Source organism: Coenobita brevimanus, chromosome 30 (assembly GCF_032717465.1).
Source record: "Coenobita brevimanus isolate Jiangsu-jjx chromosome 30, ASM3271746v2, whole genome shotgun sequence".
NCBI lineage: Eukaryota > Metazoa > Arthropoda > Malacostraca > Decapoda > Coenobitidae > Coenobita > Coenobita brevimanus.
The window spans coordinates 10,145,588-10,217,676 of NC_136983.1; positions in this window are offsets into that span (position 1 = coordinate 10,145,588).

Here is a 72,089-nt window from a genome sequence, read left to right on the forward strand (position 1 = left end):
AGAGGGATGTCTGTTGAGCAAGGAAGAGTGCCTTTATGTGACAGAAATAAATGGAAAGAAATTGTGAATGAATAAATGACGATGCAGCCCTGAGGGGATATTCTCCCGCATTTGGTCTGATCAGCTAATCAGGTCAGATGCAGGTAAGGGGATGGGTCTATTATGATGTGGCAGGGGTAAACCAGCTCTGCTGTTGGGCCCTGCTGCAGATGTCACTCATTGCACTGTGTGGTTGACCCTAGTGCAGTGTTGTGCGGTGAGGATATGTCCCTTCTCCCCTTTGGGGCTAAGATGCGAATATATGTGTTTGAGTGGATGAGTAAATTGAGAGTGTGTCGTCCTGTCTCGGCTACCTCCCTTTCCTTGGGGGAAGCAGCCTAGGTATATAGATAGATAGATAGATAGAATGTAAGAAGGCTGTCTCATGTGTCAAACAGAATTGAGTTTGTTGCTTACCTGAACAAGACAGATTTAAAACCATATGTGCTGTCCTATCTTCCTTGATATCTTTCTCCTTCCTTTTTTGGACCTGGTATTGGTCTTCTACTTCTTGTGGTCTTGTCCTGTGTTTGTGTTTGGGGCTATTGTCTGAAAGGCATTAAAGGGGGAAAATCACTAAAACCACAGGTCCGTTCCTTCCGATTACAAGTGGATCTGCCTGAATAGTTAGCTACCCTACACACTGGTTAGGCTACATAGTAATTAGGACTACAACGTCGATGGGGACATCGAAAAGGTGTGGCCGAGCGATGCTCTGGTGCTAGGCGTCACTCCCACGATGAGTTATGTCTCACATTACTATGCATGTTATACATGAGATGTGTTTATTCATGTTTAATGGATATGTATAGTAGTGTTGAGATGAATAACCAAATACTGTTGAGTGTAGAGTGGGAGAGAGAGATAAGCTGCCCCAGACATTGCCGAGGCTAGAGCTTAGGAAGATTAAAGGAGGGGTGAGGGAAGGGTATAAATTTTGTATATATCTCAGTCTTGGGGAAATGTATATGTGTTAGTACTACACATACTGTTAATACTGCCTTATTGAGATATATGAAGTACATCGTAGAGTTGTAATTCACACCTACTTGGCCCTCAGGCAGTACTTCTTTGATTTTCCCTGGAATGATTATTGCTTCCATGGCCAGGATCCATCTGAGTGTGCCTTGTGCATTATGGAGGTTATTCTCTTGGGCATGGAAGCATACATTCCTTTCTCGTATCCTTTGTCTAACCCAAGAAAACCTTGGTTTAATCACGCTTGTTCTAATGATGTCCGCAACAAGGAGAGGGTCTACAAAAGGTACCGGAGCCAACCCATCCTGAATCACATGATCTTTAAATTCCTGCCTGGAATCGTGCTAAGTCTGTTCTTCGCTCTGCTAAAAATTATTTCATACGTACTAAATGCTCTCAACTCTCCAATTCGAATTCTTCCTGCTTCTTCAGGCACCTTGCCAAAAACCTTTCTAACAACTTTACCTCATCATCCTTCCCTCCTCTTTTCTACTCTGATGGTTCTGTAGCTATTTCTTCTACTGATAAAGCAGATCTCTTCGCACAGACTTTCTCCTCCAATTCCACATTTGATGCTTCCAGTGTGTTCCTCCATCAGTTCTCCCCTCTGACTTCCTCATGGCTAACATTAAAATTTCTTCAGCTGATGTATTTTCTGTCATCACTGGCCTCAATACTAACAAGCCATATGGGCCTGATCGAGTCCCTCCTGTTGTTCTCAAGAACTGTGCTTCTGTGCTTACACCCTGCCTAGGCAAACTCTTTCGCCTCTGTCTGTCAACTTGTACCTTTCCTTTTTGCTGGAAGTTTGCTCTCATTCAGCCAGTCCCAAAGAAGGGTGACCACTCCCAACCTTCCAACTATCAATCAATTGCTTTAACATCCTGTTTTTCAAAAGTTTTCGAGTTAATTCTCAATAGAAAAATTTTGTGGCCTCTTTCCTATCACAACCTTCTTTCTGATCGTCAGTACGGGTTCTGTCAGGGACACTCCACTGGCGATCTTCTCACCTACTTTTCAGACTCCTGTTCATCCTCCTTTTGGGACTTTGGTAAAAGCTTTGCCATTGCACTTGACATCTCAAAGGCTTTCGATCGAGTCTGGCATAAATCTTTAATTTCCAAACTGCCCTCTTATGGTTTCTATCCTTCTATCTGTGCCTTCATCTCTAGCTTCCTTCTGGTCGGTCTATAGCCGCTGTTGTAGATGGCCATCGTTCTTCTCCAAGATCTATCAACAGTGGTGTTCCTCAGGGCTCTGTCCTGTCACCAACTCTCTTCTTCCTTTTATTATCAATGACCTTCTAAGCTGTACATCTAACCCTATCCACTCATACGCTGATGACTCCACCCTTCACCTTTCCATTCGGTTCCCGCAACGCCCATCTCAGCAGTTAACTTCAACAAACAAGGGATGAGGCTATGGCACACCTAATGTCTGACTTGGCTCGTATCTCTGACTGGGGTAAAAATAATCTGGTTGTTTATAATGCCTCTAAGATTCAGTTCTTACACCTATCAACCCGACAAAATCTTCCACAGGTACACCCACTAATGTTTAATAATATTCAGCTTAATCCTGCATCATCCTTGAACATGCTTGGGGTTTCATTTACTTGGAGCTTATCTTGGAAAGATCATATTACATCTCTTGTAAAATCTGCTTCCAAGAGATTGGGTGTGCTAAGCCGACTCCATTCTTTCTTTACCCCTGCACAATTGTTGACTCTATACAGGGGTTTTATCTGCCCCTGTGTGGAGTACAACTCTCATGTGTGGGGAGGCTCCCCACATACAGCTCTTCTCAATAGGGTGGAGTCAAAGGCTTTTCGTCTCATCAACTCTCCTCCTTTTACTGACTCCCTTCAACCTCTGTTTGTTCGCCACACTGTTGCATCTTTATCTCTTTTCTATCGCTACTTCAATGGTCACTGCTCCTCTGAACTGTCTGCTTGCATTCCTCCAGCTCTACGACGGGCGCGTAGCACCCGTCTGGCAGCAAACTCTCATCCCTTTTCTGTCCAACTCTCTAATGCAAGAGTTAACTGTTACTCCCAGTCCTTCATTTATGCAACAGGTCAACTCTGGAACTGTCTCCCTCTGTCTGTATTTCCTGCTGCCTATGATCTCCAGTCTTTCAAACGCAGTGTGTCCAGGCATCTTGAAATGATCGGATCTTGAATTTGGCTCTCTATTGTATTTTGTTTTTCTCTTGGAGGGAACTGTTTATTGCGGGCTCATAGCCTTTGGTTCCTTCTTCCTCGCATAAAAAAAAATAACGTAACTTCATATGTCTGAGAGATAATGGCATCTCTTAACTTGCTGACCTGTGCCGCTTCCCAGGCTAGGCAGCGAGGGCAGTCAGACAATTTTTAGCCCCGCCAGAAGTAGGCGCTCATTCCGTTATCTCTGCTATCACAGCTGTATCTTTCTGTGGCATAATAACGTGAGAGAAACACACCTGCTCCTGTTTTTCTGATTCACTTGACACGCTACCTGCTCCTGATCACGGGCACATCATCACCATAGTCTCGGCGGCTAGCTGTGGAATTCAGCAGAGTCTACGCTGGAACATGGTCAGTACCATCTGATTTTTTTTTTTTTTTTTATGTGACCGACTCTGGGCATAGGCTTCACAGCCTGCTTTCAAGGCCCAGTTGTCCTCCTACGTGCCGCACACCTCTACATGATTGGCTTTCATTATCTGCTACGTTTGTCGGCTGGCTTCCAGATCGTTCCACTCCACGTAAGTTTCCTGTCCAGCACCTTCACATCTCTACCCATGATCAAACCATATTTCTCTATTATATCCAAGTCCCCTCACATCTACTCTAGATTCTCTCTATGTCTCACTAATTTATTTTATCTACTTTATCTTCTCTTCTCCTCTTCTCTTCTATATCTCTTTTCTTCACTCTCCTTCCATTTGTCTATGCCATAATCTTCCCATCTCTCCCTTTGAAATCCGATTCTCTCTCAACACTGGCATTCTTTTTCTACTGACTAGTTACCTCCTCCCCTCCTTCCTTCTCTTCTACTTGTTGCCGCTCTCTCTCTCTCTCTCTCTCTCTCTCTCTCTCTCTGCCTGTGCATGTACACGCGTGCGCGCGTGTGTGTGTGTGTGTGTGTGTGTGTGTGTGTGTGTATCTGTCTATCTATCTATCTATCTATCTATCTATATATATATATATATATAGATAGATAGATAGAGAGAGAGAGAGAGAGAGAGAGAGAGAGAGAGAGAGAGATGTATATAGATTGATAGATAGATATAGATATATACACTTACAGATTATTAATATTTCCATTAATATTTATTGTACCAGCTGCTTTCAAACGGCCCTTATCTGTTTTCCTATCATTCTAACTTTCAGTCTTCACATCTGTTCCTTCTTCTTCTCCCATTAATGACTTATCTTCTTATCCCATAGACATCCCCCACCTCCACTTCCTTACTTTCCCATCCCGTCCCTTCCTTCACCCCTCCTCATCTTCCCTTGTCTTTCACCTCCTTTTCTCCCTTTCCCTCATCTCTCCTCCCTTTCTTCTTTTCAGTATCTAACCCTTCACTTCCACCTTCTCCTCTCCTCCACTTTAACTTAACTGTTTCTTCTGCCTCTCGTCGCCCGTTCTCGTTATCTCTTCCTTTTCGTACCATTTTTATTTGTCTCCTTTCACTCTCACTCTGCTGTTGTCTTCTGTACTCTTCTATCTCCGTTTCCTTTCTCCTCTTAGTTTCTCTTCTCATTCCTCAGTTTTCTTCCCTCGTCGCCCCCTTCCCCATTCCCTCCCCTCTCCTCCTCTCTCCTGCGCTTCCTTCCTTCTTACCTCTCCCTCCCATCCTCTCCGCTTCTCCCATCTGTCCATTATATCTCTCCTAGCTTTTATTTAATTGTTCCCTGTGTTTTTCACTGCTTTCCATCTGTTTACCATTATTTTCCTTCCTTCTGCCCTCCCTGTGTTACTGCCTCCCTATCTCTCCTGGCTCCTTCATTCCAACTCACTTTCTCTCACCTCCCCTTTCCTTCCTTCCTCTTTTCTTCTTCCCCCATCCCATTCCTCCCCTTTGCCTTTCCCTCTCTCCCATACATTTATTTTCCGTTAGCTCTCCATCCTTCACATTTCAGTCCACTTTTCTCTCCCGTTTCCTTCTCTTCCCATTCCCTCCATCTCCTCTTTCTTGACTTCCTCTCCCTTTCCTCTCCATCTCCCCCCCCCTTACTTTCCGTCTCACTTCCCACTCTCTTTCCTCACCGTTCCTCACCCTTTCCCTCATCTTCTATCTTCTCCTTCAATCCCTCATACCACTTCCTTTTACCTGCTTTCTTTTCTGTCGCAACTTTCTTCTCTGTATTCGACTTTTCATTCGTTCTCTTGCCCTCAGTTCGTTTTGCCTCCTTCCCGCTCTCCTTCTTGTTTCCTCCTTCCATTTCTTTTCTCTTCTTTTGGCCTTGTCTTCCTTCTGTTTCTCTTCTGCCTTAAATTTCTAATGCATTTGCTCCTTGATTTTTCTTCCTGTGCTCTCTTTCTTCCTCTTTCCATTCCTTGCTCTTTACACTCTTTCCTTCCAACGTCCCTCTGATGTTCTCTGCCCTCCCTTTCCCCCTTTCCTCTTCCTCTAACCTCTTCATATCACCTCCCTCCCCCTCTCTTCTCCCCTCCTATTCCATTCAGTACCCCTTTACCTCTCCTCTTATCCATTCCCTAGTATTCCTTTCCTCACCTACCCCTCATCTTAACCTTCCCTCCCTCTTCCCTTCACCGATCTCTTCCTCCTCCTTCTACCACTGATAAATCTTAACTAATTACCACTACTTTCAATCGTTCATTCCCATCCCCCTATTCAGCGTGTTCCTCTTACTCTGCCTCCTTCCAATCTTTATCAGCTTCTTTCCTCCCCTCCCCCTCTCCACCTTTTCCTTTCCTGTCTCCTTCCCTTCCCTTCCTTCCTTTTCACTTCGTCGTCTATTCTCGTTCTTCCTTTCCCTTTACTCATTTCTATCTAATTTTTCTCTCTCTCTCCTCCGTGTTCTCAATTCATCTTGCCCTTTCTGCATGCCAGGTTTTCATTTCCCTTCTCCTTTCTCTTCCCTCACTCTCCCTCTCTTCTCTCCTTTATTCTCCTTTTCCGTTTCTTAGTCCCTTCTCCCTCTTCCTCTCCCCTCCTATCTTTCTCGCTCCCTCTTAGTGTTTTCCATCCACCTTCACTTAATGATTCCTGATTGACTCCTGTTTTTTGGTCACCTTTATTATTATTATCCCTTCTTTTATCGCCTTATCATTGTTCCCATCTCTTCCATTTTCCCTTCTTTCACATACCTGCCTCGCCTCCCTTCCCCTGTTGTCTCCTCACCTTTCCTCTTCTCTTTTTCTCTACCTCTCCCGACTTAATTGTTTGTTTCCTATTCTTTCCACTGCCCATTATCTTTATGTCAATCATTCAATCCGTTCCTATTTTGTCTTTCCTTCCTCTTCTCTCTCTCCTTTATTCGTTTGCCCCTTTTCCCCAACCCCTCCCCCTTCCCTGCCACTTCCCTTCTTCGTCTACTTCCCTTCCCCTTCCCTCTCCTCATCTTCATCCCCTACTTTCTCTTCCAATTCCCCTTTCCCATCCCTCCTTCTTCTTTCCTTTTCACATTTTCTTTCCTTTCGTCCTCCCCATCCCCGTTTCCTTCCTTTTTCTCACCCGCTTCTCTTCCTTTCCCCTTCCCTCCCGTTCCCTTCCTTTCCATTTCCCTTCCACATCCGTTTCCCCTTCCCCGTCCACGTTCCATTCCGTCTGCCAATCCCTTCCTCTTCCCTTTTCCACTTTTCTTGTCCCCTTTCCCCTTCACTTTCTTCTTCCTTTTTTTCCCTTATGCCCTTCCTTTTATCCATCCCCTTCCTCTCTCCTTCTCCTCTCCATCCTTGTCTATTAGCTTTTTTTCCTTATTATTTAGCTCAGTATCTACGTTATTCCATCTGTATTAATTTCTCCCTCCCCCCTCCCTCGCACCCTCTGTGACATTTCTCTTTTCCTTTTCCATCTTTTCCTCTTCATCCCTTCTAATTTCCCCTTTCATCCCCACTTCCTCTCCCATCTGTTTTCCCCTTTGCCATTTTCCCATATCTCTTTTCCACTTTGCTTTCTCCCACCCTCTAGCTTACTGCCCTCATTCCTTTCCCTTCCTTCCCCTCTTAGTCCTTCTCTTCATCTCTCTCACTTCCTCGTGCTCTCACCCTCCTTCTCATTCCCTTCTCTTCCCATTCCTTTCCCCTATCCTCCACACCCTTTCCCTTCTTCTTCACATTCCTCACTCATCTCCTTCCCATACAATAGCAATACTCTTATTCCATCGTCTCACGTCTGTGATTTATCGCTTACAAAAAACAGAGGTCAAGGAACGACTGCATATACTGTATATCACATAAGTTGATCTGTCGGTGAGCGCTGTGAAGCCATCTTGGTTTTACTGTAACTATTCCCGGACGAATTTCTTTGGTTCAGGAAAAATCAATCGAACTGAAAGGATTAACAGTCATATCTATTAACTACGTCAGTGATAACATCTTTTGTTTCACTGCAGTTCTGTCTACCAGCAGATGATTGTATTCATTTTGTATAGACGTGCTTCGCTAACCCTGTGAATTTGGGGATATCACATTTACTTCAGTATTGTAATATTCAGAGTATTTTATTCATATAAAAAATGTCTCCTGTATTGAAGAGGTTATTGTAAACTATATTTTATCTATCCTACTGGAAACGTCTCCCATAAGCTGAAGAAAACTCTTCTGCTGGCAGCAAGAAAAAATATGAAAGACGTTGCCGTAATGAAGGAGTTAAGGCAATGAGTCTACGTGGCGTCCGATATAGTTACACTTCTACTGCTGCCATACCAGTTTATATAAGTTAGCAATGGCCGCGTGGTCTGAAGGGCTCTATTAAAGCTATACCGGTATCTGACCCCCAACCCCACAGTTTGTGAAGCACATCCTATACCGAACAAAATCGTCGAAAAAACAGGAATAACAACACCAGAAAGACTTCCACGAGAAAATTTGCGGATTAAAAAAAAAGTTTATTCTTCCACTGGTAGCAACAAATTAAAACAAGACAGTAACGACTTCTCTTCCTATGACAAATCACAACATTCCCACATACATACACCCGCACCTTCTCTTTTCGCCTTGTCCAAAACCTCCGTCTCCTTCTCACAGCCACGTAAATTCATAGATATCCTCCTAATAGTGTTTCTCACTCCCCGTTAAATACGATACTACACTACCTTATCTATCCACCTCGTTCCCAGTCTTCCCTTCGTCCTCGCAGTTACCTCACCCTCAGAAACAATCTCTTAGTCAAACTCCCCATTCGTTCCGTAAGACCGAACCACGTCAGAGTGTTTCCTAGAATTTTACCTATCAGTTCCCAACTCAGTATTACCTTGCGGTTAAAATCATGGAGCCGTATGCAGATATACTGTCAAACAAATTCACTCATTCTTTGTTCTTAGATAATTCTTATTTCCCTTCTTTATACTCCCAGGCTCCTATGACACACTTATAGCTGAATAACAAGAAAATAATACAAGAAAATAATAACAAGAAAATAATAGCTGGCATTAACAAGAAAATAATACTAGCGTTTGCTGACAAAAAGAGAGTTGTTGGTGAAGGTTTTAACACCGTCATGCTCTTGTGATTCACTCTCAGCTCGATAACATTATCTGGCGTTAGCTAGAGTAGAATAATAGAGATGTCTTGACAATGAGTGAGCTCACCTATTCACTCTGATGGCGTTATTATTATTTTGTTGTTGTTGTTGCTGTTGTTTTTGTTGTTGTTGTTGTTAGGTCCTGAAGACTTTCCTCTGCTTAGGATAGGCTTTCTGTGCGGTAATAGTTAGACACAACCTTGATTAATCTCTTCACTACAAGAGGTTCAACTAAGCAGGAAACTGTGTGGTAGCAGCAAGACCAAGGTATATAAAGACATCATCGTAGTACTTTAGTTAACTCTTAAGTCGATGGCTTGTTGTTCTGGTATACCCTTACTTCCTCCAGACGGTCATCTTCAACGGAGCGAAAAATGTGCTTATACTGAAAAGGTAATGAAAGATATATCTTACCATCCATTTCGGAAAGCCTCTTTGAAGCTGACTGAAGTAGTGTACAGGTATCAAGTATAAGATATTGCACAAGACTGGACTGAAAGGATTATATATGGTTTCACCAGCCCAGAGTCCATTCTAAATTCCCTAAGATTCACCGTTTTACTTGCATCTGATTGTTTGATATACGTGTAGGAAATTAAATGCTTTATTATCTTCAGCATTTATTTGCTGTCAATTGCCTCAAAACCGGCCAGAGTCAGTTATCGTCTCGGAGAGTCATTGCCCCATAAATTCATTCACTCGTTTGCTCTATTGCATTCACGCCTCTCAACCCTCTTGATGCTTAGATCTCTGTAATTCAGAATAAGTTTCACATTAATTTTCCACCTTCTCCTAGGCCTTCGACTTCCCTCCACTCCCTCCACTTCTACACCGGATATCTAGGTTTGTTTCTCATTAAGTAATCTCCCAGCATACTTAACTCATACCACTTATTTATTTTTTCAACCCTAGCCTCCTCTTGCCATTGTACTACGTTAGCTATCACACTTCCCTCCGGCTGTGACACATCATATCGCAGCATCTCATTCTACAGCATTAACAATTACAGCTCATTTCACTAACGTTTTATGTTACTGTCAAACCTCACATAACCCTCTGAGGCAATGTTCCCATAGTAAGAGAGAGAGAGAGAGAGAGAGAGAGAGAGAGAGAGAGAGAGAGAGAGAGAGAGAGAGAGAGAGTTCAGAATAATAATGGTGAGAAGAACCCGGCGGAAAAATATGAACTAGAAACTTCCAAGCTTTTATCCCCTCAAGATTTACCCAGACACGGCCCATGACTCAGGCTAGGGGTGGGGCCAAATTTCTCCAAGTTAATATAAATGGACCATAACTCTGAGGCCCCATCCACTCTCGGCCGCCCATCCACTCTCGGCCATTTCCCTTTATAAACTAATAATGTGTCCTTCCTTAAACTGTGTTATCCCTTCCCCTCCTTCACTCTCTCACAACACAGTAACCATATCACCTACCTCTGCCAGCCTTATTTACCCCCTCATGGGCGAAACAACTCTTATATTCTGCTACAGCTAATGCCAGACGATATTATTCTACCGGGAGTAAACCATAAGAACCTAGGAGACTTGATACTGTCACTGTTGACCCTCCACTAACAAGAACGGTTCTAATATTCCATGCCAGCTAAAGTCAGGCTTTTTTTTTTTCTTTCAGCTGTGAGGCATCGAGGCCTAAAGCCTAGGTCACACATTCACGAATGAAACGCTGGATGAAGCCAGAGGACTGGTTCGCCATCATCCGTGGAGATCCCTAAGCACTGTATAGAAGCTGGCCTGACATCCGGCTGCATCCTTGGCCATCCTGCATTATCAAGCCAGACAGGTGAAAAAAAAAGCAGTGTTCATATTTTCTTCCAGGATCTCTCGGAAGAAAACGATCAGTGTTGATGCCAGGGGGCTGCCGGGAGTTGGCAGGAGCCTCCATGAACCCACCAAAAATGTCCGTGTGCGCCATGTAGAGACCAGGACCATCCGGGAGTCATAATTTCATCCAGGACAGCTCGCAGAATGCCGGTGGGTGCATGGATCGTTCTCGGAGGCAACACAGACACTCCCGGTCCTATCCCTGCAATGGTGAGACATAGGAGCCGGACGGTTCGGAGATTGCCGTTCTGTTCACGGCATGTTGCCAGACAACTCAGAGTGTTAACGGTTTCTACTCGTTGGCGCCAAGGAGGGTACAGAGTCTTGCTGGTAGGGGGACGGTCGAATAAAAACGCATCCTGAGTCAGAGCGCACCAAAAAACCAACAGAAGACACGGCGTGTGTGCTGGGCGGCCCCTCAGGACCCCCCTTGCCCTGCCTTCTCCCTGACTATTAAAAGCTCACTCCCACTGACCTGGCTAATGTATGGCCCGGCCTCCACTATAGGTGGAGGGAATCTTGAAAAAAACGAACGAACAGAGTGCGGTCAATCCACTGCAATGCTTGCTAGGAGACAATCTACCACTTTATCTACCTTCTGCTGGCCATTGTTTCCCATTGGATCTACGATGCAGCCCAAGTAGTCTGGGAAGAGGGGCAAGGCTGCTGCCAAGAAAAGAGCCCCAGCCCCAGCACCTGCTGCGTCATCATCATGCACATCAACACCAGTCGCATTTCCAGCAAGCTCCATGGCTTCTTCACCTGCGAGAACTTCATTACTTCAGCAGAATAGTCTTCTATGATGGCCTTGCAGACTTCTTTGATGAGGATGGAAATTGTGTTGGAAGCTACTCTAAATCCATATTGAAGAGACATGTAACTGTTCCCAGTAGCTAGGTATCAAAGGGTAATAGCAAGCTTCAGATCTAGTTCCAATGCCTTCCTCCAAAATGTGTCCTGCTTCTCTATTCTTGGTCCCACTCTGGCAAGAATTTCCTCAAATATGGCAGGGTCCATTCTTAAGAAATTCCTGAAGCCAGTCACATCTGCTATAAGTTCATTCATCAACTTCCCATATTGGCCATACAGGGGTCTTCTGAGAAGCCAAGGTTTAACCCACAGGCATTTCCTCTTTTGATTTCTTTTTCTTCTCTGTTCTTCTTCTTGGCTCTGTGTTAAGACAATCATTTTCGCTGCCAGTAGGTCCATTTCAGCTGTAGCCAACTGCAGTTTAGTAACTCAGCATGCTCTGAAGAAATATACATCTTGTCTGTTGATGTTCACTCTCCAAAGCAAGTAGCAGAATGAGGAGCAGCCTCTACGGCATTCTTTTATATGCATCGTGAGGCAGCACCTTTTCATACTAAACAGTCTAGACCAACATACCCATATCCCACACCAAGCCCTCTTCCTCCCATCTTCTCCAGACATTACCTTCTGCTCCCCAAACCTCACCCCCACTACATCCTGGAGAGTGGTCAAAACCCTAGGTTCTGATCACCTCCCAATCATCATCACTACCAAAACCAGAATCACCCCAGCTGGCCACAAACACACATACACTAATTATAAGAGAGCCAACTGGGAGGCCTTAGTAACTGAAACAGAACATCTCGAAACACTAAACAGTACACCCATCACAAACATCAACACTGTTGTGCACACTTTCAATACAATTATATAAAACGCAGACAAAAGACACATCCCTAGAGGCAACAGAAAGAGACAGAACCCCAACTTCACACCAGAAATTCAAGGCCTCATCAGACAACGGGACACACTGCGACACACCTCAACACCCCATAACCAAGACATCGTACAACAAATACAAGAACTCAACACTCAAACAAACAATAAAATATCAGATCAGCAAACACTAAACTGGAAAAATTACCTCCAAACACTTGACCACAAAACAAAGATCAGCAAACTCTACAAAACACTAAACAGCATCACACTTTCCAACAGCAACACCACACAATCACATGCTGCCATCACAACAACAGACACCATACCCTCAAACAAACAACAAGCAAACACTCTCATCAATCACTTTTCACAAGTCAGCCATCTAAACCCCCATCCCGAAGACCGACGTATCATCCGACGTAAGAGACAGTTCCCCACAGACCCAAATTACACACCATTCACTTACAACCAGACGAAGCACATCATTAACAACCTCAAGCACTCATCTGCCTGTGGACCAGACAACATAAGCAACATTCACCTTAAACACCTAAGACCACAAGGCATACAAGCACTCACCAACATATCAAACTACAGCTACTCACACATCATAATACCCAACATCTGGAGGCATGGCAATATCATCACTATCAATAAACCCAACAAAGACCCCACATTACCCTCCTCACATCGCCCCATCACACTCCTCTGCACCCCCTCTAAAGTCACTGAACGACTGGTACTACAACTAGTCACACCTCACATTCCCCTAGCCCAGTCACAACATGGCTTTAGGCCACTACACTCCACAAACACCCTTCTTACAGACCTTACACAGAGAGTTTTCGATGGCATGAATTCAGCTAGGCCACCACACAGAACAATCCTAATCACACTAGACATTAGCAAAGCTTTTGATGCCATCCCCCGCCACAACCTCACAAACAAAATACTCAACACAAACATGCACAATAACACAAAAAGATGGCTGGCAAACTACTTAGCAGGCAGTTGTGCACACGTAACATTTGCCGGTCAGTCTTCTAACATCAGAAACTTCACAAACGGCGTCCCCCAGGGATCTGTTTTGTCCCCTACACTCTTCAACCTATACATGCACGACGTACCCACACCCCACACACCACATATACACATAGCTTCCTATGCAGATGATATAACACTTACATGTACGCACCAAAACGCAAACACAGCTGCACACATCATTCAACCTTACCTCAATACACTACATGAATGGTTCACCACAAACAGGCTCAAAATAGCCCCAACCAAATCTACAGTGACTCTTCTCACAAACTGGACAGCAGAACACAGTCACATCCCACACCTCACCATAAACAGCACTCCCCTACCACACACACACACACCCAATATCCTTGGTGTAACATACAATACATCAATGTCATTTAAACAACACATCACAAACATTAAAAATAAAATAACACCAAGACTCAATGCCTTGAGGTCGCTTGCCCATACAACATTCGGACACAACAAAGAAACCACCACCACAGTATACAAACAATACATAAGTTCAGTGATGAATTATGCAAGCCCTGCCTGGGCTTCTAACCTCACCAAAATGCACTACAACACTCTACAGACCATACAGAACAAGGCCCTAAAAATAATCACAGGCTGCACAGCTACTACACCCACAGATCACCTACATCAAGAAACCAAAGTCCTCAAACTCAAGGATCACCTAGACATGAGAGGCACCCAGTTTCTCGCTGCAGCCTCCACAAACCCACAACATCCACTACAGTACATGGCAGCACATCCACCCACACCAAGGAACATCAAAACAACACCCAGCACACAATACCATACACAAATACTGTCATCTCTCCCCCCTCGCCCACCTCAGACCAGCTTCCAGAAGCATATCCACACTCAGATCACTCGCCGCTCCATTCAGTCACTGAAAGACAATACACAGCGCACGGCCTCCTGACATCCACCCTTCTGAATCCTATCTTCCTTGTGAGGACAGGGTCCACCTGACCAGGCTGAGATGTGGGCACCATCCAGCCCTCTTAAGCTACCAGAAGAGGCTGGATGACTCCCTCGCTGATGCCTGTCCAGGATGCAACACAGCACCCCATACTATTAAGCACATTATGGAAGACTGCAATGCACACAATCACCTACGCCAACAACACAACATACACTCTTTGAGAGCTCTGTGGGAAAGCCCGGTCTCGGCCATGGCCTTCCTAAGGGACTCGGGGCTGTTCGGCCAGACTGCCTTGGGAACAACTACTACTACTACTACTACTACAGTCCAGCGACAATCGGAAAAGACCATCTGGAGATCGTCTAGGTCCTTCTAGGCACCGTGTAAATCCGTCTTCCTCTGTATGTTTTGGCTTTAGTCCTGTGCCATCTGTGCATACACCGGGAACATCTCCTGCAAGGACCCGCTAGCAACTGTGGTCTGCCAGGAAGAGACCCTAATTTTCCGCGTGCCTGTCGTGCTCAGACCTGCTTCATTGATGTCACAGCGTCTTGATACGCCGGATCACCCCGGATGGCCGATTTTTCTTGTCTGGCTTCATCCGCCGTTTCTTCCGTGAATGTGTGACAGAGGCCTAAGGGCTTTAACCTCTTGCATCCAAGGACGATTTTTATTGATTTTTGCTACCTATGTGTCATCCTTCCAGCTCAAGAAGTTTCTGGTAAGCAAATGAAAATCGTTTGAAGTTAGTGTATCTACTGGGTGTTATTGCTGCTTAACCCATGTCTGCCTTAGACCAAGCAAAGCCGTCGAGCAAAGGTAAGAGATCATTTTGTGGGGCCGTTCTGTGTAAGTACTGTACATACACAGTGTAGGAATTCGGCGCCCCCTAATGGTAGACAGCTTATCACCAGTGTTGGACCAGGGCGAGGTGCAGGGAAATAGAAGGTCTGGCCTCCGGATGGAAGCCAAAGCTTCTGCGCCCGGGGTGCACAGTGCCACCACGTGTAGGCTTCCCATCAGCGCCAGTGTATATAGTGAAATGGTTAAGTAACACTACAGACTAAGCGTAACTAACTCATTCACCGGGAAGACGTTATTTATACTGCATTCATGTAAGTAACAGAACTTTTTGCAACTTAGGTGATCATCATATTGGAAAAGGTGTTAATCAAGAATGTATCTGCTCTCTTTAGCTTGAAAAGTCATTCCTCGTGCCGAAAGGGTGAAGAAGTTTTTTGAAGCAATTCATCTTGATACATAATGGTGTACAGGCACTCTTAAATGTTGTTATACCCAACACAATATTCTGTACAATCACGAACAAAAATTCACCTAATGTTCCACTGCGTCTACTTCATACTTAGGACAGGCCCATAACTGTTCTCCCTAACGCATCATATTCAAAGGGAATCGAGTGTAGATCCAGGAACTTCTTACGCTTCTGTCGGCAGGGAAATATTAACCGAGACAGTGAGAAATAGAGGAGGTTTGTTCCTGGCCGTAACACTCAGTGTTAAGACTTGTGAATTCAAAATTTACAAGCATAGTAGTAAGTATCTGCCCACAGGGTGGTGAAGTTATTGTGGAATAATCGCTGTCCTAGGCACTCATCATTCTGGTTAAGGACTTTCTCAGGCTTCGCAAGTTATTTTTTTTTTTTATACACTTCGGTTATAACTGGGAAGCAGTGGAAATTGGAAGAGATGAATGGAAAATATATTCTAAATATCATCTAACACTGTAAGGAATATCAGCATCAACATTACATTGGTTCAAAACCGTGTTGCTTTATGGCTTTATCGAGCGTGACGAAGATGAAAATAGAAGCCGGATGTCTTATTTCTTCTGCTTTACTTTTACTGTTTACAGACTGTTCAGTTTACGGAAGGCTTTTCGAATGGGAGATAGGTACAGCCTTCCCTGGGGTTCTCTCAAAAGCAGAATGAAATGAACTGGAGGGAGCAAGAATTAAGAATGAAGAAATATATGGCACTGGAGAGAGAAGGTCAAAACAAAACAGCTCCAGACACTCCATCTCCTATCACTCTCCCTGACACTGTCACCCACGCAACTCACCATTCACTCTTGTCTTTAATGCACTTTCGATCACTGCGCCATGTTTTGCTAATGTCATTTGTCTCATTTTTAACCTTTCCTTTCATTCCCCTTAACATTCATTTAGCCACGCTCAGCCTCTCTCTCTCTCTCTCTCTCTCTCTCTCTCTCTCTCTCACACACACACACACACACACACACACACACACACACATATATATATATATATATATATATATATATATATATATATATATATATATATATATATATATATATATATGTGAGTATATATTTATCTATCTATATATTTTCTGCTTATCCATCTATCTATTTATCTATCTGCCTATATGTCTATATAAAAAAATATAATAATAATAATTTGGTTTTACGCCTGGTATCCCTGAAGGGCTAAGGCGTTGCCCCTGGGTAGAGGACTTCTGGATTGGAGCGTGCAGCATTTTATGGCCGCATGCCCTTCCTGATGTCTACCAATGACCCTTGGGTGCATTCGATCCTCCGACCCTTCGGTCAGAGCGGAGTGCTCTAACCTACTGGCTATATATTTATATATAGGTCTATACATGAGTCTGCCTGTCTATCTATCTATCTATATGACTATCTTCTTATCTATTTATATCTCTGTCTATCAGTTTATCTATTTATCAGTCTATCAGTCTACCTCTCTATCTCATGCCATACTCAGCCAGCCCCTCTCCCACACATACTCAGCCAGCCCCTCTCCCACAAATAAGGGTTTTTAGGGACCTCTTACGCACATTTTCCTCTCGCTCTCAGGCATCTCACCTCATTTCCACTCCCCTGTATTAGATTTGTTTAGGCCTATTCCCTCCCTCCTCCTCAACTGTTTCGAGGAGTGGTTATTTTCTAGACAGCACTTTCAGCGTTGGAGGAAAACAAGTGTGTATGGTTTCCCCGCGGGTATGCAGTATCTGTATACAAGCATATGAATGGTGTAATGAGAGGTTTCATCCTTAGCTGGAATACCGAGTCTGAAATGGTATTTTATGGTGGAGAGAGGAATTTGTTATATCTGATGTACTGAACCTTTGTGAATACGTACAGATTGTTGTGAATTTTTGATTATTACATGCCATGAGAGTCCTTTACGTAACTGTGGATAAGGGTACGATATTTGTAGTTGAGAGACATGGTAACTCACAGTGTGACATACTAGCAACGTGAGAAAGACATGAACTGTTGAATGAATAAAACACGTGAATGTAGAAAAGTCCTGGAGAGTATTGTGACTCAGTGAAGAAAACAGGATGGTGGCATGAGGTCCTTTATAAGAAATGGAGGCTTGAATATGAAGGCAACATAGTGTGTTAGTACCCACATTAATGTAATGTATATGTGCTGAGACTAGCATGGCACGAGTGTGAAAAGTCAAGAGATAGAACACTGGGAATGGGACTAGCCTCCAGAGGAATGTGTATGGAGTGCGTAATGATGACAGGATTTTTTAAAATGTGATTTGAGAAAATGTCCAGTGAGAGGAATGCTGATAGCAGAGTTGGAAAGGTGCATAAGTGGTATAGTTATATGGACATAATGGACAAAGAAAGAGTGGTGAAATGGATATTACGTGAGTGAGTTTTGAATGACTGTCGCACAAAGAGTGCTAGGCCAAGAGGGTGGATAGGTGTGGTTCATTAATGTACGATTATGAGAAAGAGTGGTATGGAGTGTGAGGGGGATGGAGAATATACAAGGGAACGAATTGGTTTGATGGAAAATGTATGGAGAAACATACGACTAGAATTTGTCACCCACTTTTTATTTATTTATTTATTTATTTATATTTTTTCTACCGTCGGAGAATTTCTGGAGAGCAAGCAAAAAAAATAAAAAGGCAAGTCAAAAGGGAGTCAGGGCTCCGGAGGTATGAATGATGTCTAAGTGAATATCTGGCCCATTTATCTGGCTTACTGTTGAGAGATCCCCACATTGTGCTCTTCGCTCCTTGTTTCGGAATCCTGCGTAAGTGGGTCAGGATAATGTTGATAGTGATGATAATGCGTAGTACGGCGATCCTTTTGTTCACTCATAATCTAACTCGCTGATATTTTTTGTACTGTGAGATATAATTCCAACTAGACAGATCAAAATAAGCCATCTTTAGTCCCTCCAGTACTAGAGGCTTTTAGTAAGTGACAATATCGTTAGAAGGTAGCAAGAGAGGAGCACCACTGACGTCACAGTAATCACAGGAGTAATATCCAACCTCCACCATTCTGAATAGGTTATCATAGCATCCACACACGCCTGTCTATGCTTACAGTCATACAGATACATAAACCCGTCTGTATGTCAGTGCATCTGTCTGTCTGTCTGTCTATATGCCTGTCTGTCTATCTGTCTGTCTATCTACCTGTCTGTCTATCTGTCTGTCATTCTTTCAGGCTGTCTATCTACCTGTCTGTCGATCTGTCTGTCATTCTTTCAGGCTGTCTATCTACCTGTCTGTCTGTCTGTCATTCTTTCAGGCTGTCTATCGGTCTGTCAGTGTCTAATTATGTGTCTGTCTATCTGTATTTCTATCTGTGTCTGTTTGTCTATCTGTCTGTCTATTTGCCTGCCTGTCTGTCTCTCTGTTTGCCTGTCTGGCTGGCTGGCTGTCTGGCTGGCTGGCTGGCTGGCTGTCTGGCTGGCTGGCTGGCTGTCTGGCTGGCTGGCTTTCCTTCTGTCTGTGTCTGTCTATATATTTGTCTATATCTATCTATCTATCTTTCTACCCTTCAGTCTATTCTTCTATTTGTCAATCAGTCTTTCCATCTGTCAATCTATATTTCTATCTCTCAATCTATCTATCTTTTAGTCTATCTTTCTATTTGTCAATCTGTCTCTCTGTCTGTCAGTCTGTCTGTCAATTTCTCTGTCAATCTATCAATGTGTCTCTCAAGCTGCCTCTCTGTCTTTCTGTCTCTCTGTCTCTCTGTCCGTCCGTCTTTCCCTCAGTATGTCTGTCTATCTGTCTGTCTCTGTCTCTGTCTGTCTGTCTGTCTCCTATATCTATCCACCCATTTGTACATCTGTTTATCTAATCATCTCACTGTTCATTCCACATTCTAAAGATCACATTAACAGTATATCATTCCGTCGCCTACACATTGCTCATTCTGTTACAGATATATATGTCACAACATGACACACACACACACACACACACACACACACACACACACAGATGTAGATATTTACACCCCCGCGCACCACCACATCACCCCCATCACACCAGACTACACCACACACCACTCCACCACTCCCTTTCACCAGACTACCCCACTCCACCACTCCACTTCACCACACTGCATCACTCCACCACACCACGATACACCACACGATTGCTCCACACTACACCATATCACATCACGACAACACTCCACCACACCCAGTCATCAGTTACTCCACCACACCCGCTTAGTCACTTACCTCCATGGAAAACGATTTGATAAATTGTGTGTACTGTACCTCCTACTTTTTCTTTTGAGATTATACTTTTCAGTCCGATGAAGCATTTTTTAAGTTTATTCTTGCTACCTTCAGTCGATTGTATTGAACTTTGGGTATAATTTCCTAAATGGAATGGTTAGATACAGGTTATGTTAACTCCGTCACTACTGGGAGGCTTTCTTAAGTGTTAAAATTATTAGGATGTAGCAAGATTAGAACATAATCACCGGATTACGCGACAAGGAAAATTATGTGTTGACGTCATACGTACGATAACTCCCACTCAGAGAGGGCTTTCACGGTAATTAAGCTTTGCGTGCTATACAAAAATAACGTGGTGTTTTTACTAGCCGAGATAGCGGAGCTGGTATTGTTATCAGTTTTTCTCTATGTGTGTGTTAGCACGATAACTTCGCAACCACTCAAGATATCATCACAAAATTATACAGGTGTGGAGTAGGGGAAAAAAATTATTACAGGTTTGAAACTGGTAAAAGTAGGTCAAGATCTTTTTTTTTTTTTTTTGCAAGAAAGAAGGAACCAAAGGCCAGAAGCCCACAAACCGTTCCCTCCAACAAAAAAACAAAAACAATACAAAAAAGAGCCAAATTCAAAATCCGTTCATTTCGAGATGCCTGGACACACTGCGTTTGAAAGACTGGAGATCATAGGAAGTAGGAAATACAGACAAAGGGGGACAGTTCCAGAGTTGACCTGTTGCATAAATGAAGGACTGGGAGTAACGGTTAAATCTTGCATTAGAGAGTTGGACAAAAAAGAGATGAGAATTTGTTGCTAGACAGATGCTACTCACCCGTCGTAGAGGTGAAGGGATGCAAGCAGACAGTTCAGAGGAGCAGTGACCATGGAAGTAACGATAGGAAAGAGATAAAGATGCAACAGTGCAGCAAAGATACAGAGGTTGAAGGAAGCCAGTAAGAGGAGGAGAGTTGATAACACGAAAAGCCTTTGACTCCACCCTACTGAGAGGAGCTGTATGTGGGAAGCCTCCCCACACATGAGAGTAGTACTCTAAACAGGGGCGAATAAAACCCCTGTATAAAATCAACAACTGTGCAGGGGTAAAGAAGGTACGAAGTCGGCTTAGCACGCCTAATCTCTTCGAAGCAGATTTTACAAGAGATGCATTATGATCTTTCCAAAATTAGACCCGAATGAATGAAACCCAAGCATGTTCAAGGATGAAGCAGGATTGAGCAGGGCAGTACTCCCGAGGTGGATGGAAAGCTGATGACAGGGAGTGCTGGAGCTCCCATTTCATCAGCCCTCAGGAATAGTTCCTGACCATCCCCCTTTGCTGAACTTTTTCAGTGTCTCAGTTACACAGAGAGTAGGCCAGCATGCTCTCCAGTACAAATTTCTCTATCTTCACCAAACTACATGCACAGTACACACTACACTTCCTATTCAAAATTCACCAAAAATGGCGTCAATTCACCCAGCCTCGGAGTCCCCAGGGGGGGGGACCATAAATGCCCCCGCCATCTGCCCCTTTCCCGGTGACGACTCGAGGTGCCTGGAACCACTGTCTGACTCTCTTCTTCATTTCTGCAACATTCGCGGCCTTTCATCTAACTTTCGCTCTGTTGAGCACCACCTCTCCTATAAACCTCACCTTCTTTTTCTAACGGAGACTCAGCTGTCTGAGACAACTGACAGCAAACCCTTTTCTGTATCCTCCTACTTTCTCTATACTCATTTCAAAGCCAAAGGTGGCTGTTGTGTATACATACGCAACGACTTATCTTGCTCTCGTGTTCCTGAACTTGATTCTTCTGAATTCTCCACACTCTGGCTTCGGCTTTCCTGTCATTCTCTGACTAAATATATCTGTGCTGTTTACTTATCCCCTAATTCTACTGACTATCAAAAATTCTTCGACTATCTTACTTCTACGATGGAACACATTCTGTCCATTTCTCCTTTCTCTGAAATCTCCATTCTTGGAGATTTCAATGTTCACCACCACCTTTGGCTTTCCTCTCCTTTCACGGATCCACCTGGTGAACAAGCCTACATCTTTTCTATCCTTAATGACCTAGAGCAGCTTGTACAGCACCCTACCCGTATCCCTGACCACCTTGGAGAGAGCTCCAACATACTTGACCTCTTCCTCACAACTAATCCTTCTGCTTACTCTGTTAATCTTTTCTCTCCGTTGGGCTCCTCCGATCACAACCTTATTACCTTAACCTGTCCTATCACTCCGGTACGGCCTGTGGACCCTCCAGGGAAACGTCATCTGTGGCATTTTGGAGCTGCGGACTGGGAGGCCCTCAGGCAGTACTTCTTTGATTTTCCCTGGAAAGATTATTGCTTCCATGGCCGTGAGCCATCTGAGTGTGTGCTCTTGACACGGAGGTTATTCTCTCGGGCATGGAAGCATACATTCCTTTCTCATATCCTTTGACTAACGCAAGAAAGCCTTGGTTTAATCACGCTTGTTCTAATGCTGTTCGCAACAAGGAGAAGGCCTACAAAAGGTACCGGAGCCAACCCACTCCTGAATCACATAATCTTTATGTTTCTGCCCGGAATCGTGCTAAGTCTGTTCTTCGCTCTACTAAAAATAATTTCATCCATACTAAATGCTCTCAACTCTCCAACTCGAATTCTTCCCGCTCCTTCTGGCACCTTGCCAAAAATCATTCTAACAACTTTACCTCATCATCCTTCCCTCCTCTTTTCTACTCTGATGGTTCTGTAGCTATTTCTTCTACTGATAAAGCAGATCTCTTCGCACAGACTTTCTCCTCCAATTCCACCTTAGACGATTCCGGTGCTGTTCCTCCATCACTTCCCCCCTCTGACTTCCTCATGGCTGACATTAAAATTTCTTCAGTTGATGTATTTTCTGCCATCACTGGCCTCAGTACTAACAAGGCATATGGGCCTGATGGGGTCCCTCCTGTTGTTCTCAAGAACTGTGCTTCTGTGCTTACACCCTGCCTAGGCAAACTATTTTGCCTTTGTCTGTCAACTTGTACCTTTCCTTCTTGCTGGAAGTTTGCTCTCATTCAGCCAGTCCCAAAGAAGGGTGACCACTCCCAACCCTCCAACTATCGTCCAATTGCTTTAACGTCCTGTATTTCAAAAGTTTTCGAGTCAATTCTTAATAGAAAAATTTTAAGGCATCTTTCCTATCACAACCTTCTTTCCGATCGTCAGTATGGGTTCCGTCAGGGACGCTCCAATGGCGATCTTCTCACCTACCTTTCAGACTCCTGGTCATCCTCCTTTCGGGACTTTGGCGAAAGCTTTGCCATTGCACTTGACATCTCAAAGGCTTTCGATCGAGTCTGGCATAAATCTTTAATTTCCAAACTGCCCTCCTACGGTTTCTATCCTTCTATCTGTGCCTTCATCGCTAGCTTCCTTTCTGGTCGTTCTATAGCCGCTGTTGTAGACGGCCATCGTTCTTCTCCTAGATCTATCAACAATGGTGTTCCTCAGGGCTCTGTCCTATCACCAACTCTCTTCCTTTTACTCATCAATGATCTTCTAAGTTGTACATCTAACCCTATCCACTCATACGCTGATGACTCCACCCTGCACCTTTCCATTCGGTTCCCGCAACGCCCATCTCAACAGTTACTTCAAGAAACAAGGGATGAGGCTATGGCACACCTAATGTCTGACTTGGCTCATATCTCTGACTGGGGTAAAAATAATATGGTTGTCTTTAATGCATCTAAGACTCAGTTCTTACACCTATCAACCCGACAAAATCTTCCACAGGTATACCCACTAATGTTTAATAATATTCAGCTTAATCCTGCATCATCCTTGAACATGCTTGGGGTTTCATTTACTCGGGACTTATCTTGGAAAGATCATATTACATCTCTTGTAAAATCTGCTTCCAAGAGATTTGGTGTGCTAAGCCGACTTCTCGCTCTTTCTTTACCCCTGCGCAATTGTTGACTCTATACAGGGTTTTATCCGCCCCTGTGTGGAGTACAACTCATGTGTGGGGAGGCTCCCCACATACAGCTCTTTCTCAATAGGGTGGAGTCAAAGGCTTTTCGTCTCATTAACTCTCCTCCTCTTACTGACTCCCTTCAACCTCTGTCTCTTCGCCGCACTGTTGCATCTTTATCTCTTTTCTATCGCTACTTTAATGGTCACTGCTCCTCTGAACTGTCTGCTTGCATTCCTCCACCTCTACGACGGGCGCGTAGCACCCGTCTGGCAGCAAACTCTCATCCCTTTTCTGTCCAACTCTCTAATGCAAGAGTTAACCGTTACTCCCAGTCTTTCATTTATACAACAGGTCAGCTCTGGAACTGTCTCCCTCTGTCTGTATTTCCTGCTGCCTATGATCTCCAGTCTTTCAAACGTAGTGTGTTCAGGCATCTCAAAATGATCGGATCTTGAATTTGGCTCTCTATTGTATTTTGTTTTTTTCTTGGAGGGAACTGTTACTGCGGGCTCATGGCCTTTGGTTCCTTCTTCCTCGCATAAAAAAAAAAAAAAAAAAATCCTGTGGAAGATTGTGTCGGATTGATAGGTGTAAAGACTGAGTTTTTGATGCAGTAAAAACTTTGCAACTGCTCAAGATACAGTATCATCACGAAATTATACAGGTGTGTAGTAGGGATGAAAATATACTACAAGTATTGTTTTCAGTTTTTCTGTCTGTGTGTCTGATAACTTCGCAACCACTCAAAGTATATCATCACAAATTTTAACAGGTGTGTAGCTGGGGTGAAAATCTCCTGCGAGTTCGAAATTGGTGTAAGTACGTCAAGGCCTGTGTGTCTGTTACTACGATAACTTCACAACAGCTGAAGATATCATCACAGAATTTTACACGTGAGTAGTAGGGATAAAAATCTCCTATGATTTCGAAATTGGTGAAAATAGGTCAAGGCCATGCTCATATGCCAAGCCACGTTAGATATGTATCGGCTCGCGGCTGGTGTGAGTCCCACTTTGTGGGGGAGCTCTAGTTTTTTTCTTTCCTCAACCCTGCAAACAAGCTAGACAGTCCGTTCCGAGACCCAGCAGCCTGCCTTTTCACTATGAACAGATTCCAATACACATCCTTTCATAATCCATGCTACAGCTATGCTTGATGATATTAGTAGATATGTTTGTATGAGTTACCAGCTGGTGTAGTAGTAATAGGAGCCCCCACAAACTCCTAGAGTTGTTAGTGTTCGCCGGATCACTAAATTGCGTGGGGTCACTACCCACTCAGTGCTGGTATATCTTCCTTTAAAAAAATTTCTATCGAGATTATTATTCATGCATAAAGCATTATACCAGTATTATATTCATTGCTGCTATTTTACTAATGCTGTAAACGAGATTTATGCTGAAAAGCTTTCCATGGAGTTTACTAAAAAGCATGAAAGCTTATTGTGTGTTTTTGCATTCAGCACATTTTCACCAAATGTTATGAATCTCAGTTGTTGGAAAAAAATATACAGTTTGCAAAAATCGTAATCTTTCATCTGGCAAATCCTGACATGATTCTATCCTTTATACACTTAATAATAGATAAACTGTATGGCCGAAATCGTACGGGGCCGAGAAAAAGTCTCAGTCCTGCAACAGTCTATTTTTCTACATATATTTTACCTGCACAGTGGGCCATGACACTATATTTTCCGGAATCATCTGGTAATTTCAAAAGGCATGGGAGTCAGGTGTGGTGTATACACACCATCAGCGCCGTCCTGAGCCCCTGGCGGAGGGCGCACAAACTACGCCATGCTCCCCATTACGGAAACGCCTCCATATGAGCTCAGTGGGTTCATACGATCTTCGATTGTTTAAGTACCATATTTCCTTCATTTCTTATGTAAGATACAATTTCTTTATACACATTTACAATTTTTCCTTACAGATGTACATTCACCAACTAAGAAAATGACTGATCAATACTCAGGCAACATAATAATCGCATGTAGACTGTCCCTAAACTGAGATGGATGCAACCTTCCATTTCTATTATATTTTGGTAAAGAAACCATTTTTTCTCCCGAATTATGTGTAGATAAATAAAAAAATATCCTATTTTCAATAAAGTAACACAAAAATTTTATTATAGAGGATAATTCAAGTTGACCCCACTTTTGCATTTAACATTAAGTTATCTGGCGAGCAGTGGCACCTTTTTCCAGTTTGTGGGGGCTCCTATTAGGTGAGGCTATATCAGTGAATTCGGTAACAGAAACAGAGGTAATTTTCAGGCTAACTAACTTGTCAAGAATAAATTTACAGTCTCATATTAAGATAACGTTGGTGAGTATGGTTAAGTTGGAAAACAAAGCTAGCTGAAAAACAACTTATAGACAAATACACCTAATGCTCCTTATCCTTTCACTCCGATGATGTCCTTTTCATTTTATTCTTTCTAGCTTGAAACAACCTTACAGAATTAGCACCCCTCTCAAACTGGGAGGTTTGGAAAAAACTCAAATAAACAAGTATAAGAATAGACTACTACATTCGGGAGCTTTGGGGCCTTCCTGCTAATGTCATTTTTGTGGGAGGATGATTTTCTGTGGCATGATGTGAAGTGAGGTGTGGTTTATGTTAATGCCAATAAAGTGTAAGGAAATGAAACACCTCACATTCGAAAATTGTTAGAGACAGACGGACATATCCCGCCGTATATACTCTCGAACCCCACAATCGCCTGTGGTCTAGGAGCACATTCATCAATATTTGCTCTGTTCTTCCATGCACACCTCTCAACCTCTCAGACACCAAAGCCGAGGAGAATGTCAGACACTTTATAACCTTAAGAAAACCCCGCAGTCTAAAGGCTATTGAATGTGGATATTTCAAGTCTGTGGAGAGGGGTGGGTATAAAGTCCTCTTGGTTTTCACGGTTTTATTAAGGGACAGAACTTTGTACAGGTGGTGGCCCGTGGTGAGCTTTAGATTCAACTGCCTGAAGAAGCGGTGCACTCTCAGGCCCCTAGTTTCACAAGAGACAAGCTCAGCAGATCCACTGTGATGGCGCCACATAGCTCAGGTATGTGGGCATTCATTCAATCAGGTAGATCTCTTATGACTATACATGGCTATACAAGGCCACCAATATTTGTGTACACCAATATTTACATAAGAATATGCATGGTTGAATATATATATATATATATATATATATATATATATATATATATATATATATATATATATATATATATATATATATATATATATATATAATGTCTAGGTTATAAAGGATAATTAAATCATTTGTAACAGTTTTCCCCTGCTAATTAAAAATTGTGTCCTCTGACACAATGGGGAAATACACAGATAAGGAGTCTAGCTAGATCAAGTGTGGAAGGAAAACTGAACAAAGAATTGGGATTGTGGTAGAAAAGCGATGTAGCTAGGCCCCTAATCAATGTCATCTATAATAATGGATAATAATACAAAATAAAAATATATAATGATGCAATGCAAATAATTAACCTGAAGGAAGACAATTTTTATAATACACACACATGGCCATGGTAAACGAGCCCACTAATACAGGGCTAAAAGTCATCATGAGAAAAACTACAAATAATCAATAATAATCAAAATTTATAGAAAACATAGGAGGAATGAGAGTAATGTAAAAGGGAAATAACAGGAATATTTATGTGTGATATTTATATAGTGGCTGCGCAGACTTATCTCCAAACTGAATTAGTATCAAGAAAAGTAACAGCAAAACCTTTCTTTAGTATATTCAGAGTCCTTAAAATTCCATCAACCACAACAGATGTGAAGTCCATCCTGTAGGAATATTAGTAATGAAACTTTTCCTATGAACTGTACTGTAGTGGAGATCATAATGAATCATGTTACAGTGGTGAACAATAAAATTATACAATACCTGATTATACAGGAACTGGAATAGCAATGTCTCGTAACCACTAAACAATGTTCACACTAGCAGTTAGGTGACCACATGTTTTCACGCAAATCAACACTGTATAATATGGGTGGAGTGTGCTGTGACTGTTTCCTTTTATCATAATGTCCCTCAATTGTCTCCATCTCATGCAATTTTCTCCCTTCAGTTCCAGGTTATAAGTTCTTCTCACTTCAAGTAGTAACGTCGAGTGTCACAAGACGCGACCAGTTTCAAAGTCCTGCGGCGGTTGCACTACTCCCACCGCAGCCCTAATATCATGAAGTCTCTTCTCCATTCACCGAACACAGCAATGAGCTACACAAACAGTAATAAAAAATCCTACAAAAGAAACAACCACGGGGGAAACACAAAGACTGGAGGAACCCAAGAACGACAAAGAGCCATGGAAAATTTATGAAGAACAAAATCACTTTCATTGAGGAAGTCTGACGTACGCAATTTCTCAGATGTAATGGATTAATTGTCAGAAAGGAGGTCAAAGGGTATATTAACAGTTTTAAAGATTTCATACGTGTGAGAACTAACTGCATAGTGATGACGCATTGGGTAGGTAACCACGAATTCCAGCTTAACAGCACAATGATCAGGTGCTTTATACAAACCATTAGCAAGAACCGAACGGACAGGAGCATTGGAACGGATGACATTGAGAGATATTGGGACACTGAAAGATAAATATTGGACATGACTGAGATGGTCTTGATGTACTGGAGGCTAAGGGGCTGGAATGAAGGAACAGACAGACTGTACAGAAAAAATACGAATCAGAGCAGATTCACACGGAGCAGCACTGCAAGGAAAAATAGCAAGGAAATAGGCAGCGCAAAGAACAGAAGTAGGTAGGAGAGAAGAACATTGGCTAAGATCATTAGAGGATGCAAACGCAACAGAAACATGATCATGAGATAAAAAGAAGCATTCACGTGAGACAGAACCTTGTAACAGGGAATTATTCAATGAGAAGGGAAATGGAACAGTGCGGAAGAGGCTGACTGTAACAGATGATAGAAGTGGAATGTTAACAACAATGGCAACAAAAAAGAAGGTATCCTCAAATACAGGATAATATAGTTTTAAGGCAGACACTGGAACAACTGGATATAGTTCAAATGTAGAATGAGCCCATTCCAGCAAGGAACAAACATTAGAAATAGGCAACAAATCCAGTGTAGCACAACCACCCACGGCATCAACTGGGAGACGAACGAAAGCTGTGACCTGTGTTACGGAACAGAGAAAGATAACGTACACTTTAAGTGAGAATGCTAAAAATCACTACTGTCCCGTAAAGTTCCAGGTTCAAAACAAAAGAGTTAGGTAAAATTACAAGTTAAAGTTTAATGCTCAAACTAACAACAAAACATTCAGGACTCATAAGGATAATGTAATGGCAAATAAACAGGTTAAATATATGGTTAACTGCAATAGCCTCTATTAACACGAAATTAGCAAGAGTAAATTTATCTAAGTCAGCCCTGATAAAATGAGATACCAGATAACACTCAGTGAATGCCAGATAAATAATTACAGATACAAACTATTATCAAAAATGACTGACAAAGAACCCCACATAAATTACAAACTTCACTAGGCCTACAAATTAAACTTATGCTATACAGTACAAGAAAAAATACAACAGTTATACTCAAATTACACACAGCTGCTAGATGTTTGGAGATTTCTTGAGCACTCACAATAATAATATCTGTACAGGGGAGGACAGAGATGTGAACAAAATGAGGAGCAGATCTAAGTGGCCATGATGCAGAGACTGAGCTCATTATATAGGGGCCAGCAGAGCCCGACACAACTTGTAATAAGGACGCGCAAATGAAGCGATGGGGACAAACGGTCGACAATCCCGCACTGAATAACAGAAAGGACGACTTACTCTACTATAACGGTAGAAGGGGGGGACTGAGGCAGAACACGCTCGTGATCAAACATGCAGCAACTGTGCGTTAAAATTACACAAAGGATGATGAAATCATAGGCTATGTAACACCTCCCCACAAAGAAAAAAGAAATTTACAAAGGAAATTTCTTATTACTCTAAAACAATCTGTACATGGCATTACAGAACATGCAAATGTCTTTCCTAATAGTACAAAACATGAGATCTCCCTAGCACGTTCAGTCATAGGTACTTGCCAGTATCCCTTTAACAAATCAAACCTACTTATGTACCTAGCCTTTCCGATCTTGTCTATGCAATCTTCCACACGAGGGAGAGGGTAAGTGTCTGTATTAGTTATCTGATTAACACGTCTGTAGTCGATGCAAAGCCTCTGTGACCCACCTGGCTTAGGGACTAGAGTGACAGGAGAACTCCACTCGCTCTGACAGGGCTCAATCATCTTGTGGTCCAACAGGTAGCCAAGCTCCTTCTGGATGAGAGGAACTTTCACTGGGTTCACACGGTAAGGAGGCAATTTAATTGGCTTTGCGTCTCCAACATCGACATCATGCATCAACACAGTGGTTCTTCCTGGAGTAGCACGGAACACTTGCGGGTACTCCTGCAGTAATGCCGAAAACTCCTGCTTTTCCTTGGGTGGTAGATGAGAAAGCTTAGTCTGGAGATCATTCATGATATCAGGATTCTTCCCCAAACTATCACTCAGGCTCATACTGCATGGGAGAGCTTCACTTGCAGACTCGGGTGGAACAGCTACAGTGCAGACTGGATTATTTTCGTCCCGCCTGTGATATAACTTTAGCATGTTGATGTGACATAGTTGCTTGCTCTTTCTACGATCTGGTGTGGCGATGACATAGTTGACATCACTGAGTTTCTTCTCCACGAAATAAGGGCCACTAAACTTGGCTTGAAGAGGTTGCCCATGAACTGGTAGCAGAATCAAAACCTGATCTCCTAGCTGAAAGTGGCGTAACCTGGACTTCTTGTCATACCAAGTCTTCATCTTCTCCTGAGCAGCTCCTAAATTCTCTCTCGCCAGCTGTAAAGCAGTGGACAGCCGTTCTTTGAACTTCATCACATACTCCAGCAGGTTGACGTCATCTTCCTCCGACAGCCAGCATTCCTTGAGTAACTTAAGGGGTCCTCTTACTTCATGGCCAAACAGTAGTTCAAAAGGTGAGAAGCCCAGTGATTCATTTGGAGATTCTCTTGCGGCAAACACAACGAATGGAAGACCTTTATCCCAGTCTTTCTGATGTTCCAAACAGTATTTCTTGAGCATCGATTTGAGTGTTTGATGATATCTCTCCAACGCTCCTTGGGTCTGGGGATGGTAAGCTGAAGACGTGATCTGGGTGATGCCCAACTCTTTCAGAGACTGCTTGAAAACGTTTGACATGAAATTACTTCCCCGGTCGGACTGTACCTCCTTGGGCAGACCAAACTTTGTGAAGAACCCTAGCATTTCCTTAACCACGTTCTTTGCTGAGATATTTCTAAGTGGAATGGCTTCAGGACAACGAGTAGCCATATCAATCATGGTCAACACATAAGAAAATCCTGAAGAAGTCTTAGGAAGAGGGCCCACAATATCCACCAACACACGGGTGAAAGGCGCCTCAAAAGGAGGAATGGGAACTAGAGGTGCAACCTTTTCGGTCTGATTACACTTCCCCACAACTTGACAGGTGTGACAAGACTTACAATACCAGGAAACATCCCTGAAGATACCTGGCCAGTAGAAGTGTTTCAAAATGCGTTCCACAGTCTTCCTCACTCCAAGGTGTCCTGCCAAACTGGAATCATGAGCCACTCGAAAGATATCCTGCCTACAAACACGAGGGATGACAACTTGATGTACAACCTCCCATTCACAGTCGGCTGATGCTGTTGGGGGTCTCCACTTCCTCATAAGTACTCCTGACTTTACATAATAACAAGTAGAAGCACCGGCTGACTCTTCTTCACTGTAAGCAGAGTTAGCTAGACCTTTCAACTCAGGGTCAGCAACCTGCAACTCAACCAACTCTTGACGAGACAAATTATCAACACTACGGGGTACTGCCTCATCTGGTGAATGGTCCAAATTAGCAAGAAAAGTGTCAGCTAGGATAACATCATCATCATCATCATCCTCTAAATCACCAGTAACTTTAGACTTAGCCCTAGTGACAGCACATGCAGGGAACACATCAGGGACATCACAATCCTGGGCCGCAGCCACTGGCTCACTAGACAACTGAGGAGCTGGACACACTTGACTTCCACCAATATCATTTCCAAGTAAGAAAGTTACACCTGACATTGGGAGTGTCTCAACCAACCCAACCATAACAGAACCATTAACAAAACCAGACTCTAAATTCACTCTGCACAGAGGAACAGAGAAGTAATTATTCCCTACACCTTGTAAGATTACAGTTTCATCAGAGGAATTAAAATTAGAGCTTAGAACACTGGTCAGCATAAGGGATTGGCAAGCACCTGTATCACGATATATTTTAACTGATTTCCTGTCATTACTGTCCAGAGGACTGACAAAACCATCAGACAGGAAATTAGCACATGAACTCTTGAGAGTGTCACCCACGTTACTGCTCAAAAGAGGAGCTCCATCATGAGAATTTAAGTTACCCCTCAAAGCAGGTTCAGTTAACTCAGTTAAAGAATTCTGGGAACTCTCAAGAGTGGACACTAGACCAATTGACTGAATATTTAAAGACTCCTTTTTGTTCACATCACGCTGTCTCCTGAAACATCTCTCCGTAGTATGACCAAGCTTACTACAATAAGTACATTTACTTTTCTGAAATCTAGAGGTGAAGCTGGTATTTACTTCCTGAGAAACATCATCCTTATTCTCTTTCCTGTTACCTGTACTCTGAGTAGAGGCAACGTATTTACTCTCAGCTTTCCCTTTTTCTTTAGAATATCTCTTGTGAGTGAGAACATATTCATCAGCTAAAACTGCAGCATCAGACAAATTATCTATTCTTTTCTCATCAAGATATAGGCTTACATCTTTACTAATACACCTTTTGAAATCCTCCAGCAAAATCATCTGCTTAAATTTACCAAAATCAGAATCCACATTCTTAGAATTTAACCACTGCTCCAACAAATCTTCTTTGATTTTTGCATACTCAACATGGGATTGCTTATCTTGCTTGTAAGTTGTCCTAAATTTTACTCTATAGGCTTCAGGAACAAGCTCATAGGCCTTAAGAATCAAGCTCTTAACTACATCATAATTATCAGATTGATCCTGAGGCAAAGATGCATAAGTTACTTGAGCTTTACCGGTGAGAACAGTTTGAAGGAGTACTGGCCAATACTCCTTAGGCCAATTAAAACCTGTAGCTACCCTCTCAAACAACTGAAAATACTTTGTTAAATCAGATTCATTAAAAGGAGGGACAAGTTTAACATTTTTAGCCACATCAAAATCATCAGAGCTAGATGATCCAGTTCCACCTTGTTTCATGCGATACTCATGGTCTGCCTGAATCCTAGCAATTTCAACTTGTGCCTCGGCCTCCCTAGCACGGGCCTCCTGCAGGGCTAGCTGTAACTTAGCTAATTCAATCTGCGTTTGCTCATTTGGAGGAGTTACATTAAACAAGCTTTCATTAATCATGTCAACAATTTGATCTTTAGAATGATGAGAGCGAACAGCAATTCCCAATTGTTGAGCAACAAGCTTAAGTTCATTCTTTGTTCTGTTTTCGATATCACACACTGTTTGCACATTTGACAAAAAATCTTTGGCTTCATCAAGTGTAGAAATAGTAGCCATCATGAATATATCACAGTCACAAAATATCAAATATCCTTATGATAATATCCTGAATATCCTGGTATGAGGTCGCCAAATTTATGTTACGGAACAGAGAAAGATAACGTACACTTTAAGTGAGAATGCTAAAAATCACTACTGTCCCGTAAAGTTCCAGGTTCAAAACAAAAGAGTTAGGTAAAATTACAAGTTAAAGTTTAATGCTCAAACTAACAACAAAACATTCAGGACTCATAAGGATAATGTAATGGCAAATAAACAGGTTAAATATATGGTTAACTGCAATAGCCTCTATTAACACGAAATTAGCAAGAGTAAATTTATCTAAGTCAGCCCTGATAAAATGAGATACCAGATAACACTCAGTGAATGCCAGATAAATAATTACAGATACAAACTATTATCAAAAATGACTGACAAAGAACCCCACATAAATTACAAACTTCACTAGGCCTACAAATTAAACTTATGCTATACAGTACAAGAAAAAATACAACAGTTATACTCAAATTACACACAGCTGCTAGATGTTTGGAGATTTCTTGAGCACTCACAATAATAATATCTGTACAGGGGAGGACAGAGATGTGAACAAAATGAGGAGCAGATCTAAGTGGCCATGATGCAGAGACTGAGCTCATTATATAGGGGCCAGCAGAGCCCGACACAACTTGTAATAAGGACGCGCAAATGAAGCGATGGGGACAAACGGTCGACAATCCCGCACTGAATAACAGAAAGGACGACTTACTCTACTATAACGGTAGAAGGGGGGGACTGAGGCAGAACACGCTCGTGATCAAACATGCAGCAACTGTGCGTTAAAATTACACAAAGGATGATGAAATCATAGGCTATGTAACACCTGGGAAAGGAGAGAGTCTAGGGAAAGTTTTAAGTTGTCAAGGTGCAACATGAAATGTACCGGTAGCAATGCAGTTACAACATTAATTTCTGAAACCTGCTCCTGTTAAATGTCCGAAAAATTATTAAGAGTTGTTGTCACATCGTTGAGACGTGCAGTGTTTTTCGGCAACATAGAGTGATAAGCCAGGAGAACCATATTTTGAGAGTTAAGGGCATTAGCTAAATCATCAAGGCTAGAATGGAAAACAGAGAGGTCATGGGAAGCAGCCATATCAAACAAACCACCCTAAATTTTTACACGGAGATTGAAGAGACCATGCTTAACATGAGAAAGATCCACAGATATCTGACTAGGAAAAATATTCCAGTGAAGAAACTTAGTTCGTACATAGTTAAGTTTCGAATGAATAGGCAGAGAGAGAGGACACCAGAAGGCATCAAGGTTGTTTCTCAACAATGGTTGAAGAAGGGATTGTATATCATCCAGCTAGTATAAATATGGCTTCCTGCAACAGTAGTGCGGGATGAGTGAGGTGGGTGGGAACTAGGGTGGGTCGAATTCCTATTAACTTAGAGTTGCTAGTTCGAAACATTGTGGAAATGATGCTCCGTCATGGTCACTCCACCACTGCAAAAACGGTTTTATATATTATGTACCCTCATTCCAGCAACTTTCACCCCAAAATAGAGGAAATTATGACAAAAATGAAGAATCTGCAAGATATTTGTCAGCGGATTTCTCTCACAGTTTAGCTTTGAACAAACCATAAAATCATCTGCTTGCCTGTATTCAGTATCTGCAAACAGTATTCTGCCATTATAAACAAAAAACTACATATCGCAGATGTATATGAAACATCAAACAGTGACAAACAACATAACGTGTTTCCGATCTATTTCTTTAGGAAATGTAATCACGAACTGAGCATGCATGTTCTGATCAGAAGTTTTTTTTACTCTCATGCTTCGGGAAATCTCTGCGAGACCACTTACATTGCAGAAGCATGCCATGTTGTGCCTGCTGCCCATAGACTTTTTGTCTGGTCAATGTTACATCTTTGATGCAACACTCCACACCTTGTGAGTGACAAGGGTAGCACTGGTCCAAGATTATGGGTTGGCTGTCATCCATTATAACGTTCTTCAAAAGTGGAGGGATTGTGACAGATGATTTGTCTAGCTGCACCAGTTCAGTGTAGTTCATGGTCTCAAAATATATCTTCAAAGCAGATCTGTCAAACACTCTGACATTGTTGCTGTCATTCTTCCGTGCTCGCTGAATGAGAGCAACAGCCACACAACGTGCGTGTGGATCTTCATCAGCAACAGCTGACAGCAGAATATTTTCAGGGTGACAGAAGTAACTTATTGCTGTGTATTGGGCGAATGATGCCCTGATCTTCTGGTGGCAATTCTAGCAATAGTTCCACCATATAGAAGAAATTCTTGGCGTCATCCTGACACGAACTGTTTCCTCTTATTTTGAACCAAGCTGGCATGAAAAATGAATGAAGTCGATTCAGTACTGGAGATGGGTCTTCTGACAACAGCCAGTGTACGGTTCGCTTTAGTTAGCCATCTGGCATGGTTCAGTGGCCCTGGCTGCACAGATTGTTTCAAAACTACGCCTTCAGCTCCTCCGACTTGCACTGCCAGACATGCGCAGTTCAAGTATCGCTGATCTTTGCTGAGATCCTTCTCAACTTCGTTTGGTTGAGTGTTTTTCCACACACCCATTCATAGTCTACAATTGTCTAATCCTTTGGAATGAACTCAAGGGATCTACCCATTTCCCCTCTGGAGCCAGTTGAACCTATCTTTGCACAGTTAATGGTTTCAAAATATCATCTGAAAACTACTCTGATGAGATGTAACAAACAGACAAACCATTGTAATGGTCTCCCAGCTGGGTTTCCAGCACACGAATCATCCCATGCTTCTTGCCAGTGTTTACGTTCGCATCATCACAAACAATAGCTAGCAGTGATTCTGCTGAATCGGTCTCAAGGACAACCGACATGATCTTGGTGATATCCACTGTTTCTCCACTTTCATGGGAGACATGATCTATGTAAGCAGCATTAGGGAAGCCAATTGCCGAGTAGTGGTCTTCCTTGATGATGAACCTCTCACCATGAGGGGTTTTACTCAGAGTCTTGTCAATTTTACCATCAGAACCCAGACAAACTACCTTTCTCATGGCGCTTTGATGCTGTTGAACGGCAATATCCCTCCAGTATCTTCTTTGATGCCAAAGTTTGCTAGGATCAAGTTTGTTTTCCTTTGCACGAATACCCATGTCCTTTAGTGTAGCATTCACTATGGAGCATATATCTCTGTTGCTCATTTGGCATCGGTCTGATACACGACCTAGTTCAGGATATGCCAGTCTATTCTGACCCTGCTTCCCTCTCTCTACTTCATTAGTACCATCATCATCATATTGGTCATCTGATACATTACAACTTGTATCATCAATATGATCCCTACATGCTGTTCCTGCATATTCTTCATCATGCATGGCTTCTTGAACTGACTTTTCATGAAACTTTCTTTTCACTTGTCTGTTTGTGGCGAGTTCATTTTTTGCCATCTTTTGCTTGACTTCTTTGCTGAAGTACATTTCCCTACAACTGTTTTGGTCCACCTAAAAGGGCCACTCATCAGGAGATATCTTGAAAGCCCACGCACAATGACACTCAGACCTCCCCTGAGCATCACCATTATTGTAGCATTTACAGCAGCAGATGTCAAATAGTACATCAAAGCTGGCCAACTTCTCCAAGTAGGTACTTGAAGTCCTCTTGTTTGCAGAGTATTTTCTTACCTCCTGAGCTTTTGTTATCAAGCGTCTCACATGGATGACAATAGTAAATTATAGGAATCGATGCTTTCTCATATATTTCTACTACTTGGTCACCGTAGGCTTGCGTGTTGATAATGGATCTGTCATTTTGTGTTCCAAGTATTCTTTAACCCCTAAAAGACGGACACTGGAATGTTTTGACATTCGCTCAGGACAGGCATAATCGGTGAGTGCGATATGGTGGGGGATTTGTGGGGGGTATGTGTGGGGTATGTGTGGGGGTTGTGAGGGGGTGCGGAGATGAGGACTGGGTGCTTGGGGGAGGTGGGGGATGGGGATAGGGGGTAGGGTGGGGATGGGGGGGTGATGTGTGGGGTGGTAAGTGGGGGTTTGGGAGGGGGTGGGGGGAAAAGGGTGGGGTGGTAAGTGGGGGTTTGGGAGGGGGTGGGGGGAATAGGGCGGGGGTGGTAAATGGGGGTTTGGGAGGGGGTGGGGGGAAAAGGGCGGGGATGGGGGTGGGGTTTGGAGGGGTTGGGTTGTTTGGTGGGTGTGGGGGGTTTGGGGTGTAGGGGTGGGAGTGGAAGAGGGTAGGGGATTGGGGTGTTGGGGATAGGGGGTGGGCGGTAGGGGGGGAGGGTGGTGGGGGTGGTGGGGGGATGGTGGGGGGGAGTGATGAGGGAGTGGTTGGGGGGATTGAGGGTTGTGAGCGGGTAGGGGATGGGGTGGGGAGGGTAGGGGTGGTGGGAGGGTGGGGGTTCGGAGTGGTAGGGGGCAGCGCGGGTTTTGGGGGGAAGGTGGGGGAAGATGAGGTATATAGTGATTAGCTATGCAATGAAGATATGGGAAAGAATGGTGGAAGCAGGGATGAGAAGAGAAGTGAGGATCTCTAAGGAGCAATTTGGTTTTATGCCAGGGAGAAGTACTACAGACGCCATATTTGCTTTGAGAATGGATGGAGAAGCATAGAGAAGGCCAGAAGGAGTTGAATTGTGTGTTTATAGACTTGGAGATGGCTTATGATAGATAGAAGCTGTGGTACTGTACGAGAAAGTCAGGAGTGGCAGAGAAGTACGTGAGGGTGGTGAAGGACATGCACGATGATAGTGTAACAAAAGTGAGATGTGCAGTAGGAATGACTGAGGGTTTCAAGGTGGTTGGATTGCATCAAGGATCGATTTTGAGTCCCTTCTTGTTTGCAGTGGTGATGGACAGATTGAAAGATGAGATATGACAGGAGTCTCTGTGGACAATGATGTTTGCGGACGACATTGTGATAATTATGTAGTGAGAACCGGGAGGAAGCCGAGGCAGAGCTGGAGAGATAGAGATATGCACGGGGGAGAAGGGGAATTAAAGGAAGCAGAAGCAAGACTGAGTACATGTGTGTATATGAGAGAGATGACAGGGGAACCGTGAGGATGCAAGGCATAAAGGTGGCAAAGATAAATGATTTCAAATACTTGAGGTCAACTATACAAAGAAACTGGGAGTGTGGTAGGGAGGTAAAAAAGAGAGTGGAGGCTGGATGGAGTAGGTGGAGAAAGGTGACAGGAGTGATCTGTGACAGAAGGGTCTCTGCAGAAATGAAAGCGAAAGTTTATAAGACTGTAGTGAGGCCAGCCATGTTGTACAGAATGGAGACGGTAACACTGACAAAAAGACAGGAGGCAGAGTTGGAGGTAGCAGAATTGAAGATGTTACATTTTTCACTTGGAGTGACGAGGTTGGACAAAATTGGAAATGAGCATATTAGAGGGACACCGCACGTACGTTAGTTTGGGGACAAAGCTACAGAGGTGAGACTGAGATGGTCTGGACATGTGCGGAAGAGGGATGAGGAGTATGTAGGGAGGAGGATGCTGGAAATGGAGTTACCAGGCAGGAGAAAGAGAGGATGGCCAAAGAGAAGGTTTATGGAAGTAGTGAAGAAGGACATGCGGTTGGTAGGTGTAACTGAAGAAGATGAAGAAGACAGAGTAAAACGGAGACGGGTGATCTGCTGTTGTGACCCCTAAGGGGAGAGCCGAAAGAAGAAAAAGAAGTGGGGGGAGGTGGGGGCCGGTGGGGGTTTGAGGGTGGGGTGGTGGGGGTGGTGGGGGGAGAGCAGGGGGTCGGGGTTGGGTGATGAGGGTGGGGGTTGGTGGTGTGTGGTGTGTGGGTGTGGTGGTAGGGGGGTGGGGGGGGTGACCGCAAACGCGGACACTCGTCTTTTTGGCCCTAGTACCCTTGGACAGCATATGCGGATGCCCGTCTTTTAGGGGTCAATGACATCTTTGCATGCAGGAAACTGATGCACTGGAAGCCTTCGAGGTAAACCAAATAGGAATCTTTGACCCTTTCCCTCATGCTGCAAGTAGCCATCATTCCAACACATGATATAAATGAAAAAGTTAAACTAACAACTGACAAGCATTGCTGGTTTGTGTAACCCGTAACAAAGCCGTCAAAATCAGTATCGTCACTGCCAAAGCTGCCAAAGTTCATATTATGGCTAAATTACTACTGTGTTCATTCGGTGCAAGCATATAATAAAGTTGCTGGAGAAGCATTGGGCAACTTTCAATAATACAGTTATATTATGTGAATATGGTGTTCGGGCATCAAAATATCCATGTTTCGTTGAATATAAATTTCTTGACCCACCCTAGTGGGGACGGCAAGAAGTTTCCACAGTGGGCAGGCCAGGACAAAGGGGCAATGACAATCTACCTCACCAGGAAGGCAGAGGACAAACACACCAAATCCACACGGCGAAGGGCAGGAAGTGACAGGAACTTGCAGGCAGCTGAAGGCTCCAGATAAGTATATCAGGGGGAGGCAGGTCACATGCAGGGAGCCCAGAACATGCACTGCAGGACACAGGCTGGATAGTATTGGCTAACTGGGGGGAGAGCTTAGAGGAGACCAGGGCAGCATGGTTAGGACAGGTTAGGGCTCACTGAGGATTTTATGGGCTCACTGAATAGACGTTGAGAAGGAGTTAAATGACTGTCTTGACTCACAACGCTGCCACCAATAATGAATCTGGATATTTCAAGGTTGTAGAGAGGTATAGGTATAAAGTCCTCTTGGTTTTCACGGCTTTATTAAGGGACTGGCTATGTACAGGTTTTGCCCGTGATGAGCCCTAGATTCAACTTCCTGAGGAGCAGGCGAGCTCTCAGATCTCTAGCTTCAAAAGACACAATCTCAGCAGATCCACTGTGATTGCACCACATAGCTCAGCGATGTGGGCATGCATTCTATCATGTAGGTCTCTCATGACTATACATGGCTATACAAGGTTATACACTACATCCACAAATATTTCCATAAGAAAAAAAGCAAGGTTGAAAACAGTAACATAATGTCTAGTTTATAATGAGTCATCAAATCACCCGTAACGCTACAGAAAGCAATACATATCCAGAAACTTTGGATTTTCCAATGGGTAGCACGAACTAGAATGCTCTAGTATGGAGAGGGAAATACACACACACACACACACACACACACACACACACACACACACACAGTGGCTCAGTAGTAACGCTCTCGCTTAGCATCTGCTAAGACGGGTTCGCACCTTGTTCGGGATGCGAAAAGTTTAACTGACGAAGCGGGTGATACTGTCCTACTTGAGCAAGAGGATGGGTGTGTAAAGGTCAAGGCTTTGCCCATAGATCGTACTATATGAGCTCTCAGCTTTCCTCCGGGAGGGTAAAATGTTTATGATCACAACCATCCCGTGATCCTGACCGACCTGGTGAATTACACACAAACACAAACCTCGTCTGCATTCTTCTCTCGCGTGTGGGTATATGACAGGGTGAGTAAAGTTCAGAGAAAGTGATTTTAGGAAAATTGAACTCATTAATACTGAGTAATATGTGAAGAATCTCCCTCACCTGTCTCCACTCCTTTCATTGCTCCTTTCATCCTACAACTTACTCCCACTTCTTCCCTTTCTTCTTTCTCTCTATCACTTTCCACCTTACCATCCCTTCCTCTGTCTCCGCTCCCTCTCTTCTTTCTACCCCTCACACACACACACACACACACACACACACACACACACACACACACACATTCTCTCTCTCTCTCTCTCTCTCTCTCTCTCTCTCTCTCTACGTGTATATATAGATGTGTGTGTGTGTGTGTGTGTGTGTGTGTGTGTGTGTGTGTGTGTGTGTGTGTGTGTGTGTGTGTGTGTGTGTGTGTGTGTGTGTGTGACATTTTATTCATCCATGAAGGGGTCCATTTCAATGAATCACAGGAGTGACTACTAGAAATGAACACAGAATCAGAATGTTGGTTTGGTATATGAACACAGAATCAGAATGTTGGTTTGGTATATGAACACAGAATCAGAATGTTGGTTTGATATTAGTGCGATGGATACGTAAGTTATCCCTGACTGATATGTTTTTTTGTTTTCGGTAAAAACGGATGGGGACACAAGAATGTGCTAAACATATAATTATGCAGAACAGGCAGTTAAGAAGTTTAATTCGTGACAAACAAAAATAAGCCATGAAGAGAAATAGGAAGCAGGGCTTTGTGCAAACATATTAAATTTGTGAAGGATAACAAAAATATCTGAAGATAAAAATGATACAAAGTCACCATGTTCCTTCTAAGGTAAGTCAGTGATTGGAAGTATGGAGGATGACAAATTCCTTGATATGTAAGTTTATCAGGACTAAGAGTAGAATGATATTATTCTGGGCATCACATAGAGAGGGTGAGAGTTTCCTGAATTGAAAAAACAGAGGAAAGTACAGAACCTATAACAACTACATTCAAAAGTATAAATGGATGCCACGTTTTTCGTAGATAAAATAACACAAGGACAACCGGGGCAACAGACAGGCCATCCAGAGAAGGAGTGAGAGGAAAAAACATACAGAAAACAAGAAGAAAGAAGAATTCGTATATATAATGAACTGGATAGAACAGACTAACAGCAAATTAGGCCAAACTGTAGAAAGATTGGAGAAACCTTTGCCCAAGACTGAACCGCCTCATGCTGTTCCTGAAGCTGATAGTGGTGGTGAAAATAGTGTTATCTAGTATCCTCAATATTGGTTTACGCTTCTCTTGGAGTGCTAAATAAATCAATCATTTCCTGTGGCACCCCACGCGATGCTTAGGGCCTCGATGAACTCTCTCCACCAATATTTGTCTCTTGCCATCTCCTTCAGGTCCCACCAACGCTCCTCTCCTGCGTCTCTTTTCATTGTCCTCAACCAGGTTTCCCTCGGCCTACCTCTACCTCTTCTTCCTCTAGAAGTCCACTCTGGCACATCCTGTATTAAACTGCCTCCTTTTCTGTATATGTGCCCCGGCCACTTCCAACGAGACAGTCTCACATATTCATTACCTGGTTCCACTCTCGTAATATCCCTTACTCTTTCATTTGTAACTCTGTCTTGACACTTTACCCCAAGAATCCTTCTCAGTATTTTATTCTCAAATCCTAATACTTTCTGATCTGTTGCAATTGTACTGTACCATGACTCATGCTCATAGATTAAAACTGGTCTAACCATGGACTTGTAAAGTTTCACTTTAGTATGTACCGAAAACATATTATTATTCCAAACAGATTTCAACAATCCAACAGCTCGCCAAGCCTGTCTAATCCTCTCCTCAGTTTCATTGTTTAATGATCCATTAGATGATACAATCGTTCCCAGATATTTAAAGTTTTCTACATTCTTCACGACATTATTCCCAATTACACAATCGATTTGGTTCTCCACGTTCATATTAATAACTTCAGTCTTTCCACAATTTATTACCAATCCCACTTTTTCTCCTTCCTCCACCAGACAATCAAGCACCCTCTGCATCTCGTAAATACTTCCACAAATCAGTACAATATCATCAGGATAGTCCAAATCCAACAGCTTCTTATTTTCTTTCCAGTTAATTCCTGCTCCTGTTCTCCTTACAACCTTTCTCATAACATAATCCATAACCAAAACATACAGCAATGGCGAAAGAACTCCTCCTTGAAGCACTCCTGACCTAACTTGAAATGGATCACCCAAAGAACCACCCACCATTACCTTACAAAAAAGTACCTTCATGCAGGCTTCTAATAATATTTACAAACTTTTCTGGTATACCATAGAATCCCATAATTTTCAACATAGCTCCACGTGAAACACTATCAAACGCCTTTTCAAAATCCACAAAACACATACTAAGTGGCATTTTCATCTCATTAGCTTGTTGCATTAGATGCCTTACAATAAAAATCTGATCATTACAGCCTCGACCCTTTCTAAATCCAGCTTGTTCTTCTCTTAAAATTTTATCAATTACTGGCTCTATTCTGTTCAACAAGATTTTGGAAGTGACTTTTGCAACTACAGGTGTTAAAGTTATCCCCTTCCAATTGCCACACACACTTTAATCTCCCTATTTTGGTATTTTTATAATCACTCCATTTTTCCACTCTTCTGGAATTTCACCATTATCCCAAGCCACTAAATAATCAGTTTAAACCCTTTCATTCCAATTATAATTTTTTTCAATACTCTTGCTATCACTGGACATCTTATTTCACTACAAGATATATTTTCAACACAAGTTTTTCCCAAACTTCATGGGCATGAAAAATACCACATTTAACCGAAAAAATACTTCCTGAGATTGAAAGATTTAAATTATCAAAGTGGGTGGACTGGGGAGGGTGCCAAAAAGTGGCGCAAGTTCAGTGGGGTGTTAGTAAGTTGGAACAAAATAGAGGAAGTATCAAAGGGTTCCTTCAAGCAAGGGAAAATGTTGGGAAAGGCAGGGTGTGAAGGAGTGAGCCAGGGCGTGAGGGTGTGAGACAAGGCGTGGGGGAGTGAAACAGGGTGTGACAGAATGAGGCAGAGAGTGAGGGAGTGTGCCAGGGCGTGATGGAGTGAGACGGAGTGAGGGAATGAGGCAGGGTGTGAGGGAGTGAGACAGGGCGTGAGGGAGTGTGCCAGGGCTTGAGGGGGTGAGACAGGGAGTGAGAAAGTGAGGCAGAGAGAAAGGGAGTGAGGAGGGCGTGAGCGAGTGAGATACGGAGCGAGGGATTGAGGCAGGACATGAGGGAGTGAGACAGGAAGTGAGGAAGTGAGGCAGGGCGTGGGGGAGTGAGACAGGGAGTGAGGGAGTGAGGCAGAGAGAGAGAGGGAGTGTGGCAGGGCGTGAGGGAATGAGACAGGGAGTGAGGGAGTGAGTGCGGGCGAGGGAGTGAGACAGGGAGTAAGGGAGTAAAGCAGGGCGTGAGGGAGCCAGGCAGTGCGCAAGTGTGGCAGGGCGTGAGGGAGCGATTCAGAGCTTGAGAGAGTGTGGTACGGTGTGAGATAGAAGACATAATTAATCCCTTGAAGTGGGTGACATCCAAATTTAGTTCCTTCTGTTAACAAATACTTTTATTCGGGGCAGGAAAGTACTTCACTTTTGTCACGGTTATTGAGGGCAATATGGAAGTTTCAGTGATAATAAAATTGTCTGATAGGATAGTGGCAAGAATAGCCTATATAAACTGTCATCGTATCGAAGTGGTTGAGGTTTTCTTTGTAAAATCTATCAACACAGGATGGAAGGGTATGGAATTATTTAAAGCGCGAAAACTATGTTCTTTTATAGTGTGGCATTATAAAGAATTTCTCTCTCTCTCTCTCTCTCTCTCTCTCTCTCTCTCTCTCTCTCTCCCTTTTGCGTAATATCTCACATTTAATCTTTCTCCTCACCCTACTCATCTCCCTCTCTCCCTTTCCTCTCCACCCGGCACTCCCCAGCCCTCCCATCCGTCGAAAGTCTCAAATTCCATCCGCTTCCCAACTTCTAGCAATCTGCTGACTCGCTTGCTTTTTCTCTCTTCAGCCCTCTCCTCTTCCGTGTCACTTCCGCTCCTTACGCTCCTTCCTCAACCCCTCTACTCACCCTCTTTTCTCACCACCTCTCATTCCACTCTTTGCAGCTCCTCTCTCTCTCTCTTCACCTCACTCTCTCCCCTATTCCCTACCTCTCACGTCTGTTATCCCACCTAGTTAGTTCACCACATCTACCACATTTCATTTCTCAAGTTACCTCCTGACTCTTCCTTCTCCTTTTTTTTATTATCATTCCCTGTCCTCTTTCAATCTCATCATCTTTTCCACCTTTTTCTCATTTCACATTCCACTCTCCTTTCCTCCTATCACACCTCGCTCTCCGCTCCTCCCTTTTCATCCATACCCCTTGCTTACTCTCACTCACTCGCATGAATCCCCACCCTTCATTATTCCCTCCCCCATCCTTCGCTCCTCACTTTACTCCATTATTATTTCCATCTTTCTTTCCTGTTCCTCCTTGCATATTTTCTACTTCCTTGTCATTCTACTCACCCCTCTCTACCCCACTGAACATCTCTCTCTGCCCCTCCGTCTTTCTCTCGACCTTCACCCATCCCTCTCTCATCTCTCTCTGCCCCTCCCCCTTTCTCTCGACCTCCACCCATCCCTCTCTCATCTCTCTGCCCCTCCCCCTTTCTCTCGACCTTCACCCATCCCTCTCTCATTTCTCTTACCCCTCTCTTCCCCTCTCACTCCTTCCTCCGAATCCCAGTAAGTTTTTCTCTCCTTCTACCCACCCTTTCTCTAGCGAGGCGAAACTAACCAAGTCTGTCCGATTATTTTTTCTTTTTAACAATTGTTGATGATTTTACTGAACTAAGAAAGCAGGTAGGAAGGAGGGTAATTAAGGCCACAGTCAGTCTCTCTAGCTCAAGAGGTCTTTCTTTATCTGAATGAATCGCCTCGATAAGGCGTGTAAAATAGTTACCGAACTGAAAGCATTAAATTAAAATTAATCACCCCTTTCCCCTTCTCCTCACCCCCTCTTTCCGTTTCTGCACATCTTCTCTTCCCTTCTCCTGACTCCTTTCCACGTCTCTTCTTTCCCTCACCCCTACCTCCACTCCTACTTCTTTGTCTTCCTCCAACATTTCTGCCCTCGTCTCTCCTTTTTTTCCGCCTTCTCTAATTGGCCCTGTAACCTCTTTCTCCTCCCTTCTTCTTGCCCTCCTCTCCTTCTTTCTTTTCACCCTTCTCTCCACGTTTTCTCATCTTTCCATCCCTTTCTCCTCGTCCTTCGCCCATCCCAATCCTCCACCGCATCTCTTACAGTTCTTCTACTCACGTCAACAGTTATTTCTTGTCCAGCTTTCATTTATTTTTCTCATATTTCTCTCTCTTCACCCCCTTTCCCCCTCCTCTCTCTCCCTCTCTCTCTCTCTCTCTCTCTCTCTCTCTCTCTCTCTCTCTCTCTCTCTCTCTCTCTCTCTCTCTCCACGGCGCCTCTCATATTTCATGTCCCTGACGCCAAGTGTTTATGCCGTCCACCTTTAGAGAACTCGAGCCGTCAGCCCTGCCAAGTAAATTCAGGATTGCTTCTGTACGTTCCTAGCCTTATTTTCTCTCGACCTGCCTCTCCCTCCACAGCCTTTCTCACTTAACAGTACTTAGTAGGCTTCATGATTGAGAGTTGGTCTTCGACACTTCATTGTATTTCAATGTTACGGTTTATGTCTGTTTTAAGTAACAAATCTCGGGTTAACTTTGTCTTTTCTGTCTCCCCGCTTGTCCCACATATTTTTTCCACATTACTTATCGGCTGTGTGAACAAAAATACGTATTAATGCTGATGTTTCCATTTTTTTTTTCTTTACAAATCTTAGACGTTATTATTACCTTGTAAATTTAGATGTGTTTTGGTCGGCTCTTTGTCTAGTGTTCTCTTTCTCTACATCTTCCTCCACTCATCTGACATCACTTTAAATGGTGGATGAGTGATGTGTTGTGTTTCTTTTAAGTCTCTGTGCCTGTTTTAAGTACCATATCCAAGGCTAACGTAGTCTACTGCAGGAATGATTATGTAGATTCTGTGCATTTTGTTCTATCTTCTAGATTCTCCTTCCTCTTTTCCCTTTACAATTACAAACTGCGAATCGTGAACGATTGTGCTATTTGTGTGTGTGTGTGTGTGTGTGTAGTAGCTTACAAATCGAAGCGTTTGATTTGTCTCACATACTGAGGACTACTGTACATTTGTAGGTTCCCCTTCTATTGTTCTTTCCCTCCCTACTTCCCCTCTCCTGTATACTATATCGGGCTTTATCGGTTGCTGATTACTGTAATGCATTTCCTTTATTCTCTACTTAGGAGTACAAAGCTAGATAAACCAGCTATGTTAATATCAAACAAAATCTGCTATCCTATTCTTATTCTCTGGTTTTTCTTTCTTCTCACATAACTTTACTGATAGGACTCTGCGAATGATTAATTATTGTAACGTTATTGTCTGTATCTGTAATTGCTAACAAATCAAGGTTAAACATTGTTTAATTCAGGTTAGGTTCTGTGGTTCCCTTACCTTTTGTTCTTTCATCCAGGTTCTTCCTGTTCCACACTTACACTGGTTACTACTTTGAGCTTCCTGATTTCAGGTGGCTTGTTATTTTCTTTATTAACACACTGGACAGATATGGACTTTATGATTTCGTTCGTCCTCATGGTTGATAGTTTTGCTCTGTATGCTCAAGCGTAAGATTTTATAAAAGTTTAAACACTAAAACACACACACACTCACACACACACACACACACACACACACACACACACACATATATATATATATATATATATATATATATATATATGTAATCCTTCTACTTTCCGGACGCCCACTTTCCGGACGTCCCCACTTACCGGACATAATCGTCCTGGGATCCAATATTCCCCAAATGGGCCAAAAACCGCAAAAAATTAGAAAAAAAAAGCGATTTTTTCCCGCCCGTAACTTGAACTTGGCGCTCGTGGCACGGGACAGCTTTGTTGTGGGGCATCATTCCTCTGACATCCGCTAGAATGGCCCTGCATCCTCCCCACTTTCCGCCTGTCTCTTGTCGTGAGTGAAAGCTCGTCGTCATGGCTGCCCATGTGCTCGCTTTTTTGGTGGTGCCTTACCTGCTGCAGGCATTCCTGCTGCTCTGGTGCCTCTCCTTCATGTGTGTGATGATGGCCCCGCCACCTGAGAAGAGGAAGAGAGTGGTATTGACTCTGGAGAAGAAGCGGGAGATATTGGAGAAAGTAGATGCGGGATGGTCTTCACGCATCCTCCGTGAGTTCAACCTGGCCCGATCTACTTTATTTGATATTAAGAGATCTTGAGACAAACTCATGCAGTACACAGCTGACTTCTCGTCGAAAAACAAATGCAACGTGGAGAGGAGATGATGTTTACTCCCAAGTTTGCTGAAGTCGACCGCTCCACCTTAATATGGTATCGACAGCAACTTGCTGCTGGTGTGATGGTACGTGGTACGGAGCTGAAGGCTGCTGCTGAGAAGTTCGCAAGGCTTCACGACGCCCTAGACTTCAAGGCGTCTGAGGGTTGGCTCTTCGCATTTAAGTTATGGCATGGCCTTACCAACTGTAAGTCTCATGGCGAAGCTTTGGACGCTAACGAGGATGGAGTAGAGGAGTTTTGGCACAAGGTGAAGGGCTTGATCGACAGGGAGAGTCTCACTCTCTGTCAAGTCTACAACGCTGATGAAACTGGTTTATTCTATCGCTCTTTGCCTACGAACACTCTAGCCGAGAAGACGGAGAAGCGTGTACCTGGCCGCAAGCTCTCCAAGCAACGGCTATCTGCTTTGTGTTGTGCCAGTGCTAACGGCATGCACTGGCTTAAGCCCATTATTGTTGGCCGTGCAAAGCAGCCTCGGGGTCTTCGTGGGGTGATGGATGTCCTTCCTGTCGTCTGGTACTATTCCTTGAAGGCATGGTTCACAGCCCACATCTTCAAAGACTGGTTCAACCGCCATTTCGTCAAGGAGGTCATCCATTACCAGACGGAGAAACTGGGAATCCCATGCGACTAGGTAAAGGCCCTCCTTCTTCTCGACAATGCACCTGCCCACCCGTGCGATAAGGACTTGGTGGCTGAGGATGGCCGAATTAGGTGCATGTTTCTGCCACCTAATACTACTGCTCTCATCCAGCCAATGGACCAAGCAGTGATCGTGGCAACGAAGCGCCTATACCGACAGAAGTTCCTGGACGAGGTGATGGTTGTTCTTGAGGACGAGGACGAGCGCAGGGAGGGATGGGACACACGAGGCCAGCGGTCTTTGGAAAACCTTTGCCACTACAACATCAAGTCTGCCATTTACAACTGGGCCAGTGCATGGAAGGAAATCCCTGTCAAGACTCTAGAAAATGGTTGGTCTTGTCTGCTTCTCGGAACAGATGCAGAGTACGATATCCTTGGTTTCGATGTGGATGACTTCCATGCACGTCTACATGCACACGGCGACGATGTTGATGTGGACGAAGTACGTGAATGGTTGGATGACGACGAGAGTGATCCTGGGTATCAGACCCTGTCTGATATCGAGATCGCATCTTCAGTTGCGGGTTTCAGTACCCAGCTTGAAGATTCCAATGAGGACGGCGACGATGATACGGACTCCTCTCAGCATGACACAACTCCAACCATCCCCAAGCTGAGCGCACTCCGGGAACACCTAGAGTTCGTTCTGGACTACCTGGAACACCCAGACTACGACAGGGAGATGGGGCCCTTGGGACTTGTGGAGGAAGTGCGTGCTTTCAGGCAGCACATCATACATCGTCAGAATCGTCGTTCCTTGCGTCAGTCAACGATGGACAGCTTTTTCAGGCCCATGACCCCCGCTGTGCCCACCCCTGGCTCCACTCCGTTGCCTCCCCAAGACAGGCCCTCATGCTCTGAGCCACAGCCCAGCACATCAGCCACGGTGGAGTCAACGCTCAACGTGAGTTTGCGTCTATCTTCTGAGTTGTCTGCAGTGGGTACGCCATCACCACGACCCAGCAACGCACCCCTAGGTCACCTGCCAGCGATACTTTCAGACTCTGACAGTGATTAAACAGCAAGAACTTCTCCACAAGATCACACGGGAATTTAGTGTTGTGCAGTGAAAGAAAAACGGTGCATACAGTATTGTAAAGAAAGTAGAAATTTGAGTGATAAAACAAAATTTTTGGACTAAATTTAACGTAAATAAACTTGTGATTTGTTTTGAAATTGGTTTTATGAGTGGAAAGACTTAAAGTACAGAGTGCAACACTTATTAAGTTACAATTGAGCATAAGTAAGACAAGAGTGCGCAGTGTGAAGAGAATGGACTTCTGAGTGCGAATGACTAAGTTAAGTGCAAGACTTCATGAACAGTGTACTGCAAGTGCTTCAGGATATCCTTCTTACTGTCAGAGTCTGAGAGGAGACGGTTATTCATTGAGATGGCCATGGACTTGCTGTAAGTAGGCAGAATGTTTCATACTGTACTGTACTGTATTTTCCATACTATACTTACCTCAAACACCTAATTTCATTCTTTTATGTCCCTTATTGGTGTGAATATGTAATGTCTTAGGTGCTATGGATGTGCAATAGGGAGGTGTTTTTCTGAGTTAGGCTAGGTTAGGGTCCATAACTACCAGTCCAGGAGCCAGGGACTTGTAAGTACCCAGAATGTTTAATATTGTATGAACCTACCTCAAAAACCTCAATTTATGGTTCTTTTGCATTAATTTCAGTCTTTTATGTCCCTTATTGGTGTGATTTGGGTCTTAAATAGGTGCTATGCATGTCCAGAGGGAGTTGTATAGGTGTTTTTCTGAGTTAGGGTCCATAACTACAAGTCCAGGAGGCTGGTGCCCACTATCCAGACAGGACCACTTTCCAGACATACCTATGGCTCTGTTACGTCGGATAGTGGAGGAATTACTTATATATATATATATATATATATATATATATATATATATATATATATATATATATATATATATATATATATATATATATATATATATATATACCATCACATTCTTGTGTTGATCCCCTGTTGCAATCGAGCATTCAGAGTGGAAAAATTGTAATTTTTGACCGTGTTAAGGTAGGAAGAATTTATCAGTTTTAAACCATACAGATAATACGCAGCAAAAATGATATTGTTTCTCAGTATATATTAAGTATAGACTAAAGCTAGTGGGGTTTGTTTTTGTTTTATTGTTTCACAGTGACCTGTAAAGTTCAAGTGCAAGAATAACTATGTCCATACAGAACTTAATAAGGATGGGGGCAAGCGAATAAGTAGCCTTTTTCAGGAAATATGGAACAAAGGGAACCACAGTCAAGATCCATTCAGTCAGAGATGCCTTGACACATTGCATATCGTCACCCTCATAAAGAAACTTCCTTAGTCATTTTTTCTACTTTTCGGGAAATGGAAAAAATAAAAACTGTCTCATTATCTTAACTTTCAATGACTTAGAAACTTGAGGCGCATTTTAGACCACTCAGACCCTAGACCTGGCAAAGGCAGCTATACCAATAGGTGCACCACATAATGAAGAATTAATTTAGGCAAAAATCCAGAAATTACCGAAAAATGACTTACGCAATTTCTTTATGAGGGTGACGATACGAAAAATTGGAAGTCACAGGCAGAGGGAAAGAGGTTGAGGAAGACAGTTTCGCAGGAAGTTATACAAATGCTGCCTATATCACTTTGTTACTTGCATCTAACATCTTTGTAGTAAAGGGATTCAGCGTCGAATTTCAGTGGCTTTGGAGACTTCGTAACATCTTTTCATTGGTAACTTATTCTACACACTACAGTACACTTCGATATCTTCTACTGTAGAATGTTAGTGGTAAAATATATGTTGATATTCAGCTAACATAAAGAACACAACCACACCCACCCACCCACCCACATTACACTGAAGTGTAATATGGAATGTATATAACAAAAGATGAAGTACAGTGAAGCCTCCACTGTCACTTGGAAAATAACCCTATAACTGACTTCTACTCTTGCTGGAAGTCCCGTGTCAGGCTGGTTGTCAAATACAGTACCGGTATATAAAATTATGTACATTATGTGTGGGTGACGTGTGATCATTTATAGCACGGGTGGAGAGAGAGAGAGAGAGAGAGAGAGAGAGAGAGCATGCGAAAATGATAGAGACCAACACCGATTCCGAAAGAGTGGGAGAGAGAGAGGGTGTGACTGAGGGCGTTTGAAGGTAAGGGCTGGGATGCGTGCCAGGGCCTGCTTTAAGACGGGATTCTCATCACACGGTTAAGATGACGGAAGATTAAATTGACCAAGGGGAAAAATGATATAATACATGTGATCGGTGTTAAACTGTTCTTGTTAATATGTTCTTGTGTGTTCATTAATCATTATGGCAATTTGCACAGGAGTATGTCAGTGTATTGTAACTGTGTAGGATCATCCTGAAACTTCTCGGGAATATTGGCAATCTCTAATTTAATTTTTGTTCTTGCTGTGCGGCGGCAATGACCTTTTACGTCATTCAACTAAGGTTTTACTTTTATCTCTACAGTTAATAAAAATATCTAATGTGACTAAATATCCCGGATGGAGAAAGGATTTTTTTTTAATGGGGTTCAACTGCAGTTTAAGTCACCCTTGGTTACCACAGTTTGCATTTATAGGTTATTTGTATATGGCCTTCCTAGGACTTTATTCTTCTGTGGCAGTTCCTTAAAGATATGAAAATTGATCATGTTATGATAAATCGAACGGAGTCTTTCGTCACAGAGATTTATAAGGTGAGGTTGTGTTGGGTGGGATTAGTTTGGCTTGAGTTGGGTCGTATTAGGTTATACTGTATTAGGTTAATTTCAGCAGTTTGCGGTTAAGTTAGTTTCAATTGTGTTGTGCCGGGTTTGGTTGGTTTGGATTAGGTTATGTTGGGTTATAGCAGGAAAGCCACGGTCAAGTTGGGCTAGGGTAGGTTAGACTGGGTTGTATTTCGTTGGTTCGGGGTGGACTGTGTGGGATTAGATTATGTAATAGTCGGCAAGTCTGAGGTGGGTGGGCTAGGTTACCGTAGGATCCACGACTGAATTACCATTAATTTCTAGGCTTGGATTTTATTACTTTCCAACGAATGTGTCAGAGGAGAAAAACGTCTCGATAATATGATTTTTAGTTATAGTTTACATTAAAATCTTGGAATTATGTGAGGGTAGAAATATGCAGACATGCCGAAAATAGCCACCAAACTGAAGGCGTTTAATATCTCAGGGATTTGAATATAGGTGTATGAGCACAACCTCGACAGCCAGACGATCATCGGGGTAAGAGAAGAGGATTTATCTAATTGTTATTCCGTCAACCTACAGACGAATATTAACCTAGGAAATATCTCAAGTAACGAGTTTTGAACCAGGGCCCTGGAATAACGAACAAATATACTATCCATTCCCAGTCACAACCACGATTTGCTTTTACACGAAGGACAGCGAGAGCAGAGTGCAGAGTCTTCCCTTATCTTCAGTACTTCCTGCAAAAACATATCTAAGTCACGAAGGGGGATTGATCGGAAATAAGTCTGAGAATCCCACAGTAAGTAAGTAAGTAAGTATTTAGTGACCACAATATCCAGTTACACATACAGGATTTCATCAAGTGATCCTGACCGGACCGGTGAATTACACAAGGAGTCCAATTACACGATATTCAAAGACGGACATGTACTGTAGATCCAAGACAACAAATTAGCCAGTGCAGATTCACACAGCCATTTATATCAGTCACCATTTCAGTTCTATTGCGAAATCATGTCAAGAGAGAGAGAGAGAGAGAGAGAGAGAGAGAGAGAGAGAGAGAGAGAGAGAGAGAGAGAGACAGACAGACAGACAGACAGACAGACAGACAGAGACAGACAGACAGACAGACAGACAGACTCTAAAGGTCTGTCTTAACCAGAAAAAAATATTCTGATGGGCATGGATGAAATTTAGAGTGTCATAATTTTTTAAGACATATACTCGAAGGCGTTCATTAGCAGTGTATTAACTCTCTCACGGTCGACATAACTTCATCCTTTTATTCACGCTGACACCAGACGATGTTATTGAGCAGAGAGTGAGTCCAGGGATTATGAGAACTTGAAAGGCAACCTAGTCCACAAAAGCCACTTCCCTCCAGTCTGAGAAGTGCAGTTGCTCATACGACTTGAGCACACACACACACACACACACACACACACACACACACACACATATTTAATCCCGAGTAATGAAACTCAAACGCTCATAAAATCCTCATAAAATTTGTCCCTGCGTGTGCCTTAGCTCCTCCCTGAAATGTTCCCCAGTGTTGTCACGAGGAAAGGAACCAATCTACTATCATCATCATCATCATCAATCTACACTTTACTCTCAGGTAAGGACAGGGTGAAGTATAACCCAGAAACGAACAATAAAGAAAGCATAACGTATGAACTGAATGCTTGGTGAAAGCATAGCACCATCATTATTAGCATCATTATAAGCCTTAATATTCATATGAAAAGATGAAGTGAGGCATTCACAAGCAAAAGAAGCATTAAAATAGGAGAATTATCAGCATCATTCACATGAAATGGGCCACACAAGCATTAACACATACACCTCTTCAGTCATACCATATTAGACTCGTATGTTAATTTTTTTTTTTTTTTTTTTTGCCTTTCCATCCGATAATAGCATATCTTGCTATTATCTTTATACTTACCTATGATTTTACTCACAGTAAAGAGGAAAATCGAGTTGTGAATAAGGTAATGAAAACATTTTCTTTCCCTTCGCTACAAATGTTTCTTCGAAAAGATAACAAAATTATGTACATATGGTAGGAATTAGCATGAAATACACATCTGATTAAGAGGTTTAGAAAAAGGTGTCAGCCCCATTTTAAACTCTATGAAATGAATCACGTCGAGAGTAAAATTGACAGTAAGATGGGGCAAATACTATTGTGATGTAATACTTCTGATAATAACAGGAACCTTTAGGAAAAAATTATCCCACGATTATGGAGGGAAAGATATCGGCGTTCGAATGCCTGCACGCCAATCATGCCTACAGTAAAGGAACATGTAATTAAAGCTGTGTCAGTACTGTGTAACTTTTTCGTGAGAACAGAAATACATTTACAAAAATGTATGGATACTCTGTTTAACTGTTTAATATTTTACGGTAGCCCCAGAAAAAAAAAAAAAAAAAACACTTTCCCTAAAAGCAATCCCCTTAAGATGAAAATATAAGAAAATGTGTGTTGGATCAGGTTGTTGTAGTTTCATCATCATCATCATCATCATCATCCGGAAACAGTCCTCTGCAAGACACGAGGACCTCCCAAATCTTTATAAACTGTCGCCTATTGGCTGTTAACTTGTTCCGTCCAATCCAGGAAAACTCTGAATTTTGAATCATCATCTGTCTCTCATTTCTCTTCACCCAGTTGCCCTGGATGTTCACCTGATATCTGATCTACGATAGACGGGACTGAGTGCCCATATCCATGCATAACTTTGATATGCTGGTTAAAATGATCCTCTTCATGAATAACGATATTATAATTATTTTCACGATGTTTATCAGGCTGAATGAGATTGTTTCTAACCACTTCACGGTAAGCGATCACTCCGGAGATGAACAAAACAATTTAGTGATAGCAATAACAAAATATAAAGCACTTCATCTTAGCCTAGGAACATTTTGTTAGGAAAATCTCTGCTTGCCCATTCAGTTGTCTCTCCCGGCCAGCTGTGTGCGTTTATCTGTCCATATTTTCATATCAAGATGTCTACCTCTCTATTACACCCTCCATCAATTTATCTGCCAGTTTCTATCTAACTGTCTGTCCAATCGTCTGTCTGTCTGTCTGTCTGTCTCCCTCTCTCTCTTTCTCTCTCTCTCACTCTCTATCAATCTAATGACAGATAGATAGACAGAGATAGATAGATAGATTGACAGACAGAAAGATATATAGATAGATAGATAGACAGGTAGACACAGATAGATAGAAACGTACACACACACACACACACACACACACGCACACACACACACACATATACAAGAATATATCTATATCCCTATCTCCATATTTATCTATCTGTCTGCATCTATTTCTCTCTCTCTCTCTCTCTCTCTCTCTCTCTCTCTCTCTCTCTCTCTCTCTCTCTCTCTCTCTCTCTCTCTCTCCCTGTATATATATATATATATATATATATATATGGGGGATGTGGAAGGTGTGTGCAAGATATTCACAAAAGAAATTTGTGCCACATGTGAGGTGGTGTGTGGTGTGAAGAGAAGACGAAAGGAGGTGCAAGGATCAGCGTGGTGGAATGAAGTGGTGAGACACGCTGTGGCACAAGAGAAGAAAGCATACTGTATTGTGAATGGATGAGAAACAGAGGCGTGGAAGAAGTGGAGAGACGGAAGAGAGAGTTATATGTGGAGAGGAAGTGAAAGGTGAAAATATTTGTAGGAGAAAGTAAGCAGAGAGTGGATGAGGAATTTGGAAGGAATTTGAGTGTAAAGTGAAGGGAATGTAAGAAAATATTTTAGAATGAGGTAAAGAGATTTAGACAGGGTGGCAATGAAGTTAATCGGGGAGTGAAAGATAAAAATGGTAGATTTCTAGTGGAGAAAGGAGAAAAAGTGAGCACATGGAGAGAACACTTTAACGAATTGTTGAACATAAAGAATGAAAGTAATGTGAATATAAGTGACTGGGGAATGGTTGCGAGGAGGAGGGATGTGAGAAGAAAGAAAGAAATCAGTATGATGGAAGTTGTGGAAGCAATGAAGTAAGTCAAAATGGGGAAAGCCCCAGGAATTGATGGAGTGTGTGGTGAAATGCAAGCACTGGGGGAGAGATAGTAGTAGAATAGATGTGGAAGATGTGCAGATTGGCCTGGGAGGAAGGAGAGTCCCGGAGGGTTGGAAGTGAGGTATAATTATTCCCTTGTACAAAGGAAAAGGGGAAAAAGAAGCGTGTGGTAATCACAGGGGCATTTGTCTTCTTAGTGTAATAAGAAAATTATATTGTAGGATACTTGACAGAGTTAGGAAAATAACAGAGGAATTAGTTGGAGAAGAACAGGGAGCAGCAACGAACAGCATCTTTATTTGTAGTACCAAAGTTTCGGCACAGAGACTATGCCATTTTCAAGGTTTACTGAAAGTTAAGAAAAGTGTGTAACACAGAATAAAAAAACATATTATATAAATTATTAAAACACTGAAAACTTATGCTATGTACAATGGGCAGGCTGATGCATTATTATTTAATTTCGGGGCATATTTCTTGATGTAAAGTGACTCTAAAATCCTAATGTCGGCACTGCAACATGATTCCAAGATATTAAAGTAATCTTTTTTTGGAGGCACATCACACTCTAACAAGTGTTCCCTTACTGCAGGGTGAGGAGGGACTAGCAGAGGGCGACCGGTCCTGCTCGACTGGCCCAAGTGTTCATCTGTCCTGCTTTTATATGCTCGCACTGTGCTGCCTATATACCCCGTCTGGCAACTGGGGCAGGTAAACTTATAAATGACAGATGACCTTAGGTCTGTCGGCAGGCGGTCCTTGAATTTAAAAAATGAACCTATTCTAAAATTATTGACAAATACAAATTTAAAGTCAATCTGAGGGTAGAAAGAACTTAATTTATTACATAGGCGATGTTTAATCTCCGAGGAAGCATTGCTTAAATAGGGCAGTAAACACAGATTGCTTTGGAACCGTATGAACCACAGGCTTTTGCTGGTACCTCATATTCAAAAATTTGCAGACTAAATTGTCAAAAACATGTGTTGGAAAGCCATTCGTTAAGAAAAAAGATTTTAAAAATTTTATTTCATTGTGAAATCTGTCATAGATTGAAGTTAGATTATAAGCTCTATGTAGCAAGGTTTTGATGGCGTTTATATAGAATTTATGACAACAATAACTAAAATAACTAATGCTAAGTCCCGAGAATGTTGGTTTACGAAAAATACTAAATTCTAGCTTACCGTTACATTTTTCTATCATTAAATCCAAAAAAGATAGCTTACCATTAACTTCACTGTCTATAGTAAATTTTATATTATAATGTTGTTTATTAATATACTCCAAAAATTTATTAGCTTGACTCTTATTTTCAAAAATTACGAATACATCGTCTACATATCTGCAGTAAAATAATGGTTGTAAATTATCCGGACAATCTCGTAGCCAATTCCGTTCATGAAAGCCCAAAAATATATTAGCAAAAGTGGGGCCTAAGGGGGAACCCATTGCTACCCCATCAGTCTGTCTAAACAGTTCGTTGTTAAAAATGAATAGGCCATTCTTAAAAACACAATGTCAATAAATTCTTAAACATAGATTTTGTCATGCCAGCAAATACCTGTAGGCCCTGAAAAGCTAAATCTCTACAAATATTAATGGTTTCATCTAGTGGAACATTCGTAAACAGGGATTTGACATAATAGCTCACCATGTAGCAATAGCTATGGAAAACAAATTGCGAAAGAGACTGCTTAAAATCATAGGAATTGGAAACTAAATACTCATTGGTGGTAAAAGGACTTAAAAGCACTTTTCTTAACTTTCAGTAAACCTTGAAAATGGCATAGTCTCTATGCCGAAACGTTGGTACTACAAATAAAGATGCTGTTTGTTGCTGCTTTGGTGTTTCTCTTTTTGTGCAAGATCCGGTTTCCCACTGATCAGCCTGTCTCAGAAGAGCAGGGAGGTTTCAGGAAGGGAAGAAGTTGTGTAGATCAGATATTCATTCTTAGATCTTTAGTGGAAACGTTTCTAGAGAAGGGAAAGAAGTTGTATGCGGCCTTCTTGGATCTGGAGAAAGCATATGACAAAGTGGATAGGCAATGATTGTGGAAAGTATTTAGAATATGTAGGGTAGATGGGAAGTTGTTGAATGCTGTAAAGAGTATGTATGAGGGTACTAAGACTGCAGTGCATGTGGATAGTGAATTGAGTGAAGTTTTCTACTTGAAGGTTGGATTGAAACAGGGATGTGTCATATCTCCATGGTTGTTCAATCAGTATATGGATGGTGTTATAAAAGAGATACAAGGTAGGGCAGTGGGTGTTGGAGTGGCCCAAATGAAAGAGGGCAGTATTTGGAAACTCCTGTACTGTTGTTTGCTGATGATAACGTGTTATTAAGTGAAGACGAAGGGGAGCTGCAAGGCTTGGTTGATGAGCTTGGGAGAGTGTGTAAGAAACGGAATCTAAACGTGAATGTAGGGAATTGTAAAGTTATGGTCTTCGAGAGAAGTGAAGTCAGTGAATGTACAGTGAGGTTGGATGAGGAGGAAATGGGAAATGTGAGTTCGTTTAAGTACTTTGGTAGTGTCATGAGTAAGGACGGAAGTTCAGAGGATGAAGTGCTTGAAAAGGCACAACAAGAAAGAAAGGTTGCTGATTCCTTGAAAGCAGTGATAAAAAACAGGGAAGTGAGCATGTAAGTGAAAAAGTTACTACATGACAGTATTGTGATACCAACTCTAACGTATGGAAGTGAAGCTTGGACCTTGCTGGAGGGACAGAAGTCAAGAGTGAGAGCAGTGGAAATGAGTTATTTGAGAGGAGCATGTGGATTCACATGGAGAGATAGACTGACAAATGAGGATGTGAAGGAGCGTTGTGGGGTGGATGTGGATGTGATAGGCAGCGTTAGGAGACACACACTGAGGTGGTTTGGCCATGTAGAGAGGATGGAGAGTGAGAGACTGACGAGGGACGTGTAAGTGAGCGAGGTGGTGGGGGGAAGAGGGAGGATGATGCCAAGGATGAGATGGAGGGATGGAGTGGAGCAGTATATGAGACTGAAGGGTGTGAGCTGGGAGCAGGGCAATGAAATGGCGGGGGACAGGTTGACATGGAGCCGATTCGTTTGTGGCCACCCTTTATGGGATTAAGGCGTCTGGCAGTCGATATATATATATATATATATATATATATATATATATATATATATATATATATATATATATATATTTATATATATTTATATATATATATATATATATATATATATATATATATATATATATATATATATATATATATATATATATATATATATATGTGTGTGTGTGTGTGTGTGTGTTTGTGTGTATATATATATATATATAACTTCTGTGGTAGGTGGGGGCGCTCACCATCAACTCACTCGATGTAGTGCTGCTGTCGGGTGTCTGCCCTTTCCTCTCCTCCATCCTTCTTTCCTTCCATCCTCTTCTGTCTTTCTTTACTTCATTCTTTCCTTGTCCTTCTGCCTACGGGTAACTATACACTTCCTCTTCTGTCTTTCTTTCCATTATTCTTTCCTCTTCCTTCTGCCTGTGGATGACTCTACCCTGAGTGACAAGCCAAATGGCTTCCTGTACACCAGGAAACCATTTGCTATGCTGGGTGGTAACCATATAACCACATTTTGGCGCCTGGTGGTTTAGTGAGTAATTATTGCGCTCCAATCGGATTGAACCGGTGAAGGTTTATATCCAAGGGGTGGCTGGGGTTGATTGCTCATGTAATGCCACTCAGGGATGAGTGAGGTTAGTCACTCTCATCTTAAATGCCGGGACTAACTGCTTAGCCCCGGGCTCCTACGCTCCTCATGGGGCAATGTAGGATTGGTTGATGGATGGATGGATATATATATATATATAGATAGATAGATAGATAGATAGATAGATAGATAGAAATATATATATATATATTGATATATATATATATATATATATATATATATATATATATATATATATGTTTTCGACCAGTTTTACATTGTTCTCATTCACTCCTTGTTCTCGCAATGAATTTCTAATTGCTATGTGCTCCAGTGAGTCGAAAGCCTTTTCGTAATCAACAAAACCTAAGCACAGTGGTTTATTATATTCTGTAGTTTTCTCAATTAGCTGATTCATTGTGTTCAGATGATCAGTAGTCGAGTACCCGTTTCGGAATCCTGCCTGTTCACGAGAATGGTTTTCCTCCAAATTTGTAGCTATTTTGTTTGTAAGGACTTTAGTGAAAAGTTTGTAAATGACTGATAGCAAGCTAATGGGTCTATGGTTACTACGGTCTTTTGAGTCGCCTTTTTTATAAAGTAGAATAACAATTGCATTACACCATGTTTTGGGAATTTTCTTCTGTTTTATACATTGGGTAAATAAGTGAGCAAGCCTATTTTGTACTTCTGCTCCTGCATCCAACAGTAAATCTGCTACTATTTCATCTTCTCCCGGAGCCTTCCCTCTTTTCATATTTTTTAGAGAAATATTTACGTCGTCTGGTGTTACCTCAAGGACTTCACTTGAGTCAACAGAAAAGTTAGCTATTGGTACTACCGTACTGTCTTTGATGCATACAGTTCTTTGTAAAATTCTTCAACTCTCTTCAGCATCACATCTCTGCATTTAATGGCTTCACCGTTTTTGTCTTTTAGTGATGTAATTTGTTGCTTTCCAAGTGCCATTTTATTTCGGACCTGTTTCATACTTTTTCCTTTTTTGATGGTTTCTTTTATTTGCTCCATGTTTCTCTTTCTTTTTTCTTCTCTTTGTCTTTTGTTGATAAGCTTGTTTAATTCCGCTCGTTCTGTTTCATCTTTCTTTGTGTTTACTTTCATTACCTTTCTTTTTTTCATAAGCTCAAGTGTCCTCTCTGAATACTTCCCGGCTTTGGTTGTATTAGGTTTTCCTACTACCTCCGCTGATTCTTTTAGCACTTTTGTTAGTCTGTCATTCAGCTCATCAATGTCACATTCAGCATTACTGAGAGCCTGAAATCTGTTCCTTATTTCCAACTGAAAAGCTGCTTTGTTTTCGCTGACTTTTATTGGGCATATCTTTTTGTCTTTAATCATCATCTTTCTTTCATTTTTGAAATTGAATCTTGCTGTGCAACCCACCATTTTATGGTCACTTCCAATATTTACTTTGTTGACAACTGTGACATTTGTGATTGTGTTATTCTTATTTGCTATAACGAAGTCGATTTCATTCTTTGTTTCTCCATTTGGGCTTCTCCAGGTCCACTTTCTCCCTGTTCTTTTGTGAAAGAATGTGTTCATTATTCTCATGTTAAACATTTCTGCAAAGTTTACCAACATTTCTCCTCTTTCGTTCCTTTCTCCCAGTCCAAATTTTCCCATACATGCTTCTCCATTTTTTTATTTTCCAACTTTTGCATTGAAGTCTCCCATGAGTATAGTATAGGTGGTCTTTTCTTCTTCCATAATCTGGGAGATGTCATCATAGAATGTTTCAATTTCTTCATCTGAGCTCTGAGAAGTTGGTGCATATACTTGTATCACTTTTAGGGTATATTTTTTGCACAGTCTAATTACAACCACTGCTGCTCTGTCAGATACACTGCTGAATTTAACAATGTTGTCCGCAAGATTTCTGTTAATTAGAAATCCAACACCACTAACTCTTTCATTTTCCCTTCCTCTGTGGTAAAATAGGTGACCACTGTCATTTAGCTGAATTACTTTTTCTTCTTTTCTTTGGGTCTCACTCAAACCTACAATATCCCAACTAATGTTTTCCAGTTCAGCTATAAAGTTATCAAGTTTGTAATCTTCAGCGAAACTTCTCACATTGTATGCATAGATCTTCATGGATTTAAGAGTGTTTAATATCCCAGTCTCTATCTTGTCAACACAGTGCTTACTCACTTTCGGTGGCACACTGCCCATAAGCACAGGAGGCAGTGCGGTTGGACCTTTAGTAGACGATGATCCAACAGGAACGCCCGTCAAATACTTTGCAATAGAACTCATGTTTGGTTGGGAGGATTGTAGCAAATAATCACACCTCCCTGCCACATAGTTTCTGGTGAGATGTAATTTTTTCTGCCACCTTACTCGTTATATTCGATGGAGCCCTATATATCTATAGGGGGTCCCATGGTCCGCGCCGTCTAAGACGGTACCTTGTATATCTACAAGGCCTTCCCCTATCCGCCACCTGGGGACGAGCCAGGTAGCAGTGGGATCCTGCCCCTGGATATATATATATATATATATATATATATATATATATATATAGATAGATAGATAGAGAGATAGATAGATATATAGATAGATAAATATATAATAATATATATATATATATATATATATATATATATATATATATATACGTAACTTTTCTGTATCACTCTATGACAAAACGCTTGATAGCACACGATTAAATTAACCCAAATATAATGCTTTCAGTGTTCCATAAGGCCCACTGACACCTCATAAGAGCTTCCCCACTAATTCCATCACATCAGCCACAATCGAGACATCTCTTGCATTATTCAGCATTGACAGGCGGTATTTGTGTCCGTCAAGGTGTGAGACTCCATCTGTGGCGCGTGGCAGGATTCCTTGGTTTCCGGAACGATCTGCTTAACCTTTGTCGCAGAATACTTTCTTTTTCTCTCTCTCTCTCCCTTCTACATCGCACTTGGCCTTGCTCTTATTGGCTTAGGAATCTTAGTAGCACATCTTCGTTGGCATTTATTTTTGTCAACCCGAGGACGTCTCATTACATTATTCTTGCCAGTACTAGACGACTGCATTCAAATTTGAGTGGTCTTACTGCTGAACGTGTAACGATATATCTATCTCCCCCAGCACGAAAATATCTCTTTACAGACTAAAATTGTCTGAATTTACAAGAAAAAGATATTAACGTGCTGAAGGGGTTACTAAATCATTGGTATATACATTATTAATAAAGTTTGTTGCAGCATCAATAACGTATATACTAGGTAAAATGAAATATCAACCTGTATTATGGAAAGTAACTCGCTAAAAATGAGGTTCTATTGTGCGATTGCTCTAATCTGACAAAGATCCCTAAGTCCATTCAACTCAGATGATGGCTAAGCATAGCCAGTCTTGATGATTGATTTGACTCTTGGCTTCCCCATATCTAACACTCAACTAATTGCATATAACAACGAGTTAGTGTTCAAGTTATATAAGCCACCCAGTTCCGTCAGGTTAAAACAAACCTACTATAGTGAGTCTCCTAACCCCACTAGAGTACACACCCTCTTGACTTTTTATAATTCCCTTGAATAAGGAAATAATGCCCGAGGACAGTAACACATGCTTTATACAGTTTTCTTCTAATGATCTCCATTTTTTTTTTTTTAATCAGCAGGGCAGAAATAATTGCTTACATCCATTATCTCCTGGCGGAAGAAATGGCTAGGTATAGCCTCATAGAAAAGAATCGGCCCCTTTCCTCTTCAATACATTGTGACACAAACGACGAAGCCTTCTAAACAGTAGCAGTATACACCTGGATTATGTTGGGAGGCCTGCCATGCTAGTGTGGGACAGTTGTCAATTATCATTTACGCACAAGCTTTCGTTATTGCTGGCCATGGTGTCCATCTTTAGTAGAGTAACTTTGTGAAGTGGCGATATATATCAATAGGTTTTGGACCATTTCCTAAGCGGCTATGGCAATGCCTCTTGAATTTTCCGATGTCTTTGTGGTGACTGTAATGCCTCTGGGTGCATTTGACAGAAATACGTCCAGTGGACTGACTCACTTCAGGTGGATGTAATACTGCTGCACATTAAATCAAAGTGCCATTGTTATTAACGTCCACCTTTACCAAGAATGAGCGATAACGCTTTTGCTCACGTCAATGCGCGCGCGCGCGTGTGTGTGTGTGTGTGTGTGTGTGTGTGTGTGTGTGTGTGTGTGTGTGTGTGTGTGTGTGTGTTATCATTATATCTCATGAACGGCTTGAGCTATCAACATGAAACCTTCAGGGTATCAAAATATGATCAAAATCTTGGACGAACTCGAAAATTGGAAGTCGGGGGCAAGGTCAAGGTCACCAAAATGGCTGTCAAAGGTGAACTAGTTTTTATCGCCCACCTTTAGCACCATTATATCTCATGAATGGCTTGAGCTATCAACATGAAACCTTCAGGGTATCAAAATATGGCCAAAATCTTCCCGGCGCCCCCCAGGGAAGACCCTATCCCCCGGCCCCCCGCGGGGGCCGCCCCTTGGCTCCCAGGGGTGGGGTCTCCGGCCCTCGGGCCCCCCCACGGGGGGGCCGCGCTTGTAACTTGACCAACAGCATATTCCTGTGGCGATTAGTATTCGGCTCAGGAATGCTTTTCTTACATTGGTATTGAAGTTTAATACACTTGTGAGTGCTTGCGAATTAATAATATTTCATTTTGACTGACTGTATGCCTCCTTCGAAGCATTTCGAAGGTAAACTCGGTTCAAACATAGACAGGGACATTATATTACTCCTTGGCATTCCAGATGCTGAAACGGACGTTATCTAGAGCGCAGATCCCTTGGGCTGTGAGTAACTGTAGTGGTTCTGCACAAGGTATAAAAAAAATGTTTCGTTCCTATCTACTTTGAGAAAATAAAGCATGCTGCATATACGATGAATATCAGATGCACGAAAACAAAAACAATGATGCAGACAACTGTCAGAAATACCAGCCCTATTGAACTTGCCAGGCATGTTGTGTTGTGTGCATTGACAAAAACATCGACTCAGGGAAACCGATACTTTTAAGGACTCTCTCTCTCTCTCTCTCTCTGTTGATAAATATATATTTATATATATATATATATATATATATATATATATATATATATATATATATATATATATATATATATATATATATATATATATATATATACAAGAGAGAGGGAGAGAGAGAGAGATGACCAGGAAAACTATTTTTTTTAAGCATAATCTGAAGAAATAGCTTTAAAAATAACATTACGTATAATAAGACAGTATCAAAATTACTAGCAACTGGAACATTGTCAAACACTACAATGAAAGGCTTGAAAGCACTATACTGTAACCAGAAAACTCTCTGCACCGCCCTATTGATTCAAAAGCCACATGTCCTTTCTTGTGATATGCGTGGGAGTCGGCGCAGTTCCATTTTCCCCTATCATGCGATGACATATTTTAAGATATTTTTATTGTCCTTGTGACTACCAGCCAGTTATGTTCAGGTTAGGAGAGCCCATGGGAGAGAATAAGGTAATGAAAGTTATATTCGTTCAGTTAGGTTAGTCTCTTCTAAAATGAATAAACTTGTTTACAGATAGCACAAAGGATTCACCCGACACACCAAAATATATGGAGAAGGGTGGCTCAGCTAATCTCATATTACCCCGTTAGAGGTGCAGGATTCGAGGATAGGCTGTCGTAGTCCAGTGCACGTAAGGATAGATGACAAGTCTACTGTACTTCCTTTAATGGCATGTCATGATCGAAAAATCTCCAGTCCCCACTGTGGGATGGAACCTATACAAGGCTGTCAGTGTGACTAGGGCGTTCTAACCCTACAGCACTAGGCGTACGAATTATCAGTATTCTCTTCGTTGACTGTCTTCTTTCACAGTATCTTGCATATCAGGAAGTATTAACACTATCATTACAATGATATCTTATTGTTGGCTTTTATATGCAATTACGAGATACTGGATTACCATTAGTAGCCCCCCAATTTTCCACATACCTATAATCTTTGTACTTGCTCTTGTATTTTAAATTATTATTTTATTAATTTTCAACACTGTTGATGACAGGATCTGTTCCCGAAACTAATGTTGTATGCTATGCCCTGTTGTGTTGTTACTGTTGTTGTTGATACTGTCGTTTTTGTGGGTGGTGGTGACGTTGTAGCCACAGGGTTATTTGAACATAGACACTCTGGACTGCAGGCCGACGTATCCTTCCTCCTACAGTCCACCAACTTCCTTCCAGAGAATAGGGAAGCAGCTGAAAAATCCTTGTTTAACGGACTACTGGAGGTGACTGGATATATTGGTGCCATCACGTGAAGCCGTCCATCTTGAGCATCAGAAAAGTTGTATAACAATCAAACAGAATGTCCAGTGAAATGGGCCACGCATTCATCCACTCATCAGTCAAGTCTTGAACATTAATAAAGTCTACTTAACAGAGGTAATTTCATCGATAAAAAGTTAATTAACAAAGTGCAGTCCTTGTCATATACACCTGTATGCATACTTCATCCATCCAGTTCTCTCCTCTGTTAATTATTTGCGTCCTCAATTTTCGCACGTCGCTTATTCTTTCATTCTCTTATATTAACCATCCACTTTCTTCTCTGCTTTCTACTGTACACCTCCTACTCTGACACGGGCTCATGTTTATAACCATTTCAACACGCTACCCACATCCATTTTCTGATAATGATTATCACCACATGAGCAATCTCTCTCGTACCCTTTGATCAACAGACTTTGTTACTCCACGCTTATTACGAATATATACATTTCTTATCCCGTCCTACCTACACAACCCACAGACTTTCCAAGGCATTCCGATTTATTATGTTTTCATATGTGTATCAGTCCAAAGTCTCATAATCTTACGATGATATGACCAAGTTAAATCCCGGTAATGAATTAATTTCTATCTGTCTGTCTATCCATATCCATCTATCTATATCTACAGTATCTATCTATTCACCTATGTGTCTGTTTCTCTGTTTGTCTGTGCCTATCTCTTTATCTGTCTATCTATCAATCATATTTGCCCATCAACAGCGTAGAGGGCAAGGGTACCCAGGCCCAACATTTAAAGAGAGGGTGATCAGTCACATCTCTGAATGGTATGTTGAGCAAAAAAACCCTTCCCCCCATTGGATGTAAACCCTAATGGGTAACAACAGATGTAAACGCCTTAACCCATCAAACCACCAGGGGCCAAATTCATTTATACATTCACTATATCCTTACGAGCAAAAGTACCCTTTCGTTTCATATGTACTTAGCCCTCATGAGAACAGAAATCCCGTTCTCCATGGCCTGAATGCGACATGAATTCGGGTGAAGGAAATACAGCGTGAAGACGGGTTATAATTGCATATGTGGTGTACGCCATCCATCCATCACGGCAGTGATGTGATTTGCCCTGATAACATTTCTGTGATGGGATATCTTTATGGCCAAGTGGCAGTAGTTACCTCGCTTTCACCCTTTAGGTTTCCTGACCATTGTTTACGCTGTTCAGCTCGTCTTAAATGGATGGTTACATTACCGACCGTTCACATACACTTCTATTTCCATGTTTTTTTTTATTTATTTGTACATCTCTCCATCTCTCTGTATACCTGTATCTCTATCTCTGTCTATCTGTCTTTATATCTGTTATTTCTAGCCAGGTGATCTAATCAGGAAAGGGGTGGCCACAAGCAAATCACTTCTGTCACTCGGCCCTCTGCGATCAGGCTGTACTTTCCCCAACTTAAACCAACCCATGCCCTCCATCTCATCCTCGGCCTCCCTCTCCACCTCTTCCTCCTCCACCTCACACACATAATGTACTCTGTCCCAGTCAGTCTTTCATTCTCTATTCTCTTTACAATACCAAACATCTTAAGGTACGCACGGCTGTGGTCAAGAAACTCATTACCAATCCGAGGTTCTAAGCTAATTGCCATATCTCCATCTTCAGTGTTGAGTTCTAGTGATAGATTAATACAGGAGTATAATGCTAGTCAAGATGTGTTGTGGAAAGGATGTAGAGTCATAGCATTATCATATTCTGCCACTCACGTGCAGCAGGCTGCAAAACCCCAAGGAGTTTTGAGCTACCACGCTAGATCTCATGAAGTTTTGACATAGTTTCTAGGCAAAGTGTAAGCTGGTCGCACCTGTATAATAAGATTCATTCATCATTCATTGCCAGACGCCATGTATCCCAAACGGGGTGGTCAAGGGCTTAGAGTTAATTGTTTTACAGGGAGGGGCACTACATAATCCTCCACCAACCCCACTTGACACGTAGGGATGCCAACAGCATCTGGTGTTCCCAGGCGGTCACCCATCCAAGTACTAACTAGACCCAACGTTGCTTAACTTCGCTGATCGGTGTACTCAACCAAAGTTACCTGTACTAAACTCACCAGACATATATAAAGCACAGGAGGAAGCATTTTGAAAAGTGTACTACGTGTCCAGTTTTAACAACCATGGATTATTTTCAAGTGTAGCTATTCAGATGATTTTGTACGGTATCAGTCATGTTAATAATGTTTATTCATATTATTTTTTTTACGGAATTCAGGGACAAAATATGACAGTATTATGGCTGCACATCTTTTCCATAGCACTTCGCTGTGATAGCATCGTATTTTCGTGTACACCTGTTGTTAAGAACCAGAATTCAAGCCAAGGTAAAATGAAAAGAGTTCGAGTAAAATCGATCAATAATACCAAAGCACATGATGCAAAGTTTCTCAGACATTATCATGATTAATAGAAAATTACCTTCTCGATGTTACTCGCCATATTTATACGTTTATGCATGCTTGCATGCATACTTTTATGTATGTATGTATGCGTTTATGTATGTATATGTATGTATGTATGTATGTATGTTTTGTCAGTAACTCATTTGATAAGATGTCACGTATCGCAATCAAATTTTTGCTGCTACCATATATTTTATTTATGTTAGGAGAGCGCTCTAGTAGCGAAAAGATTAATAAAAACTGTGCTGTACATAACCATTACTTTGGAAAATTATAAATAACTGGATAAACTCGCTTGAAAATGGAAAGAATATAATACATGAAAGCGCTGTCGAAGTGAAACAATTAAACCCTTCAGACTGACAACATCATATCGAGTTTATTGGTCCTAACGTTAAACCAATTGTTCACCTGAGAAGAGAATTTTGGAGATGCATGTGTTCAATATAGCCTTAATTATGCTTTGTGCTGCTAGAAACCCTGCCCAAGCTAAAAAGGAAAAAGAAAATCGCGGGGAAGCAAACAAGACAGGTCATAAAAATGTCATTGGAAGGTTCGCTTCTGGGTAACTTATAAGAACACTGTAAGTTTAAACTGCATTGCCACCTGTAAATCTACATTTGACTGTTTCCCTCAGTTTACATTATTAGTTGTATGCAAAAAGCTGCGGTAGTCTGCATTAACGTTTCAGTACATGGAAGATGACCTGTACTTCTCTTGTCAGTTGTCAGCTTTATCTTATGTGTATTAAGGTCATCCACCCACTTAATGTATTGGTGCTCTGTTTTAAGCGTAGCTCTACATCGAGTGGCAAGCCAAATGACTTCCTGTAAACCTGGAAACCATTTACAACGCTGGGTGGTACCAATATAACCAACCGACACGTGTTCCCTATGTGACAGCAAGTGGGTTGGCGAAGGGATAGTGCCCCTCCCCGGAGAACAGCTAACAAAGAATACGAACTAGAAGCCTCGGAACACGACTGACCAAAAGATGACGACTAAGGACCGAATAAAGCACATGATACGGATGGCGACATGGAATGTAAGGGGTGCAAATGATGAAGTGAAAGAGAAAGAGATTGTCCAGGTGCTTGAGGGTGCGAAAGTGGATGTATGTGGATTAACTGAAACTAAATGGGGAGGTGAGAGTGTGAGACAATGGGAGTATGGATGGGGTATATGTGCAGAAGTAGGTGAGATTGAGAGGGCAAAAGAAGGAGTGTGTATTACTGTAACAGATGGAAGGAGCATATATAAGAGTATGGATCAGTTGGTTCAAGGATTGTGTGGGTAAGATTGGACTACAAACGTGGGCGATTGTGTGCATGTATGCGCCAATGCAAGATTGTGCAAGCAGAGTGAGAGAAGAGTTCTGGAATAATGTGGAAGTGTGCATGGAAAAGTTTGAAAGGAATGAGAGAGTGTTGTTGAATGGTGATATGAATGGGAAAGTAGGGAATATGGAGGTGGATGGCGTAGTTGGTGAGTGGGGTGTGCCTGCCGAGATAGATGAGAATGGCAGTGCTTTTGTGGACATTTGTGCCAGGAGGGGGTTGGTGGTAGCCAATACCCTCTTCAGACACAAAATGATCCACAGGTATACATGACTTGTGATGAGAGGGGTGGGTGGTGAACTGAATGACAGGAAGGCAATGATTGATTATGTGTGTGTGTGGAAGAAAGGATGCGAAGATGTGTAACGGATGCAAGAACATATAGAGGTTGGGGAAGTGGACTTTCTGACCACCACTAGTAGGTGGCCAGAATCAAGGTCCAAGTAAAATGGAGAAATAGAAGAAGGGAAGGACGGGAGGAAGGAGTAGATGCAAGGAGAGTGGAAAGGTTACAAGAGGATGAGAAAAAGGCAGAATATAAGAAAGAAGTGGAGGAACGATTGGGTAAATGTGAATTGGAGCAGATGGGGGACGTGGAAGATGTGTCCAAGGAATTCACAGAAGAAATATGTGCAGCATGTGATGTGGTGTATGGGGTGAAGAGAAGAAAGGGGGTGCAAGGAACAGCATGGTGGAATGAAGAGGTGAGACAGGCTGTGGCACAAAAAAAAAGAAAGCATATCATGAATGGATGTTAAATAGGGGCGTGGAAGAAGTTGAGAGGCGGAAGAGAGTTATATGTAGAAAGGAAGAGAGAGGTGAAAAGATTAGTGAGAGAGAGTAAGAAGAGAGTGGAAGAGGAATTTGGAAGGAATTTGAGTGTAAAGTGGAGGGACTGTAAGAAAATGTTCCGGAAAGAGATAAAGAGCTTTAGACAGGGTGGCAGTGAAGTTAGTAGGGTTGTAAGAAAATGTTCCGGAAAGAGATAAAGAGCTTTAGACAGGGTGGCAGTGAAGTTAGTAGGGAAGTGAAAAATAAAAATGGTAGATTACTAGTGGTGAAGGGGGGAAAAGTGAGCAGATGGAGAGAACACTTTTAAGGAATTATTGAACATAGAGAATGAATGTAATGTGAGTATAAGTGGCTGGTGAATGGCTGGGAGAAGGAGGGAGGTGAGAAGACAGGAAGAAATCTGTAGGACGGAAGTTGTGGACGCAATGAAGAAAGTCAAAATGAGGAAAGCCCAAGGAATTGATGGAGAGTGTGGTGAAATGCTGAAGCATGGGGGAGAGATAGTAGCAGAATGGATGTGGAAGATGTGCAGACTGGCTTTGGGGGAAGGTAGAGTCCCGGAGGATTGGAAGTCAGATATAATTATTCCTTTGTACAAAGGAAAAGGGGAAAAAGGAGTGTGTGGTAATCATAGGGGCATTTGTCTTTTTGGTGTACTAGGAAAAGTATATGGTAGAACACTTATTGACAGAGTTAGGGAAATAACAGAGGAATTAGTT